Source organism: Ochotona curzoniae, unplaced genomic scaffold (genome assembly GCF_017591425.1).
Source record: "Ochotona curzoniae isolate NIBS_2020 unplaced genomic scaffold, NIBS_Ocur_1.0 contig_43, whole genome shotgun sequence".
Lineage (NCBI taxonomy): Eukaryota > Metazoa > Chordata > Mammalia > Lagomorpha > Ochotonidae > Ochotona > Ochotona curzoniae.
Window position 1 is genome coordinate 24,142,124 of NW_024466218.1, and position 63,978 is coordinate 24,206,101.

Genomic DNA, 63,978 nt, shown 5'->3' on the forward strand with positions numbered 1-63,978 from the left:
TAGAAAGGCTGAAGGTGACCATGAGCCAAGCAGTGCAGGTGGCCGCCAGGAGAGGAATGACTCTCCCCGAGTCAATCAGGAAACCAGGGCCTTATTCCTACAACAGACACCTGAACTCGGCCAGTAGCACACGTGCAATCAGATGCTCTCCCACAGCCTCCAGCTGAAGCCCCAGCCCCTCTAAGACCTTCTCTCAAACTCACTGTAGAATCAGCTCAGCCAGATCAGTACCAGGACTTCTGACCCAATGAAATCATAACATCCTAAACAAGGGCTCTGTTCAACTCCTCATGTCACAGTAACTTGTACCAACAGCAATGGAAAACTACCACATCGTGCCATGGCTAATGGAGGGTTCAGGTTGGAAGCATTCACAGGTGTGTAGATTAAAGACTCAATCACTTTGTGGGACACGGTGCAATAGCCTGGTGACTAATCCTCCACCTCCAAGTTCCAGGATTCCATGAGCACCAAGTCCTGACCCGGCCACACCGTTTCCCATCCAGCTCCCTGCTCGTGGCAGGGGGAAGCAGAGGATGATGCTCCTGCGTGGGAGACCTGGAAGAAGCTCCTGGCTCCTGGCTTCAGATCAGCTCAGCTTTGGCTGTTAGTGGCCACTTGGGGAACTGAACCAGCAGACAAAAGATCTTTCTCTGTCTCTCCTTCTAAAGTATAAAGGCCCACTGTAAGTGTGAATCAGAACATTGATTTTATCCAATGGTCTATGGGAAAGATCAGCTGGAAGGCTGGAGAAACTAGAGGCAAAAGCAGAAGGCACTGGAAAATGATGAGTGTGGTTTGCTCACGAGTAGTAACAGCCGCAATAACGTGAATGAGGAAGATTAAACAAGACTTCCAGTAACTGAGAGTTGATGTTCAGTAAACCTTGAGTACCTCCCAGTTAGCACTAACTTCATTTTAATTAAGTATAGGCATTCATGCGTCATTTAACAAACAGCCAACAAGTGGGGGAAGCATGAAAGTGGAACCAGTGTACCAGTGGGTGGCTGTTGTGGTGGCCAGCCTTTGCCATGAGCCACACACCAGTCAGTAAAGAAATGCAAGGACCAGAGCTATGGTAGACATGAAGGAGACTCAGACGAAGCCCCTGGCTCCTGACTTTGGACTAGCCCAGCTCTGGCTGTTACAGCAATTCAGGGAGTAAACCAATGAATGGAAGGGTTCTGCCTTTCCTCTCTCTCTGCAACTCTGTTTTTAAAAAAAAAAAAAAAAAAAAAAAAGCTTTTTTTAAAAATGAAAAATGTAAGACTTGCTTTCATCTGAGGATATTAGATTGAGTCATGAACATCTGAATTAACGGTACATTTCTGTTAAGAATCCCCTGTGTACAGCTTCTTCCCCAGATGTCCTCTGCTCTGTAGGTACTAGGAGCTCTCCGAGTGGGTCGTCTCCCTTAGATTCTCACCCACACTTCTTCTTGCCCCTCTGCTGATGTTTGAGAAGATGGTAGTAGACCTACGGTATTTTTTTTTTCTTTTTTTGAATTACAAAAACAAAGATGTGCAAATCCCTGAACGAATTTCAAAGTTCCAGGAAAGATGTGTGTTTTTGACTCACTGAGTAATAATGTATTTACCCCTTTACGTTCAGTATTTTCAGGGCGGAGTGACTAATTCATTTCCGTCTCACAGCAGCTTCTGATAAACCAAATTCTGCTTTGTTCAAAAAGCCACAGTTGTTTTTAAAAAAACAGCAGCCACAGCTGCCAGGCTGTGGCTTTCTCATTTCTGGTTTTACACGGAGTGACTCTGCAGTTCAGGAGGCACTGGAGGAAACAGACTGTAGCAGGTGGCACTGCTCCCCATTGGACAGCACACTCCCCGGGCTGCTGTCTGCGACCTCACCTCACGCTGCCCTTGCCAAGTTTTCACACGACCACATTACGTGAAGTCTAAAGCCTTTGTGCAAAGCAGACCTTGTCCAACAAGCCACGTGGACAGCTCGTTTTCAACCTCCCCCTGCAATGTACACAACCTCCACTGAGGCCCTGTCAATCCAAGGAGTGTCCATCCAGGGAGGAACAATGAAGGTGACTACACCCTACAGCATTCCAAACTGTAAAAAATAGAAATCATCAAAGTCTCATTTTATGATGGAAGTTACTACCACTGATGAAATATGCTGTACATGGGGCACTGTTAGGAATTTTGCTGGTTATTAAAGCTCTAAATCAGGGCCAGCCATGAGTAGCCTAATGGCTAATCCTTGCCTAGCACACACCAGGATTCCATATAGATGCCGGTTCTAATCCCAGCAGACCCTCTTCCCATCTAGCTCCCTGCTTGTGGCTTGGGAAAGCAGTCAAAGATGGCCTTGGGACCCTGCACTGCATGGGAGACCTGGAAGAAGCTCCTGGCTCCTAATCTGCTCTGCTTCGGCCACTGCAGCCACTTGGGCAGTGATTCAGCAGATGGAAGATCTTCCTCTCTCTGTCCTCCTCTCTGTACATCTCACTTTTCAATAAAAATATTCAAAAAAGAGCCCTAAATAAAAATGAAAACACAGACCACTGATAATCTGATTTTCTATGTACAGCCTATCACAGAATACACTTTCATGAACACTTGAAGAGCCCACAGAATACGCTTTCATGATCACTTGAAGAGCCCACAGAGGTCACTGCTCCTTGCTCCACCTTCCCTACTGAGAGTTTAGCAAATTATGGAAGCCACTGCTGGAGAAGAGCCCAGGTCATAAAACATCACGTTCAATGGCAAGAGCATAGCAAGCTCCTTAACTCCTGGCATGCCAGGACTCCAACTGAGTGCTGAGTTGCAGCTGTGGTCTCAAAACTCTTCATAATAAAATCATTCCAAAAGCAAAAGCCTATGTTCCCAATTATGGATACATATTTATAAATGATATATGAACTATTCTGCCAATATGTACATAATAAACACTCAAAATTAACATCACCAAGAATGTCTTAAAAACAAATATTTGAAAGTCAAGTATTTTCCCTACCTCCAAGCCTTGCACACACATTCTATTATGCACTTTCTCCATGGCCTAGAGGTCTACTCATGTCTCCGGCCTGATTGCTCAGGGCATCAATTTCACAAGGCAAAAAGCTTGACGAAAGTGCAAAGCCTACATAAGGATCACTCCCAGCATTCATGACTAAGAAGCTGCACCTGTTCCCACGTCTTACATGAGACAAATAATTGCAGCAACAATTCTCAGAAGAATTCACTGGAAAAGCTCTGACTATTCACACGTCAAAGTACATTTCCTCAAGAATCACCTGGCCCCTGTAGAATCTCTTGGCCCACACTGAACCAGCACTCGACCAACCAAATTGTATTGTTAAAAAACAAAAAGGAGCTGCAGACCTGAGTGGGACACAGTGCGGAAGAGTGGCTGTGCCGTAGACACAGTGCACCTCTGTACCCAACGTTTCCCCTTTGCAGCTTCCTGGCTTGGGAAGTCACCCAACTTCTCTTGGTCTTGAGTGCCCTTTTTGTTAGCTTAAACACATCTTTATCATTACTCAAGAGACACAGTTACAGAAGAGAGACAAACAGAGACTGTCTATCCACTGGTTCGCTACTTCAATGACCACACCAATCCGAGTTGGGCCGGTCCAGATCCAGGAGTTTCTTCCAGGTCTCACGTGGGTGCAGGTGCCCAAGCACTTGGGCATCCTCTGCTGCTCTCCCTGGCCATTAGCCGGGAGCTGGATCAAAAGTAGATCCACTAGGACTCATACCGGATGCTGTAGGTGGAGGCTTAGGCTGTCACGGCACTAGCCCGATTCCTTGGCTCTTAAAATGATGACAAGAACAAGTTCCTGTTAAATGATTTCTGATTAAAACTCAAAGACGACAGTCATGGAAGCCAAAATGTTTTGTCCACATTATAAAATGCATTATAAATGTGAAGAAGTTAAAGCGGGGTAAGGTGCTACTCGGAATGCAAACAACTCGTGTTGAAGTATGTAGTCCCGTTCTGGCCACTCTGCTGGAGTCCTTCCTTCCGACGCGCCGGGGAGGCACTGGATGCTGCCTTCGGTATCTGGGTCCCTGCCCTCCAAGTGGGAGGTCCAGGGAGAGCTCCTGGCTCCTGGCTCCCACCTGACCTAGTAACATCTATTGCAAGCATGTGGGGAGAGGACCAGTGCATGCAAGGCCTCTCTTCCTGTCAATTTGTCTTCCAAATAAAGATCATAAAATATTTTGCCTTTCTCCAGTAAAACAGAGCCAAATAATTTTAAAACAATTACATAAAATGTCGTGTGTCCTATGAAGAAAATACGTTAAAATTCAGTAAGTTAAAATTTAAAAGTCCATCCCATGAAACATAGATTGGTAGTTTACTGTTCCAAGTCCCAACCCCCTGGCCGCTCCTGACAAATTCTAAGACTGATGTTCTGCTCATGAGATGTGCCAGTAGAATGACTGAGCCACCGTCTCAGTAGCAGTGAGAGATGTGTTACTATGGAAATCTGGGCCTTTTAGGGACATGCTTCTGACCGAAGGCCCTTGTGTCCAGGAAACGCCAGCGTGAGTTGTCCCTTGAGGATGAAGTCATTGAAGATGACTTACACAGGCATTTTTAAAGCTTCAAAATTTATTGCTGTACATTTTCTCATAGCATTTTACTATGGAAATACTAATAGTGCAAATGTTTATTTTGGACTTTGATAGCATTTAGAGATCACAAAGCTTTTTGATATCTCTTGCAACCATTTATGAACGTCTATGTTGCTCAACTGAGATCTTAAAATTTCCAACAGGTGATCATATTCAGAGAGATGACATGATGGTCCCTAGATCTCACCGCTAAGGAAAAAGGCAACAAGACACAGGAAGCCACCAAGGCATTCCCTTTCTTAAGAGCACAAACATCTTCCAAATATTTTCCAACCACATGACTATTCATTCATAAATTCATCCAACACATGTGACCAACAGGCTGTTTTGTGCCAGGTCCTGCGCCAGGCCTTAGGGACATTACAGTCACAAAGCAGGAACAGACATGCAAAAATAAATAAATAAATAAATCACAATGCAATACAATAAAGTGCTTCCACAGAGGTATTTACAAAGTGCAGTGGGAACTTGGGAAGGGGAACACGGTATCTGCCTGGAGAAACTGGGGCTGTCACAGGGGAGCCTGCCACTGAGCTGACACAATCAGGAATTTGCCACAAAGAAGGCAAAAGTTATTTCAGGCAAAGGAACAACAGGTGCAACGACTTGGGGGCCCAAGGGGTGCTGCAAAGAGCAAGTACCTGGTGGTTCTTAAGCCAAAGGCGCAGCGTGGAGAAGAGCAGACCCCGGGGCATGGAGAGCCTGTTGGCCATTCTTCCATTAGCTCGGTAAGCAGGTACTGAGGGTTTACCCTGTGCCACGCCCTGGGCTAAGCACTGGGATCCAACGGGAAACAAAATCAACACAACCTGCTCTTGCAGAGCTTACATTCTAGTAGTTAGACACCCCCCCCCATCAATAAATAAAATACAGAATCAGAAAATTTCTGCAATGGAAATATACAGGATACTAAGGCAGAAAAGAAAGTGTTATTGGATAGGCATAAAAATGATCTGCAAGAAAAACGAGAACAGTGTGTGCTCTGACGTGAGCACTCACTATGCACCAGGCACCAGCTACACGTTATTAATGGTATCTTACTGAATCCTCACAATGACTCTATGAGGTAGGTATTATTATTCCTATTTTATTGAGGAGAAACACGCTCAAAGAGATAAAGCAACCGAACAAACCACACAAAACAGCACCAAAAAAAAATTGAAAAAACAAAAACACAACACAGGATTCTGACACAGCTTCTCCTCACTTCAAAGTGCTTGCATTTGAAACTTATTCTAAGTGGCATACCAAGAGGGCTAAGGACTTCTGAGCAAGGAAATGCTTCGGTCACATCTGTCTCGAGGAGCACTCTGATGACCACACAGACCACAGGGAGAGGAGGAAGGAGCCACTGAGAGCCCAGAGGAAAGGGGCCATGCGTCCAGGCAGTGCGGCTGTGCCATGGAAAGGTCCTGTGAGCAGTGAGACCACCACGGTGCTCCGCTGACGGGACATGACGGACAGGTGAAGGGTGGCATTTGGGATTCCTGCTAGACTTCTGCCCTGGGCAACTGGAAAAGATGGTTTGCGTTTACCCAGGTTGGGGCATGCAAGGCAGTGCTGGATTGTAGCGGGAGATGATGAAAGTAATTGTGGACAAAATGTCCTGTGAGTACACGTGAACACCTGCACTCGTGAGACGGTCTCCACGGGACACTACGTAATGGCTTTCATACCATGTTCTCCACCTGAGCAGAGGGCATTTAAAAAAAAAATCAAAGTTTTGTAGTGTATACAGTGTGTTTTTGCTTTGACAAGCTGTTATACAAGAGCATGAGTATCTTGGTAGGATTGATTTGTAAAAAGAACATGTGCTAAGTAAGATGCAATTATCCCGAGCCTCATTACAATCGCAAAGTCATGGACTTGGAGGAAGAGGAGAAAACCCTTTGGAGTATAACTAGCCATGCTAGCATTAAAAAAGAAATATTAACTCCCTTCTTCCACAACTGGGACCATCTCACAGCCACAGCAGTGCCCTCTGCCAATCGAACAGTCTTCCCTGCTTACCCAGCGGAAGGATTGGTCCAAGGAAACTGGCGGCTTAAAGGACCAACAATCAAAGGAAATGTGAATCAGGAGTTCCAAGAAGGATCCACACGGCCTGGCTTCCAGGTGCAGAAGCAGAGCAGCCTACACCTGAGCAGCCACAGCCTTCCTTCCCCAGGACGGCAGGGGGCAGCAAAGATGAGGAAACGGAAAAGCAACAGGGAGGCGGGATGGATCCCACTGTGGACCACATCATCAAAGTCAATCAGCACATAAGAGTACACAGCAAGTACATGTAGACTGCCTCTGCCGTTTTCATTTGCTTATCATCATCCCTTCCTTTACTGATACCGGATAAACTCGGGCAGATTTCAAAATCTATGTCATAGTGTGAAGCCAACTCTGGTAAACCAGCTGGCAAGAAGCCTGAGCACTGAGTTACACTCATGAGCTTCACCAGAAACTCACCACCCGGGTACAGACTTGGGTACGTATTATAATCTGGCTTCTTAGGCAACTCTGCTGCCTCTCCCTGCACCTGTTAACTTAGTAAGCCAGCGGACATGAGGAAAAACAGTGCACGTGGACTTCTTGTAACCCCTGAAGGGTACGGGTGTACCTAATTCACAGCAAAGGAGAGAAAAGCCTTGCTTTTATAGAACTGCCAAAGAACTGACCACAGGCAAGGAATAAGGGGTACACATGCTAAGTGCCAACCTAGAAATCCTGGTGACAGCGCAATCGTCACCACGTCTGGAGGCTCAGCGCACGCGTGCAGTGCCGTCCACCACTCCGCCAGGGAGCTCTGGACCCAGGGCAGGGCTACCAGGCATGCTCTTTAACAGAAAGAATCCCAATCAGTCTGTGAATAGAATCATTTATTCGTCTTTACAGTGATGATGGAAGAAATGTACAGGTGTCCTCTTTCAATAAAGTATAAAAATCTGTTTATATACAGTGAAGTCACAATAATCTTTAATTGGGAAATTTATTTGGTATTCCTGATCTGTTCATATTAAAACTGGAGGGGAAACAAATATTCCATGTTAAGTGCTACATTTGCAGTAGATTGCACCTGGCATCAAAAGCGCAGCTTCATCTTAAAGTCCTGCTTGATATTACAAAAGACTAATTCCTAGGACTCAAAATAAACATCATTTTTTGAATAATAGATATATACATCAAAAATACATCTAAAAAGGCATTGGTTAGTGCTATTAAAAAGCTCTATATGTGTGCTCGGGTACACTGTTTTCTTACAGGCAAAAAAACCCAGTTTGAAAACATTCTTGTTCAATTTCTAAGAATTTGCTCTTGGGGGAAGTCGAAAATTACCTGTAAGGAAAAAGAAAGACAAACTTCAATAATTCAATGATTTCTTAGGTGCAGCGCTCAGTAAAATTTCAAAAAGTAGTCAGACACTGAAGTCTGCTCAGACTCTTGTTTTGGAAGCCTTGGTTACCACTTAGAGCACTTTGTAAATAAAAGGTGCTCAACATCTCATTGTTTCATATTTTATTTCTATAATAACCTTTATTATCCCACTTGCACCCATTATGCACCCATTGTAAGTTCATGCAAACAGTTTCCATGTCTCAAATCAGGGAATTCAAAACAATATTAGTAACAGCTAAAGCCAAACACATGATGAGAAACTTTCTACTCACAGTGGTTATTTTACTTTGCAATGATTCACTGTAACGTACAGTACTTAGGGATACAGATACACATCAAGTCTTCCTGTTTAATCCGGATGAAATGGCCCTCTGTCATTGTACACTGAACTATTTATGTCTGATCCAGTATTTCATTCCTGGGTTTGTTTTTTTTTTTCACTTTCGATGATTTTTATATAGTTGATTAAGGTTATTTATTTTTATAGCTACCTTCTTCTATGATCATGGCGTTTTTCTGACACCTCCACCTGAGCTCAACCGATGGTCCACCTTGCTAACCAGCACTACGAAGAGCCGCCCCATGACGACTGGCAGAGAAATGTTCACTAGAAAGTTCCATTCCACATCTTAGGAAGCAGGAAAAGCTGGCCTTGTTTCTCGTGAAGCAACCAGCCCCTCTTACGGCTCCCGTACGCGCTGCAGCAGCAAGGAACCTTGGAAATGAGCCCACCTACTCACAGCACCTGCCTTTCCCTGGATTCCCACTGGATTCCCAGTGATCAAGTTCAAAGTCTTTAACAACATGCAGACTGTATGATTAATCTCTCACATGTTCTCTGACCCTCTGCAGTTGCTGCACACCAAACATGTTCTTTGTCCCCCATTCCTTAAACCATGCTTCTCCTTTCTGTTCTTCCAGAACTTCACACTTTAACGCATCTTGACCAAGCTGGCCCACCCTTCAGGCTCAACAGGTCATGTAGCACATAGGTTTGTTGACTTTCATATCTTCCCCAGCCCCTCTCTCACTTTCAGCTTCAAGTAAACAGAGAAGGGGAGGCAGAAAATTCATACAAGGTCTGCTAACATGTAACAGGATGGAACCTGCGAAGCATGATGTGGCGCTGAGGCCAAGCATCCTCATGCACAGAGCACACATCCCCTGGAGCAGAGCCCGGAAATCCTTCTGTGGGTTCAAGCGATAAAACCACATTTTTGTGATTTAAAAAAAGCCTAATTTTTTTTCCTAAGGTAAATGTGATATTTTTCAATGTCCTTCTTACTTTACCTTCATCAGGTCAGTGCTAGGGAGAACCCAGAAAAGGGGTGTTGCCTCGTTTGCAGCAGGATTTGAAAGAGAAGAGACTGTCCTGAGAGCCCAGTGCTGTGGCCAGCTGCCGTCACTCTCCAAGGCCACACTCCCCACCTGGGCAGAGCCCTTCTCTTTCGCTCTGCCTTTCCCCAGTGATGTCTTACAGGTTTTCCAGCTGGCTTTACCCAGGAGGCAGATCGCTCCCAGATGACTGAATGTCCTCACAGAAGACAGGGGATGGAGTGACCTGTCCAACAGCCCACCTGCATCAGCCTGCAACAGCAGACCTCTAGCGCACTGCCCAGGAGGCTACAAAGTGAGAAGCACAGCAAAACAAAGCCCGCCCACGCCCACGCACCTGATCATTCGCTTAGGCTTCATCTGCACTGTCCATTTCAACATCCATCTCCTCTGTATCTGCAGCTCGGGACAAGATGTCTGCCATCAGTGCTTCTTCCAATTTCTTGCGTACTTGCTGTACTCGCTCTTCCTGTTTCCTTTTCAAAAAGAAAAGAAAGATATTGCGAATCCAGCAAGTGGTGAAAATGGCAAAACGCTTCAAAGTTCATCCTTGCAGCTGCTGCTGTGGTGTAGCAAACAAAGTCATGGCCTATGGTACCACCACAACATAGGGGCGCTAGTTCAAGTCCCGGCTGCTCAACCTCCAATCCAGTCCCCCTGCTAATGGCATAAGAAAGCAGTGGAGGATGGCCCAAGTCTTTGGGTTCTTGCACCCACATAGGAAACTGTGGCTCTGGATTGGTCCACCTCCAATCACTGCGGCTACTTGAAGAGTGGTGGATGAAAGGTCTCTCTCCACCACCCCATTATTATATGTGAGTGTGTGCGCATATGTGTGTGTGTATATAATTTTTTAAGTACAACGTTATTTCAAATTTACTCAATTCATGAGGAAAATACATTTCCTTCGCCTTAGTCTTTGCAAGGTTACATACACACTCACAAACTAAGCCAGGCCAACGAACCTTACCAGAGAGGAAAGGTCCTTCATCTCAACGAGAATTCTGGAATGAGCAGACTCAGCTGAGATTTCTCCTCATTCAATTTCAATTCTCTCAAGTATGTGAAGCTTTAGGGTTATCCTTATAAAGGATGACAGGGATTACTTGGAAACAGGGATGTAAGAGTGAACACAGCAGAGAGAAAGGCAGCTGACAGGAGGACACAGGAAGCTATCTGCAGGCAGCAGGTCACCGTGAAGGTGCCTTGGGGACTGAGCCAAGCAGTACCGCATCAGCTGAGAGGACCTGGGCAGGCAGGTGGCCCAGCGAAGAGGATGCCACTTGGGACACCTGCACCCGGCTCAGAGGGCCTGGGCTGGAGTCCAGCTTCCTGCTAACCTACACCCTGAAAGGCAACAGGTGACGGTTCAAGTTCCTGGGTCCTGTCAACGCTGTGGGAAACCTGGCTGGGCTCTGGCTCATGGCTTCAGTCTGGCACACTCCACACTACTGAGGGCATTTCAGGAGGAAACCAGTGGATGGAAGCTCTCGTTCTCACGCATGCATTCTCTTTGTCTACAACTAGATTTCTTAATAAAGTAAAATAATTGTTTTAAAGATTTATTTGTAATTCTAAATTACAGAGAGATGGAGAGACACACAGGTGAGGGAGAGGCAGAGAGGGAGAAGGGAAGGGTAGAGAAGGATAGAGAGCTCCTCCATTCACTGGTTCAATCCCCCAAATGGTCGCAATGGCCAGGGCTGAGCCAGGGCAGGGCCTGGAGCTTCATTCAGGTCTCCGTCAGGGCATTAGTGGGCTGAGGACCTGCTCCATCTTCCACTGCTTGCTTAGGGCACTGGATCAGGAGGGAAGCAGGTGTACTGGTGCCTGTGTCATGGGCAGCAGCCTTATCTGCCACACCCCAATGCTGGCCCAAAAATAACATTTTTTTAAAAAAAATTACAAATTAGGGGCCAGATGCACTGGCCTAGCAGCTAAAGTCCTCGCCTTCAACTGGGATTCCATATGGTCGCCGGTTCTAACCCTGGCAGCTGCCTGGATGGGAAATCCAGCTCCCTGCTTGTGGCCTGGGAAAGTAGTCAAGGAAGGCCCAAAGCCTTGGAGCCCTGCACCTGCGTGGGAGACCCGGAAGAGGATCCAGGTTCCTGGCTTCAGACTGGCACAGCACCGGCCACTGTGGTCACTTGGGGAGTGAACCATCAGATGGAAGACCTTCCTCTCTGTTTCTCCTCCTCTGTGTATATCTGACTTTGCAATAAAAATAAAATAAATCTTAAAAAAAAAAAAAACTCACATGAAAGATACCCTGCCTACAATAGGGTGAGAGAAGTATTTTAGAAAAAAAAAATAATTAAAAAATTTTTAAAAGATCATGCCATGAATATTTCTGTGTGTTTGTGATTACAAAGGGTTCTCATGGGTGACAGCAACTCCACGTTTCAGCAGAAAAGGTTAATATACATTTGATCTTTAAGAAGCAGAAAAACATTTACAGCGAGCTCCCTGCAAGGGCGGGAGGGAACATCCGAACACACTTTTTGCAAGCCAAGCAAAAGCAAAAGAAATTCATACTCCAAAGCAAGGAGAGAAAAAAAAACTCAGGAAACCTAAGAGAAGAGACCGGTAAGTAAAGGTTCTGGTGACAAAACATGGAAGGTCATGATGGAACACTGGCCTTGAACTGAAAATGGACAAAGCTGCATAGCAACCGGAAGAGTGACAAAGACGGAGAGAGTTGAGGCAGCCACAGGGAGGAGGAGACCCCGCAGTGAGGGCTCCACCAAGGGGACGGGAGGGGCCTCTGACCACCAGTCACCGAGACAGCGTGGTCCTTGGTGCTGACACCGCCAACATCCCCGTGCAAAGTCACCACGCACACCACCATGGGTCCCGCTGACTGGGGGCTCATTCTAAGGTACAAAAGAACTCCTGGCCTGCGGAATAATCCAGTCGCTAGAGCTGATCATAAATGTCATGCATTCTCCTTGATTTCACACTTGCTTTGTTAAAGATCGCACACTCACGCACTCAAAGTGCATAACTTTGCGCTATTTCATATATTTGCAAAAGGAATTACTTGGAAACTGAGGAAAGGCCTTCCAATTATAAAACTAGTTAGACTCATGCATTTCAAAGCACATTTATGTCAGAAAACAGCAAAATACAAACAGAAAATACGCTTCGCTGTGAGCTGATTCCAGGTGCCACCTGCTGGTTCTGTGCAGGAAGGCTACTCCAGCACAGCTGACTGGCATCTGGAGGGAGAACACGCTACAGCATCAGTGCAAAGGACAGACTTGGTAAATCTGCATTTCTTCACTGTCACACCACTGGGAATCTTCCTGCTACTCCTGCGCCTGCATTCAGTTCATGTCTACTTGAGCTCCTTGGTTTCAGCTTGCTGCTAAAAACCTCATTTGTGGCTCAGCCTTAGAAAGAACAAACTATGGAACAGTTGTGATCTGCGCCCTTTCGTCCTTCCCGCTGCTTTCCTGCTTCGCCCTTTCTTGGTCTTTCTCGTTTGCTCCTCATTTTGCAGGTGTGTGCATTCGTTCCTCTTTCCTCCACTCTGCAAGTCACCTTGACTCTTTGAAACAAAATGAAGCGGAGACAAATCTCTAAACTAAACTCAAGTGAAGTCAGCATTATCAAGATAATTTAATTGAACTTTGAAAATATAACTGGGTTTAAGATAGCATTTGTATCTGCTTTTCAAAAAGAATGTTTTACAAACAAACCAATCCAAAAAGCAATCATAAAAGACATGACTGAATGGAGGCCAGAGTTGTAGCACAGTGGGGTAAGACACTACTGGTAACACTAGCACCCCATTTCACAGTGCCGAGTCAAGGCCCACCTTCCAATCCAGCTTCCCATGCATACACTTCGGTGGCTCCTACCACCTGCGTGGGAGTGAACCGGCACTCTACTCTTTGAAACTGACACACATTTTTAAAAGGGCATTAACGAGTGAAAGGGACTCAAAGAACCCCAGATTACACACAGTACAAACTCAGGGACAGAGAAGACAACTGACCCAGGACCTGACTTTTGGTGATGCCTGGGGGGGTGGTTACTCCTAACATACAACACTTCATCAAACAGGTGCTTGTAACAAAAGTCATTTATCACATTTCATGAATTTCAGAAAAAGTTGTTAGGAAAAAAAAAAAAAAACTAACTCACCTTTCCAGCTGACCCGCTGGCTATGCCACTGAGCCTACAAAACCCAAGCCAACGTAAAAAACCCACATTTGAGACCACGGTAGACAAGCCTACCTAATGTCTTCATCTGTGACAATGAAAGCTTTGCAGAGGGGTTGAGAGGTGTTCAGCCAGACAGCAGGGTTCTTCTCCACGGCGGCAGAGACCTGGCCCGTGATGGGCGCAGAGCTCGTGTGCAAAGCGCTGGCAACAGCAGACAGAAGGGTCTCATCGTTACTGCCCGGACCAACTCCTGCAATGGGGAATCCACAGGCTTACAGGAAAGGTCTATGAACCGAACAAACTTGAAGACCTAGAACAACTGACTTAAGATCATGTCTTTAAAATTTACACAAGCAAAAGAAAAAACAAAAATAAATAAAAAGACTAAAAATAAAATAAAATTTACACAAGCCAATCTGGCAAAGCATAACAGCATATCCACTTCATGGAAACATTAAAAATTAACATTCAGGAAACAGCAGTGAAAGAGCTCAACATAACATCCTAACGGAATTTCAAAATATTTCTTCCAAGGTATTGAACTGGCAAAGAGCAGGATCAGTTACTTCCATAATCTAAAGTCCACTGCACAGCCATTACATTAAACTCAGATATCCCTGTTAACACTTTCTGATTTATCCTTGTCACTCCTAATATCTCAGCAAGCACTCCTAATATCCTCTGTTTCAGGATCTAAAAGAGCCAATGAAAGTATGCTTTACCCGCCACTAAATAAAACACCTAAAAAACTCCAGATTTGTATAATTCCTAATTGCACACCTTGACTGCTTATAGGAGACTGACACCATGGTCAAAGTTAAATGCATTGCTTAAAGCATTAAATTTGTTGAATGTATTAAAACAACTAACTTCCAAGAACATTAACAGATAGGACAACAGCTTAACTACTACTTACAAACATTTTTGAACAATCCATGATATTTCAAGGTTTAGAAGCTAACATTCTGATACTTTGGAAAACTATTTCTTTAGAACCCTCTGAAATTCTACCCCAGAGCAGCATGCATCCAGTTCTCCCTCAGCTCGACTGCCACCGCTCTCAGTGAAAGGATGAAAGCAGCTGGGCCAAGTGGCACAGCAAGCAGGAAGTGGCGACAGCTGGACAGCTGTGGCTCACCTGTCCTGGGCCACCAGCCAACACAGAGGCTCACTCCGAGAACACCTGAACCCGCAGTGCCACTGCCATATGGAAAATCATCTACAGTGACAAAGCACCGCGAAGCAGTCCCACAGCACACACGTGTTTTATGCATATTTCCCTTGAGTACATTACAAGAGGTCCATTGCCCAGCAAAGCACAGTGGTCCGAAGACAAAGGCGATTTTGAATCCATAGCATCAACTCAAGCTCCTGGCACACGGTAGGTGATTAATAAACCTCTGCCCAACTGAACGTGGATAATACCTTGAAGACCTTTAGGTAGTTCCATGGATTTTATAATTTGTTCTGTTACATCTGATGCACTAAGTCCTTGTAGCCTCTTCTCCCAGAAAAGCTGTAAGGCAAAATACCACTGTTAATGGAAACGTCCGTAACAAGCAAGTAGCGCATCGATGCTGCTCAAGAGCGAAATGTCAATCACCTTCAGTTGACTCCAATTTCTTTATTTCTTTTTTACAAAAAGCTAGATGATATGAATTATTTCTAACACATAATTTTTCAGGAGATATTACTCAAAAACTGTTGTCTTTTTATGCGATCTATTCATTTCAGTATCACAGATGCCTGTGGGCTACATGTATAAGCTATGGGATACAGTTGTTCGTAAATTATCTTTCAAATGAATGCCATTTGAATTTCTAAAAGACTCATTTGGTATGAAAATTTTCATGATAAAACTTATCAGAGAAAACAGAATAAATAACAGCACATATTACAGCCTTTATCTAAAGCACTGGGGAAAATATTACCTCACACGCATGATGCTAAGATACTGAAAATTTAGGCGCATTAGCACACTTTAGTTGGGGGGAAAAAAACACTTTTTCCCTACGTATCTCAGCACTGCCTTGCTTTCTGTTCTGCTTGCACAGGGCTTAGGTTCCCATGGTGACTCACTCGATGAGCACAGGGCGACATTTTAGACTCTGGGGGCAGTCAGGGAGCGTCCTCAAACTCCAGAGTCCACCAAGAGACAGCTGCTCAAGCGCTAGCTACCCCAGGCAGCTACGCATTCTCATTTTCCAGTTTTGATGCTTTATTTTCTCATCTAGCTCTATTTCTTGCACTCAGCACATGTTTTTTGAGCTCCTACTATGTGCTGTGCTTGTCTTGTGGATGCAACAGTCAGGAAGTGCACCTGTCCTGGCTCTCAAGCTTCACTTCTTGTCTGCATCCAATTTATACAGATTAAACAACCTAGGACTCCATCCGTCGTCCTTTAACCCTGGACACCAAGGTGGTGCTACACAGACAGTGGTGTGACTCACTGAAAATGGCAGCGACTGGACGAAGCCGGAGGACTGACATCACAGCTCCGACACCCACTACATTCAACTGAATGATGCTGGGGGCTAGCTCTGAAGCCCCTCTCTTCAGAAGCTTCAATTACGCCCAGAGACAGCAATGGCTACCAAGCAATGTTACTGTGGGGACATATAAGGCAACGCATGCCCAGCACATGGAGATACCAAGCATGAGGTCCCTCCTGAGGCAGAGCATTTAAGAAACCAAGATTCCGCACATTTTCTTTCACTGGCAAATCCACAACCTCCAGTTTAGGAACAGTAGGGGGAAAGGCAGTATAAAACCTCCAGTTTAGGAACAGTAGGGGGAAAGGCAGTATAAAAAAAAAGTCCTGTGCGTATGTGTGTGCACTTGCACACCCCTCCTCCCACCCCGACACTCCCCTCCCAGGGGAGATAAGGAGCGTGGGAAAGGCCAGAGAAGGAAAGCAAGCCAGTTTGAGAAAACCTTGAAGGGGTGAGGGTCACTTCCTTTCATCTTTTTGATCACTGACTCGAAGCTAATAAGCTGACCTAAATCCACTGAGAACTGGAACAGTCCGTGCGACGTAAATGTCTGTGCACATTCTATTGCGGTCTAACTCGCAGCTGCTCTAAGTGCGCCTTCTCTGACTCTTCCTGCTCTGCATTCTAAAACACGAGAGCTCCTGAAAGCATCACACGGAAAATAAGCATTATTTGAAAATTATGCATGATTTTCACATCAAACTAAGCGTGTCTTTTATATGCTCTTCATTCATCTCAGTTAGCATCCTGCAGGACAACCAGGATGCCGTGTTACAAAAGCAGCTTCCTGGCAATCCAACCTGTTTACTTAACCCTGAACACAACTGCAGTATTTTATTTTCTTAACTGCTGTGGAATTAACTTTGGCTCTGGAAGATTTGTATGACTTATGAAGAACATCTAAACAACAAGATGAAGAAGGAACAAGGTCACCAACAACTCCTCACAGTCCTACCCACACGCGCACCCCTGTTCTCATGTCCTAGGAACTCGGGCTAATAATGCTTAGTGTTACATCATCCTTCTCCAGCACGGGCTGCTTCACATGTACTAGCAAGAGGTCTGTGCTATTTTGGGGAAACCAGAAAAGGACGATTCACAAGGAAGGAGCAATTATAGGGGATCAACGGAAATGTTGAGGATATTCACGTGTCCACTAACCCAGAGTACTGTGCTGTGCCACAGGGACGGCTATCAAGCCGACAGCCACCAGCACCCTCTAGAAACCCGCTGCTCAGTGGAAAACAACCTTTTGTCTACCAGACGGGCTTGTAGTAACCGTAACCCCAGAGACACAGTGAGCACTTCCACTGTGCAATCTGAGAAGGCTTTATAGGTAAAGGAAACTCCTGGGAAAGTAGAATTCTAGAAGCACTTGCAGGAGGAAAGACTACTCCAGCGCAGTGAACAGCTCAAGGAAGTGGAGCAGGAGCGCAGGCCAGTGTCCCGGGCGAGTCTATGCAGATCGTAACTACGCCGGCGGCTCCCAAGGCCTCACGCCGAGCGTCTATTCCACAGGTGTGGGACTGGTGGCTAACCGTATGTTTCTCCCAGCACTTTAGGCGACTCCGATGCAAGTTCAAGGACCCCGGCTGAATTTGCATTGAGAGGATGGTAGAACACACAAAGCAGTAACACGCAGCAATCACCAGGATAAACACAAACGTGTTTATGTCAAAAAATAAAAACATGTATTTTATCCTCCTTCTTGCAGAGGACTGGGCGAAGGTATTTGTTGCCTGTTACTTGATTGTGGGAGGAGACCTCCTGAGGTTCATTTAAAAGCTCAAATATAAAGGCTTGTGCGAACTTCTGTTTTGCTCGCTGAAAAGTACCCGGTCAAGTGGACGGGGCGAGGAGAAGGGCACTACTGAGTTATCAGGCCCTTTCCACAAACCCAGCCAAGGCTCCCCACTGCGCTAGGTGCTTCACGCACAGTAACTCGCTCAATATTTCCTACAACATTTTGGAGGAGACAGTATTATTCTCCTCTACAAATCCAAAAACAAAACAAAAATACACACACAAAGAGCCCTGACGCTCCGAGAAGTTCAAAGTTGCACAACTCGTCAGTGACGCGGATGGAACCAAGCTCGGGCCGGTGTGAAAACGTCCTGCTCTGCTCTCAACGGAAAGAGCACTGGAAGGGCACTCACACATCTGGCTCCGTCGAAGCACAGGGCTGGCCCTGGCCTTCAACGGGCCCAAAGCTGCCTGGAAATACTTGGTAAGCAAAACTGACATCTAACTTTCAGGGTGCAGTACAAAAAATGGTAGCCCTCTGTTCAGGGGGCCAGCACTGTAGCATAGCACACCAAGCCTCTGTCAGCCGTCACAGCATCCCAGAGCACCCAGGTTCATTTCCTTGCTTACAGCCAGGGAAAGCAGAGGAGGAGGATGGTCAAAGTCAACGGGCCCCTATATACCTGTGTTTAAAAAAAAACAAAAATAAAAACAAAACAGTATGAGCCCTCTATTCAAAAGGTATTGAGAATTTTAAAGGGTAGACCATGGGGGTATTAAGCAAGAAAGAGGTTTTTCTCCGAAGCACAGGATTCTCTTCTGTGGGTCCAAGGAAACTACAAGTCTGACGTCATCACAAACCTGGCGATGGCATAACTAGAATGCAGGGCAGGGCAAAGAGAAGGCACTGGGTGCCATGTGCGCGGCAGCAGCACCCAGGGACCTGCGGTGAGAGGCCCATCTTGTGAGTTCTTGAAGAGAGCAGCAGAGAGCACTATTGGCTCCAGCCATGCGCACTAAGACAACGCAGCAGGATGGCATTCCTGTCACTGTCCAAAGCGCCCCTGCCAAGACAGGCCACACGGAGCTGCGCAGGGGAACGAGGGAAGCCCAGGCCAGGCGGAAACCACCACGGGCAGGATCAGAACGTGGCTCCTTTTCAAGCTCAGGGTATAAGGTGTGCAGCTTTAATTAGGATTTCCTGAAGTTGTAATTTTCTTGTTATTTTCAGTTCTGAGTCCATTTTGTGTCGATGGTAAGGCTGTGGGAGCACCTCCAAGGGCTCTGCCCGTGCTTCAGTTCGCACAGGGACTACACTCCCACACTGTGATGAACTAAAATCAAAACATAAAGCACCTCTAACTGGCTATAATGGTCCAAAAAGAAGTTCCCCAATCTGGCATGGCTGACACTGTGAGGTGAATGGTCTATACTTACGTCATCCTAAAATGCAATCCATTTTGTATTATTATAACCAATAGAAAAATAGACTTACAAACATAAAAGCATGTTGAAATTCACCAATAAAACTTCATTTAAAACTCCTTATATCCAAACTTCTATTTCTCATTCATTTTAAACCCCAGCCTAAAGGGGCCAGGCTCGGCCTACACCCTCCTGGGCCTATCTCTATGGGGCAGATTGTGGCTTAAAGGGGCCAAGCTCAGCCCACACCCTCCTGGGCCTCTCTATGGGGCAGGCCACAGCCTAAAGGGGCCAAGCTCAGCCCACACCCTCCTGGGCATCAATCTGGGAGCAACACCCTGCCACCTACCTTGCAGACCGTTTCCACGTGGTGCCCTCTCCCGGTCTTAGCCCTAGCTCTCCTGTTACACGTTCTCTCTCCCTTCTTCCCTCGACGTTGCAGACATGGAACACCAACACTCAACATCTTGTTCTGCTTCTCCCTCAAATGATCACTACCTCTCTCTTACTCCATCAAAAACCTTTAGTATAATTTCTTCACCTTCCATTTACTCTCATCCTTCCAACCCAGTCTCTGCTGCTTGCCAACGTCAGAAGAGCCGTCTAATCACCAATACAATTCCTGACTCAAGCCTCCTCTGCCTGTTCACTCACCGTGCTGTGTAAGGACTTAAGCAAGTCTGCCTTTTACAAAGGGTTCACGGTGCCTCTGTCTTCGGTATGATTAAGCAACAAAGTACCTAACAGGAATGGTTAATGAAATGATTGTAAGCATTTTCCCTTTTCTAATTAAAAAAAAAACCTACATAAAACATGTGCTTCTTCTGTTACAAGTTTGCAGAGTATGAACAGCTGCCTAGGTGATAGCAGCATTTTTAGGAGGATTACTCTGCACAGTTTTTATCAGGAGTGTGACTCCAGCACCTGAGGCTGCAGCAACAGCTAGCAACACTGCACAGGAGCTTAGGGTCCACACCCAAGTGCTCAGCGGGCAACTGCGTGGGTACGCAGAGGACACGGGGACAGAAATCCCAGCCGGTGACAGGGGGAGCTCTCTTAGACCAAATCACTTCATGTCTTTGGAGGCCTTTTCACTAGCACACTGGAAATAATAATAAACTATTGTATATGTATAACTCACAAGATTATTAAAATTGATAAAATGAGAAAGTTATTTGGAAATTTTTATATCAAATTATTCAAATGTTTTCCTAACAGCAGGATTTCATAAACTCAGATTTTTAGTCACCTACATAAGGTATTTATTGAATCCAGCAGAAGGATAAGAAATATTGGTTATATACTTGTAATCGGAAGCAAAATCCAGAAAATGTGAACTTTACAAGCAGTGACTTTCAGAAACTTAAGAATGCAAGACACAGGGGTCAGGCCACTTAAGTGATGTTTCTATCCGAAGGAAACCACTGCTCTATTTCAAAGCAAACTCACACAAAACCAGGGCTGCCAGCTACTCAGCGAAAATAACTTAACTTGAACCCTGCGGTCTGTGCAAAGCAAAGGTCTAGCACGAGCTGCCCGTTGATTTTTGTCATAGCGCCTAGGAAGAAGGGCTGGGTAAAAATAAAACTGTTATATAAGCCATGAAAAAACTTGATTCATGTGGCCTGGCAAACCACAATGTGATCTGTTGTTAAGGCACAACATAAAAACTTGAGCTCACAAGGAGAGAAGCACTAACAAAAGAAACAAGCAAACTGAGTTGATAAAAACAAAAGCGCAGCTACCGTCCGCGGCACTTGCCTGTCTCAACTTTGCCGTGAACACTTTGCAGCTCACATCACGGCCGAGTTGTACCTGCCGAATCCTGAGCTGACCATGAAAACAGAGCACCATCCCCACTGCCTGATTTTTCACCTGCTACTTCTAAAGTAGAAGGTAGAATAATAATTTTCTTACTGACACACAAGTTCACATAAGGCTTCATTATGTCTCAACTACATGAACAACATCAAAAATAAATTTACTAAATAAAATTTTAAAAGGACTTTATTATGTACTCACTACTCTTCACGCGTTTATTATTTGTTACTCGAAACTATTCATTCAACATTGGTTTTCTCTAACAGATTCAAAGCTCTGGAAGAACAGGACATGAACAGGGACCTGGGCACTTCCTGCTGTGGCTGCTCAGATAACATTCTTGGCTAAATGAACCAGGGATTTAAAGAATCATTCAACTCTAAGCACCATGACACTCACAAATGAAGACTTCCATTATCAGAATACACATCTCTCAGAAAAGCACTCTTGGAACTAGTCTTTAATAGCATACGTAAATTTTTATTTCTACAGTAAGATACTAACAGAAACTCCATCCTTTCAACATTAAGAAATAGAAGTAAACATATACTGCTTAAAATGACACTGAGCGACCACTACAATTAAAACCAAGTTACAAATCCCCTAAATCACCTAAAAATAAATCATGTTAATTCACTGCAAAGAATATAAATTATTTATTCATCAAACTAGGCAGAGAAAAAAATTTGATATAATTCAATATTTACTCATAAACAGTATTCTTTTTTTTTAAGATTTATTTTCTTTTTATCATAAAGTCAGAAATACAGAGAGAGGGACAGAGGAAGTTCTTCCATCCGATGATTAACTCCCCAAGTGACCACAACTGCTGGTACTGTGCCGATCCAAAGCCAGGAGTCAGGAACCACTTTCAGGTCCCCCACACAGATACAGGGTCCCATGGCTTTGGGCTGTCCTTGACTGCTTTCCCAGGCCACAAGCTGAGAGCTGGATGGGAAGCAGGGCCACCGGGATTAGAATCGGCGACCATGAGATCACAGCACAATCAAGGCAAGGACTTTAGCCACTAGGCCACTGCGCCAGGCCCATAAACAGTATTCCTAGTAAATTTTTCAAACTATCAAAAGATATTTACAAAACGAACTAAAATCTACAGCAAATATTTCACCTAATGAAAATATTTAAAATGTTCCCTGGAGGGCCCGGTGCCATCACCTAGCGGCTAAAGTCCTCACCTTGCATACACCAGAATACCATATGGATGCCAGTTCTAATTCTAGCAGCTCCACTTGCCATCCGGCTCCCTGCTTGTGGCCTGGGAAAGCAGTCAAGGACGGCCCAAAGCCTTGGGACCCTGTACCCACGTGGGAGACCTGGAAGAAATTCTGGGTTCCTGGCTTCAGACTGGCGCAGCTCCAGCCACTGGGGCCAATTGGGGAGTGAATCAACAGACAGAAGATCTCCCTCTGTGTCTCTCCTCCTCTCTATAAATCTGCCTTTCCAATAAAAATAAATAAATCTTTTTTTTTTAAATGTGTCCTGGCGCAGTAAAGTTACCTCCCCCCCTTAAGTCGTAAGATCAGACTATCTGTTAGCAACAATTCTATTCAACGGTGTATAGGAAATCCTAGCCAGTGACATAAGACAAGGGAAAAAAATCAACAGGGCTGGTTGCCTGGTGCATAGAGTTAAGCCTCCATCTGCAGCACCATGTCCCGTAGGGGCACTGGTTGAGTGCTGGCTGCTCTACTTCTGACCCAGCCGCGTTCATGCGCCTGGAAAAGCAGCAGGCGAAGGCTCAAGAGCTTGCGCCCCTGCGCCCTACGGGAGGCCAAGATGAGCTCCTGGCTCTGGACCAGCCCAGCTCCAGCTGTTGCAGCCAGCTGCAGAATGAACCAATGGATACCAGATCTCCTTCTCTCTGTCTGTCTGTAACTCGGGTTTTCACATAAAAATAAATACATAAAAAAGATACAAATAATAAGATTTGCATTAGTTAATGACGTTTGTTCATGCATAAAGCTCTACAAATTACAGAAGATGTAACCAATGAATTTAGGAAGGCAGCCAAATACTCATTGTACAAAATGTTTCTAGTATTAGCAAACTGAGAAAATACAAATTTCATAAATAAACAGCATGAAAAGATCCCACATTGTGTCACATCATGAAAGAGACTAGGATAAGACACCAGCAGGTAATTATGGGATTTACAGATTACAGAACACAAACATAAACACTGTCTCCTGTCTACGGAGGTCAAGTCGGCAGGCTTCGGAGAAAACTGGGCCAACTGAGGAACAGCTATCTGTAGAAATGTAAAGAGCCAGACGACCAAGGAATGCACCAACTCAGCAACAATGCTGCCCGGACCCTGCTGGCCTTCCTGATTTTATAAAGCTACAGTTAGGGAAGAACAGACAGAAAAGCCAGTGCACTAAACAGAGAGTCCAGAAACTGACTCACACAAACAGATCAAAGAAACAGGAGAGAATTGAAGGTTACTTGCTGAAATACAGAAACACTTCATCTGCGACAAAGGCTACAAAGGAGAAGGGGTGGGGGACGCCCTTTTCAATAAATGGCTAACCGTACGGCACAAAAAGCCATCACCTGGTATCATCCACAAACGTCAACTTCAGATGACACAGGTCTAAATGTAATGCCAACTTCCAGAAGATAAGTTCAGGGAGTTCATTGATAACTTTGGAATAAACAAAAAATGCTTTTTTACTACCACAGAGCATACAGATTCATAAAGTATTTCTCTTTTTCATGAATCTAAGCATTCCATGAAGAAAAGCTTAGAAAATGCACTTGCACAGCCCACCTGAGCAACATCACCCAGATCCATCCATACAATATTACCAGCATCCCAGAAGCGCCACACGCTCCCAGCCTCTAGCCTTCCTCCAAATTTGCCTAAAATTATGAATTCACATCTATCAAAACCAACACTGGCAGTTTAAAAAGGGTAGGCCACAAACTCAGAGAAAATACTAAACTTCTTATCAAAAATGTATTTTGGAAAGGTTCTATGAAACAATAAGAAAAAGACAAGCAATCTAACAGAAAGCTGCATTACAGGATTTGAACAGGGGCCAGCAATGTGGTGCAGCAGATAAAGCCACCGACTAGCACCCAGCATCCCACATGAGCACTGTCCCACTGCAGACACAGCAGCAGAGGACGGTACACCCTACGGACGCAGGCGCCCAAGGAGAGACGCGGAGGCGGCTTCGGGCTGCAGCTGCACCCTGGCCCAGCCCTGACAGCATGGCCATCTGGAGAGTGAACCACATGAAGCATCTCTCACCTCTGTCCCTTTCTGCAACTCTTTCAAATAAAACATAAATCCTCAAAAAAAAAAAAAAAAGTATTTAATTAAAGGATATCTACATCCCAAAAGTAAAGACAGCTCCAAGGAAATGCAAACTAAATCTATAACAAAATCATCCTAAACACATGTAAGAATACTTACAACTTTGAAAACTGATGATACTAATAAGGATTTTTTTTAAGATTTATTTATTTTTTTATTGGAAAATCAGACATATAGAGAGGAAAAGAGACAAAGATGAAGACCGTCCATTAATTCACTCCCCATGCAGCCACAACAGCTGGAGCTGAGCCAATGTGAAGTCAGGACCCAGGAGCCTCCTCCAAGTCTCCCACACCAGTGCTGAACCCCAAGGCTTTGGGCCGTCCTTGACTACTTTCCCACGCCACAAGCAGGGAGCTAAATGGGAAGCGGGGGCTCTAGGATTAGAACTGGCATCCATATGGGATCCTGGTGCATGCAAGACAAGGACTTTAGCCACTAGGTTATGGTGCCGGGCCCACTGATAAGGATTTAAAGCCTCTATACACTTGTGACAGAAGTGTATAACTTTATAATCCACTCTGGAAAACTGATAGTATGTAATAAAACTAAACATACACATATAACATGTCCCAGCAATTGTACCCCCTAGATTTAAATGCAAAACTAAAAACAGTACATTCATTCACGCGATATCATAATAGCCAACAAGAAAGAATCCAAAACAAACAAAATCCATGCAGGGAACCAAAAAACCACCTAACATTAAATAAGCACAAACATTCTCATGATTAATAAACTCAAGAGTTAAGGACACAGGCCGTAGCTGTGAACTGGAACGGTGCAATTCTGTATTCAGAGACCAAAAGAGATCTACTATAAATCAAAAATACGATCACTAAGTAAAAAATGTAAAGGACTAGGATCAAAAACTCAAGATAACAGCATGGAAAGTTAAAGGACAATAAAAAGGGAGCAGACACAGTAACACCCGATGACCAACTCGCAACATCTACAAAAAAAAAAAAAAAAGGAAATTTGGAGAGTCCAGGTGGAAAGGAAATTATAAAAAGATACAAGGAAATTTCCCAAAGGACGGGAGTCACTTTTGCAACGTACTGAGAGTCTAGGCAGTGAACAAGAAAAAATGCCTAAAATGTACTGTATCAGTAAATTTTAAAAAAAATCATGAGTAAACTAAACACGGTCAGCAATGGGAAAGACATCTGTGAAGGCAGAGCACGGATGGCCCATCCAACCGCAGCAACACGTCCAACACTCCAGGTGAGAATCTTCACTCGCAGCCCCCACACACACACTGCAGCCCCCACACTCGGGGCCCCCACACTCAGGCTGCAGCCCCCACACTCGGGGCCCCCACACTCAGGCTACAGCCCCCACACTCGCGGCCCCCACACTCACTCTGCAGCCCCCACACCCGTAGCCCCCACACTCAGGCTACAGCCCCCACACTCACTCTGCAGCCCCCACACTCACTCTGCAGCCCCCACACTCAGGCTGCAGCCCCCGCACTCACTCTGCAGCCCCCACACTCAGGCTGCAGCCCCCGCACTCACTCTGCAGTCCCCGCACTCACGCTGCAGCCCCCACACTCAGGCTGCAGCCCCCGCACTCACTCTGCAGCCCCCACACTCAGGCTGCAGCCCCCGCACTCACTCTGCAGCCCCCACACTCACTCTGCACCCCCACACTCACTCTGCAGCCGCCACACTCACTCTGCAGCCGCCACACTCACTCTGCAGCCCCCACACTCACTCTGCAGCCCCCACACTCACTCTGCAGCCCCCACACTCACTCTGCAGCCGCCACACTCACTCTGCAGCCCCCACACTCACTCTGCACCCCCACACTCACTCTGCAGCCGCCACACTCACTCTGCAGCCCCCACACTCACGGCCCCCACTCTCACACTGCACCCCCACACTCACTCTGCACCCCCACACTCACGCTGCAGCACGACCAGCAGAGCTAACTTTCTGACGTGCAAGTTCCCAAATGCTCTGACTCGCATTATTTTTTATTAGAAGTTACTGGAGAGTGTGGTGCTAATTTTGACAGTATATAAGGCAGAGGAAGACAAAAATCCAGGGAAAACATGTGCGAAACCAAAGTCCATAACTAAAGCTTCACAGTAGGCCCAAAAAACCAATCCAGACTGGAAGAGGGAGCAAAGATGAGGCCATGAAAAACCCCAGCAACGCCCTAACTTCAGCACTGGGGAGAGTAACGAGGATATGCTAAGAACGCAAAGCAACAGGAAACAATCCACAACACAGAAAACCTAGAATACAACGAAGATTAAAACAACAGCAACAAAGAACGACAGGAGAAGGAACTGTAACAATAGGGCATTTCTTTGCCCCGTCAGATATTTTCAGTCATAACCATGAAAAACCCTGATTACCCAAACCAACCAAAGCCATGACACAAACACACAGAGCAAGTGAAGAACTATGGACTCGCTTATCACTGGGATTCAGGAACCAAGACCCACAACTGACAGACAAACCCAGGAGGTATACCACGGAGAAACATGCAGGCAATCAGAAAGGAAATTACAGGAACTGAGAATAAATGCTGCTGCAAAAGAAAATAAAGACATAAAAAGCTTATGCACCAAATCACTCTCCTTAAAATACTTAAACAATTTGATCTTTTTTCCTAGCTATATCTTTTTTTCCTAGCTATAATTAGATAAAAACAAAAACTTCAAAAAATGTCACAGATCTCTGTGTATAATAGCCACCGTATCTTGAAACAGACTGGGGAGGGGGAGGTGCAGTAGCATAGCAGGATCATATCCCATCTGTTCCACTTCCCATCCAGTTTTCTGCTTGTGGCCTGGAAAAGCAGCATAGGATGGCCCAAAACCCTGGGACCCAGCGCCCACGTGGGAGACCAAGAAGAAATTCCTGGCTCCTGGCTTCAAACTGGTTCAGCTCAGTGTTGTAGCCACTTGGGGACTGAACCAGCAGACAGAATCTTTCCCTGTGTTTCCTTCTCTCTTATGTTTTCCTTTCCAATAACATGAATTTTTTTAAAGAATCATGTATTATTTTATATTCTTCAGTAGTCCCATATTTCTCTCCATGACATAGCATTCTCATAGTCACCTAAATCTAAGTACTTCATACAGGCACAGCAAAATCAGTCAAGAAAACTCGTCAGGATTTTTATGACCAGCGTAAAACAAAGTCCATGACTCACGCCACTGCTCCCTGCAAGTCCCTTCACTGATCCCCTAGCCATACACCTGTCTTCAGCCCACACACAACAGCCAGCTGAAGACCTCCAGCTATTCACACTTCTGTGCTTTGAAAACCACATTTCTCACTCCTTTAACTTGCTTCATCTGAATTAACTAATTCAGCAAATATACACTAAGCACTGATAGAGTAGAAATAAAAAATAACCAAGATGAAGTTACAATCAAAAATGAAACAAAGACATACTAAGGAAAGACCAAGTCCCCAGCTGAGGAACCAGGCTCTCTGAACAGAGGAAGCGACACCAAGTACAGACTCCAGGAACAACAGCCAACTGAGGGCGAAAAGAAGAGCATGAATTACCACCTGAGTGCACGAGAACAGAGCTCACAGAGGAAGCCCACAACACTTTCATTCTTTAACCATGTTAATGTTATTTCAGCTACATAGTAAAGCCAGTGGAATGATGATTCCTTCTAGGCTGCTGAATTTTGAGGATTGGGACTATGATGGGGCTTTCTGAAAACATCTGGGGTCAGCACAGTGGCACAGAGAGCTAATCATCCACCCATGGTGCCAGCATCCCATACGGGCGAGAGCTGGAGTCCAGCTGCTCCGCTTCTCACACAGCTCCTCGTGTATGACGTGGGAAGGCTGCTGCACCTACATGGGAGAAGCACCACAAACTCCAGGTTCCCGTCTTCAGACTGGCTCAGCTCCAGCTGCGTGTAGACATTCAGGGAGTGAATCGGTGGATGGAAGATTTCTCTATCTGTCTCACCTTCTCTCTGTAAATCTGCCTTTCCAAAAAATAAATATTGAAAAAAAAAAACATATCTATAGGAATCTCAAGAATAAAAAGATCTTGTCTGATTCATCTACTCCATAACAAAAATAACTTCACCAAAAAGATTACTTGGCAACTTGCATTATCAACCTATCTCAGAGACTTTGAGTAAGCAATACTGGAGCCATCATTTTTGCTCGTGTGTATTTTGCCAATGAACTCCTGAATAACAATGGCTGCCCTAGGCATCTCACATAAATATGATCAAAACCTTTACTAACAAAACTGAATCTGAAATGGTAAGCATGACACACCAGGATTTAAAAATATTAATACTGAGAATTGTCTCTGCTGTTCTTTCTCTGTCCGAAGCATGTCCTACATTTTGGAATCCTCCAGCTGAGACGGCAGCCACACATTCCCTCAACTCTCCTACTGAAGATACAGCGTGGGAAAGGAAACTCCTTTCTTAGCATATACAAACTCATCCAGCAAAATCGGTGAGCTCACACGAGGGTAAGGCAAAAACCAGCCCAAGTTTTGAGAATTAAGCCACTAAATATTAACATGCCCTCCCTGAGCAGGCCAGAAAAAGGACAAAACCTCCCAAGATCTGGGTACACTGAGTTTTTTTCTGGGGAGCGAGAAAGAATAGGGGTTTTTTTGACACACGCTTTTCATCTGAGAATAATCTCAAAAATGATACCAAGAGAAGGAAAATGTAAGCCTATTTTTAACACAGCAAAGAATGCGGTCAAAATTGGTCAAAATTCTAGGTTAGCAATACCTCTACAGCCAGATAATTATCCTAAATATAACTACAACATTTTTTTAAATATGTGACTGGATTTGTATAGAAAAAACAACTAAGTTATAGTTAAGATGACCAAAATTTGCGAACCAGTTGGTTTGCAAACAGAACACTGGGGTTTACAAGCTCCATGGAGAATGATCTGGCTGAGAAAAGACAAGGACAAATCCAGTGCATCCTGTCTGCTCCGTGAGATGACTCCGTTCAGGGTGCAACAGTGTTACTCAAGGTCATGTTCCACCTGCTTTATCTTTTGGCATTCTGAAGTAAACTCTAACTCTAAAAAATTTTACTCAACAAAAAAAATCTTTGTGAGAACACAATTTTTAAATCACCGAAAAGCCAGAGGACAAGCTGTTCCAGATGTCAGAAGGCCTCCGAGTGAGCCAAGTTCGGAAGGGCAGGATACCTTCCCTGAGCTGGCGGGTGACTGCTGCTGGTACAGTGGTCAAGCAGAAGGGAAAGGCCCACACAGCGGAATGGCCCGAAGATAACCTAGGCGGTGGGAGGGGCCTACAGGCACATGCAGGTACGCATCTTTGATACACTTACATGGCCCCTGTTGACTCTCTTGGGGACCAACAGTAAAGCAAGTTTAGAACTTCAAATCTTGAGACATCTATAGCAAGATGCGGATCCAATGTGGCTCCAAATATCTTCTGTTTTCCTGGCTCACCTGAAGAGGAAAAAACACTACAGAGGATGTGGGAACTGAATCACTTTGTATGTACTTTCTTCTAGAGCAACTGCTGAAAGTTTTGGCCCAATCCTTTACGAATTCTGGAGATGAGACACTGAAGGACTAACGAAACACAAAACTCAAAAGATGGAGGGAGACATCCAAAGGGGATTCTAAGAGCAAAGACAACCCTCCTGGGCCCAGTGTGCCCAGGCCTCAGCCGGGCGCAGCAGAGGAAGGGGAGGGAAATGCAGACACTCCCTCCACTCCAGCAGCCCAACTGCCACTCAAAACTCACCAAGTACCTCAACTTGTTGTCACAACTAGGGAGTGAATCAGCAAGATGACTTCAAGTTCGGAGCATTTTGTCACAAGTTCCTCCCCTGGATATGTGGCATAATTAAGCATTGGGGAGGCCTTTCAGATAAGTTCTTTCCTAAGCAAAGATTCTGGTGGAATATAGCTCAAAGCATTAAAGAAAGAGGAAAATAAACTGATTTTATACAAAACTGTAAGACACAGGACAACATACCATACGAAGTTTATCTAGCTCTGTTTTTCAAAAGGGGCAGGGCAGATTTTATGAAATTAAAAAATCAGAATAAAAAACTTGTTTCCAAGTCAAAGGAAATAAATTTAAATGACACAAAACTGCATCCGTCATTCCTCTATGAAATGTTACTCCTGGAAAGGTAGGCTTAAAAAAACTAAGTTTAGCAGAACCAAGTCTGTTATGTAATATCACACATAAGTACTAAAAAATATTCCATATTATGACTCGTTTGTTTAATTTCTTCATTTTTCCTTAAAATAAGTTCTTAATTTTGTAATATCCAGCACTCACGTTATTGCCTAAAACAAGAAACAATTTTCTTTCCAAAATACATTCCACTTTATCCAGAATTTGCTCAAATGATGCATTAAAATTAAATAAATAAATAAACAGGCTAGAGAATGCAACGCGCCCTTACCTGCCGCGGCTGCTCGTTCACTCGCTGCGGGTCTGACTTCACCTTATTGTTAGGGTGATTGGTGACTTTGGTTACTGGTTGTTTGAAAATTGACGCTGTCTGTCTAATTGGCAGTGTCGTATTCAAGTCCGGTTTACCCTGCGAATGGAAGTGTCCTTTCATTAACATCACACATGAAAGAAATCACATGAAGCTGTTGCTATCAATTCAATGTTACTTTCTATCAAAAGTACAACATATGTATTTTTATTATAACACATAATCAAATTTATCTCATAAAAAATGAAAAACCTTGTACACTTCTAAACATAAGAAAATTCTCTGCATGAAATTTGTAATTCACCGCAAAATGCTAATGATTTTTAAATAAACAAATATATTCAAGATCGGTTTATTTAAAAGGAAGGAAAACCTCCGGATTGCAATTCCTCCTACATTCTGAGAATGAAAGACAATATCAACAGAGTTGGGCACTAAGACACACATTCTTGATGAACAGTCAGGAGACTGAGCTTACATAAGACCACCCACGTGATCTTCCCTTTTATATGATAATTCCAGAAAACAGAATTCAACTATGTTGGTCAGCACGGTGGCCTGGCAGCCAAGCTTCTGTGGCACCAGCCTTCTCTACGTGTACAAGCTCGTGTCTCAGCGGTTCCACTTCCGACCCAGCTCCCTACTGATGGCCTGGGAAGGCAGTGGAGGATGCCCCAGGTCCTTGGGCACCTGTACCCACACAGGAGACCCAGAACAAGCTCCTGGCTTCAGACCAGGAGGGTCCAGCCAATGTGGCCATTCTGGGTGCAAACAGCAGATGAGAGACTCCTCTGTTTTCTCTCTCCTTCTTTCTCTGTAACTCTGCCTTTCAAATAAAAATAAATCTTAAAAAGAAAAATGTGATAAACTAACAAGTTCAGGTTGAACATACCTAACCCAAAACTCCAAAATACACAACTTTGCCTGAGCGCAGACACAAAACAAGTGGGAAATCTACCCTGAAAACACGAGTGCATGGAATCACTGCATGGAATCACCCTCAGGCCGTGCGTACCAAGTGCATACGCAACGTAACAAGTGCCCTCCGTCTGGCTCTTTTCCCAGAGATCTGATCATGTTTGTGCAAACATCCTGAAATCCACAACGTACACAATCCAGAGCAACCATTCTAGAGAACGGATACACAATCTGTGTTTGCTATTTTTACAACAGATATCACATTTTGAAAAGATTTGTTCTATTTTTATTTGAAAGGCGGAGATACAAAGAAAGACACAAAGAGGTCTTGATTTTTTATCTGCTGGTTCACTCTCCAAATGGCAGCAACAACTGGAGCCGAGCAGATCCAAAACCTAGAGCCAGAAGCTTCATTCAGATCCCCCATGTGGGCGCAGTGGCTCATATAGTCTTGAGCCATCTTCAATGCTTTCCCAGGCCACAGTTAGAGAGCTGGTTGAAGCGGGGCAAGCAGGACATTAACTGATGCCTATACTGGATGCCAGTGTTATAGGCAGAGGACTAGCCTGCTACACCAATACTCCGGTCCCAATATAAACTACATTTAATGCTTCTAAAGATCATATGTAAGACTGAAGTGTCAAAAAGCCTTCTAACTTAATTTATCAGCTTTAAACAACAAATAAAATGTAAGATATGTTTGAAAAAAAATGTACAGAATTGCTTGTAAGTTCATTTTAACATACTAAGAACCAAAAAGGGGGGGGGGCCAGAAAAATCAAACTTAAAGCAACTCTGTGTGCTAATTCTGAATCCTTCCCCACAAAATAATTAAAATCATTCTTTCTGGAAAAAAAAATATATATTCTCATTTATTTTTATGTAGAAACATTCTCATGTTGAGTTTACAGGATATCTGATGAACCGTTATCTTCAGTAGTTGTTCTAGAATAGAAATTTCAGTGTCAGTTGGCACACTCGGAAAGAAGCAATTCTCGAACCTCAGCCGGCACCAGAAGAGTCCAGAAGACTCAGGCAACGCAGTGGCCTGGGGCTCAAGGAGCCCAAGCTCGGGCCCAGGAGCAGGCACTCTGCTACGGCTTCAGGTGCTGATGCTGCTGAGCGCGGGATCACACCTGCTGAAGCAATGCTCAAAACCAACTAGGAGCAGGTGGACCAAAGCCAACCCCTTCATACATACTGCTCAGTTTTCAGTACCTTCAATAAAGATTAAGCCAGCATCTACTAATCCAGGCTTCAAGTAAAATCCAATCTTCAAGCTTCTCTTAAAAACAGAAAGATCCATAGATACTGGAATTGATTTGGCAATAATAAGCCATGAATGATTAATTATGGCTGATCATTAGAGGTGTCAGGTTCAGAACATTCACCATTAGCTCACTCTGGCATTACATGTGTGGGCCATCTAGCCACTGAGTTTGTGACCTTTACTTAAAAAATATTAGCATGCCGTGCTGGTGTGGTGGCCTAGCAGCTAAAGTCCTCGCCTTGCACATGCCAGGATCCCATATGGGCACCAGTTCTAATCCCGGTGGCCCTGCTTCCCATCCAGCTCCCTGCTTGTGGCCTAGGAAAGCAGTCGAGGACGGCCCAAAGCCTTGGGACCCTGCACCCGTGTGGGAGACTCAGAAGAGTTCCTGGCTCCAGGCTTTGGATCCTAGCTCCAGCCGTTGTGTCCACTTGGGGAGTGAATCAGTGGAGGGAAGGTCTTCCTCTCTGTCTTTCCTCCTCTCTGAATATCTGACTTTCCAATAAAAATACAATAAAGTTTTTTTTAAAATGTATCAGCATGCTTAGATATGGGAGATCACTCCTGGACCACTGCCTGCGTGGCCAATGCGGGAGGCCACAGGCACACGGAACACCATGTTCCTGCAAGAACCCCCACAATGGTCCTGGCTCACTGAGACCTCAAACTGGCCTGATGATTGGTCTGCACCCCAGTTCTCGTCTCTACCTTGGACAAGCTATGCCAGGACGTCCTGGATAAGCAGCTCTGAGAAGCTGGTGTGCTCCCACCTTGCCTGCCAGCCACAGGTAGTGTGTGTGACCTTCAACTAACCCAAAGCCACACGTGGTGGACCTGACCTGCAGCATTCCTGTCAGGCATGCATGTTGTACATGATCTGCGACACGACTGGAGGGTCCAGAGACAGACATACCTTCTAGCCAATTACACAGTCTCTGTTGGGTGGCAGGATTGTCAAGACGCCCTTCTGCCCTTCCCTAACCCTTTAAGTTTGTGCTTGCTTTACAATAATCGGACACGCTCAATCAGATGGCCTCTGGTGGTTCGTGCTGCTGAACACCGTCGCCCCACCCCCTCACAGTGGTCTGGGGGCCTGCTGGCCAGGAAACCCCCGAGGCCTAGAAAGGTAGGCAACATAATATACTAATGTGACAACTGTCACAATCAGTGTTATTCAAACATACCATCACCCTTTCTCCAACACTTAAAATTCTTATTTATATGAAGTCTTCATTTGTGGAAATTGAAATTAAGTTTATTCATGCAAAATTTTTTAAATTAACTGCTTCTTCAGAACATATTTTTCAATGAATTTTTGTTTGGGCTTTTTTTTTAAGATTTTTTTTTTGAAGGGCACAATGACAAAGAGTTCCCTCCTGGTTTGGGAATGAAAGCCAGTGCACTGGTTTGTGTCCCCGCTGCTTCGTTTCTAGTCCAGCTTCCTGGTAATGCACCTGAGAAGGCAGCAGGCAATGGCAAGAGGCCCCAAGACACAGCTGGGCTCCCGTCTCCCATGTGGCAAAGCCAGGACCCAGGGACTGCACCCAGTCTCCCTACTGAGTGACAAGAGTGCAGCACAAAGTAAGCCTGGACACAGAACGCAGCACGTTCTGAATGTTGTCTTGCTCTGTTTTGGATTAACTTTTGTGCATAATAAAAAATTAGAAGAGTTGCTTAAATTATCAATCAATACCTGTAACTGCTACCATCTAATGAGTGTATTCCTAAGTGGCAGAGACATCATGCAGATACACTCATTCTGCGCATGCCCCACTACTTTTTCTCTCCTGCCATTAACTTGTGTCATCTAGTGAGTCAGATTATTGCTAAGTGGCACAGAGCAAGACAACATTCAGAATGTGCTGCGTTCTGTGTCCAGGCTTACTTTGTGCTGTTTTCCTTTCTTAAAGATTTCATTCATTTGAAAGACAGTTACAGTGGCATAGAGAGGGAGAGGGAGAGAGACTCTGTTCTCTTGGCTGGCCCACTCCAAAGGCCTGTGTTTCCCACGGGGGTGGAAGAGCCCAAAGACTTGCAGGAAGCTGGATGGGAGACAGAGCAGCTGGAATTCCAGGTATTCACACACATAGTGGTCTAACTCATTTCATCAGAACTTTGCCCTAAGGAGCTGGCATTGTAGTGTAGCAAGTTATGCAGCTGCCTGAAACACCAGTAGGCCACATGGGCACCAGTTTGAGTTTTCACTGCTCTACTTCAGTTTAACAGTTACCATGCCTGGGAAAGCAAAGGATGACCCAGGAACCTGGGCCCTTGTGCCCACCTGGAAGAAGACAAGGCCCCCAGCTCCCGGCATCGGCCGGCCCGGACCCAGTGCTGAGGCTGCTCTGGAAACACTGCCTGGAAGACACCTGTCTCTCCTATTTCTATAACTCTGCTTTTGCAAATACATAAATCTTCAAACAAACCGAAAAAATGCTCCCAAATATTTTTCTCCCCTTTTAAATGACCTAGAGGCCCCAAGACACAAGCTTTTAAAGATTAAGTTTGCATTCCAAAACAGTATCATGCAAAGCTGAGTAATCTGTAAAGCTGGACTAACTGGTTTTCCCAGAAACTGTCGCAAAAACAATAAATTTTATTGCACATTCCCCCAAGGCCAAAGAGTCACTCACTGTTAACTCATGTCCCGTTTATACAGGTTTTCCACCATCACCTCATGAAACAGTAAAGAAACGTCATATCCTACCGAAATCTCTAAGATGAACACAAAAACTGCATAGCTAAAACATCTGAGCAATAACCAATTTTTTAAGACAAAGCAGCTGTGCAGATTTTGTGCCCAATCATCTCTAGTTAAAAGAGGACTCACTCCTGATTCAATGAAGCGTGAACCCAGCTCACCCAAAACACAGAGACTACAAAGCTACTTCAAGTCTGCAGATGACTCGTGACTCTAATAGAATTTCTTTGGATTAAAACTAATCATTTTGCCAACTCACATTCTATTTTCTAAAAATGAAACGTCTTGGGCCTGGCACGATAGTGTAGTGGTTAAAGTCCTCAGCTTGAACATGCCAGCAATCCATATGGGCGCCAGTTCTAATATCAACGGCCCCGCTTCCCATCCATCTCCCTGCTTGTGGCCTGGAAAAGTAGTTAAGGACAGCTCAAAGCCTTGGGACCCTGCACCCATGTGGGAGAACCAGAAGAGCTCCTGGCTCCTGGATTCGGATTGGCTCAGCTCCAGCCATTGCGGCTGCTTGGGGAGTGAACCATCAAATGCCTTTCCGATAAAAATAAATAATAAAATCTTAAAGAAAAAAGAAACATCTTTTAAAACAGAATTTCTTGTTACTGCCTGTTTTTACTTTCAGTGAGCAGCGTGAAGCTATTAAGTAAAGTATTAACAAATAAATGAGTATCTATAATACGCACTATGTATTTTCATAGCTGAAAAATGAAACCTAGCAAGCTAAATCCTGGCTAGCACATGTTACAAAAATCCACTACATAGTTTAACAGTTTTTAAATTGTATACATTGTACTAAGGAAAAGCATATCCTTTTTTTCTTTTTAAGATTCATTTTTATTGGAATGTCAGATATGTCAGATAGAAGGAAAGACAGAGGAAGGCCTTCTGTCCACTGAGATTCACTCCCCAAGTGGCCGCCACAGCCAGAGCCGACCGATCCGAAGCCAGGAGCTTCTTGCAGGCCTCCCACATGGAATAACATCTGTGAACTAATGACTCCTTCTGGAATTTGATAGATAGGTACTTAAAACTTCACATATTCAAACTTGAATTGTTTTCATCTACTCACTGTAAATACTTTCCCTAGGTTTATCTCAGTAACTACCACCCAATCCACACACTCAATCTAAGAACCAAGACCTTAACACTGAGTCTTCCATGCCAAGCTCCACTGGCCTGTCAAATCCATTTTCAAGAGAATCTGCCCATTTCTAGAAGGTGACGTAAACACTTTTTCTAGAATAATATAATATGCAACCACTGTCTATACCTACAATGTCACGATACTCTTAAAGAATGGAAGCAAGGACTTTCGACTGTTGCTGAAGGACTCGATTACTGTAATGTTATGGGGGAAACAACCGGGGGCGAGGAGTGGGCTGGCTGCAAGGGGGATCCCTGCACCTACCCAACCGGGGGCGAGGAGTGGGCTGGCTGCAAGGGGGATCCCTACCCAACCGCATCAGGAAAACAACCAACCAACCTTGGGTATTCGATAACTCGAGTTATCGAGTGTCGGGCTAAAGCCAAGGCTGACTGCCTTTGGGATGGGAAGTAGCTGCAACTGAGCTGCACCCTTTCTTAGAGTTGTAGAAAGACAGCAGGGTTGTTTTTTTTTTTCCCCCTTTTTTAAAATTTCTCTTCTTATTCCATGACACAGTCCCATAGGCTCTGGGACACAGGGCTGTCGTAGCACTCAGACCACTCAAGCAGCTCACCAGCTTAACTGCGCCTATCTTACGTCTATATTTTTTGTTCTTCAAGATAATAAATTTCTGTGATTTAAGACATCCCTACATTTCCATTACTAGCTATCTAAGAAAAATCCCAACCAATATCTAGAACTGTCTATTTATGGAAGTCATCTACCATGTAATGTCAAATATTTATGTAATTAGGGTGATTTAGGATTATTTTAGAAACAAATTTTAAAATAACAGCAAACTACCAAAGAGCTCAACTACATATATTTAAAAATTGCAACCAATAGTGCAAAATGAGCACATATCCTACTTGATTTATCAAGGCTTTTTATTTGATTCTTTACCTTTTTGAAAAAGTTAAACATGAAAGGGTTCCTAATAATAAAACTTTACGTATCAAAGACAAAATTATATATATGCACACACACGCACATATACAAACAGAAAACATGGCACGCCATTCCACATTCCCCAGGTCTTCCCTGGGACTGTCCAGGGACTCTCAGTTTCAGAACCTCCTTGCCTCTCTGGCGTTTCTTCCAAGCTGGCCAGTTTCATATTTAAAGGAAAACACAGTGACAACGTGCTCCTGGACCACCCGTTCTCTTCTGAGCACTGTCCGCTCTTCCACCCCCATCCAAGTTTCTTAAAGCGTAATAAAGGGTTGAAATGCACACGAGGATGTTTGTAATTCAACATGCTCACACACTCCCAGCACACGCAGTCATTAACTGTCTTCTAAAGAGAACTGGGGCTGAGGAAGAGCGGAGCGGGCTGTTCTTGCTAAATATCTTTTCAGTATGTGTACAAATTATATGATCAAACAATAAATTATAATGTTTTAACTTTCAGAAGAGCAAGCACATTTTGTTTCTACATTCAGACTTTCTGGCATTCTAAAGCAGGCCGTCTGATCCTTTCCAGCCCTTGAAACCAGCTAGATACAGTGCCCAAATTGTTTTCTAATGGATATACAAAGCTGCTCCTCACCTTGACTTTATACATTTTTTCCTAGGTTTTTACGTCCCATGCTATTGATCCTCCTGTTCCTTTCTGTGAGATTCTTCTTACTCTTCCAAGATCCTATTTCTAAGACAAGCCTTGTGGCACAGCATGTTAAGCTGCCAGTGACAGTGACACCCTACCTGGGCAGCAGTTGGAACCCTACCACTCATCTCCCTCCCTCTCCCTCTTTCTACCACTCTGCCTTTCAAATAAGTGAGTAATAATTCTTTTAGCATTTTAAAAAATTCAGAAGCATAACAGAAATACAGTTTTAAAAAGAAATCAAAACTTCGCTCTGTGATTACTCAATTAAAATCAGATACAAAAATGAGGCTATGTCCAAAGCATTCACATACAAAGCTTGAGAAGGAAATGAAATCAATCTCCAAAATGATGTATGTACACCTCTTTATGTACTAGACATTTATTACTACTACAAACTGCAATAAGGAAGGTACTGAATCAACTGTGAAACAACCATCGTTAGATACTTACCCCATGCCAGGCTTTAGGGAACACGAAACACAAGCAAAAACAAGGGCAGGCCCTTGTTTTTGCGCAGGCACAAACCCCCAGCCAAGCACCGGGAAGCTGCAGGCAGGGAGGGAGTGGCCTGGAGGCGCAGGGCAAGCTTCCCTGGATGCCCTGAGGAGGAGCTCACCGGGTGCAGGGGAAGGGGCAAGCGCATTCCAAGCAGAGCAAACAGCACATGAGCAAGCAGACTCCTGCAAGGGCATGCGACGTGCAGGGCGGCGGGCGGTCCAGCGCAGCTAGAGCAGGAAGGTGCACACACACTAAAGAGATGAACCAGGTGTCGGCTTTTAATGAACCAGCAACGTCAAGTCAACTTGCACATCACAATTAATGTAGCTAAATGGTTAAATGGCAAAAAAATAGGGTCATCTGAAAGCAGTCTATCCACTTTACACAGGTAACTATCCTTGCGATAAAAACCTATCAAAAAGTAGTTTTAGAAATACACATCTTAGAAACAATGCGGTGGCGTGGCATGCCAGGCCTCCACCTGCGGGCTGGCATCCCAGGTGGCTGCCAGTTCGGATCCCGGCTGCTCCGCTTTCCATTAGCTCAGTTTCAACTTCACCATGGCCATTTGGGAAGTGAGCCGGCAGATGGAGGATCTCTATGTGCCCTCCCAAAAAAGAAAAAAAATTACATATACACACACAGCCAAACTCGTGGTAACCTGAGCTCTCTTCTGCCATTATCTCGTTTTCATCTCTTTGTGACCTATCACTCCAACTAACCAGTTAAGCAGTGCAGAGGTAATTCAGCCTTCCCCTCCTACTGTGCCTCACTAAACCGGGAAGCTGCAGTGCCCATATGGAATCAGTGCAAGATACTGATGTGAGCACACAAGGCATTCTGACCTCCAAGCCCATTTCTAGAAATTAAACCACTGTGTGGTATCATGGGTTAGCCCTCTATCTGCGATACCAGCACCCCATTTGAGTATCAATTAGATACCTGGCTGCTCTACCTCCAATCCAGCCCCCGGCTAATTCTCCCAGGAATGCAACAAAAGATGGCCCAAGGGCCCAGCGCGGTGGCGCAGTGGTTAAGGTCCTCGTCTTGCACCCCCGGGATCCCATATGGGCACCGGTTCTATCCCGGCAGCCCCGCTTCCCTTCCAGCTCCCTGCCTGTGGCCCGGGAAAGCAGTCGAGGACGGCCCAAAGCTTTGCGACCCTGCACCCGCGTGGGAGACCCGGAAGAGGCTCCTGGCTTCGGATCGGCATAGCATTGGCCGTTGCGCTCACTTGGAGAGTGAATCATTGGACGGAAGATCTTCCTCTCTGTCTCTGCTCTCTGTATATCTGTCTTTCCAGTAAAAATAAAATAAACCTTTAAAAAAAAAAAAAAGATGGCCCAAGCGCTTGAGGGCCCCAGCATGCGTGTGGGGGACTCAGAAAAGGCCCGTGGCTCATGACTTTGACATGCCATTGCCCTAGCCCTTGCAGCCCTTTGGGGACTGAACAAGAAATGAAAAGTATCTCTCTCTTTCTTTCTCTCTCTCTCTATATATATAACTCCTTAGCAAATAATAAATCTTGAAAAAATATACTGCAGAAATTAAACCACTATAAAACAAACTATTAAGCTGAATTCAAAATAAAAACAAGCCTGAAGCAGAGATCTCAGACCCTTCAGAAAAAAACAAAGCAAGCAAGCTAAGCTTTCTAAACTGGCCACCAGGTAGCGCTGTTCACCAAGGTTGCTTTGGTGCTCAGGGAAGTGACCAGGTAAGAGGTGTGGGCCAAGGGCCAAATGCTTTAACTAGATATTTGCATATGAAACCCATTTACTATTCACAATAAAGCCAAGAGAAATTTTTATTACCTTATTTTTTTAAAGTTGAAAAACCTGAGGTCGTCAGAGGTTCAGTTACCCATTAGCTCTGTGTAATAAGCAGGGCTACTTCCCCAAAACCCTTCCCACTCCAGGATTGCCTCCAGGCTCTTAAAAGGGACACAGCACTCCCAGGGACATGCGTACAGCAGTCCTAGCCCAGCAAAGCAAAGGCCACCGTCCCCAGCACCAAGCTTCCCACAGTCAAGGGGTACAACAGCGGGGCAACACACACAGCCTGCGGGAATCCAGAGGAAGAACTAGCTTATATATGTCTAGCTGTCCTTGGCAGAAAAGATGCTTTAACACAATTAAATTAGCATCGAATTCAAACATGACTGGCTTGAATTGTTATACCAAACAATCCAATAAAATGAAGAGCTAACAAAAAGTCTCCAAGCACAGCATTTAAAAGAAAACACCACACCTCAAGAGTCACTGGACTCAACATTATCAAAAGCCAACGCATGACTTTCCTTAAATCTGAGAATTAGTTAAAAGACAACATATGTGGTGAAGATACTTGCCAAATTAAAATAATGTCTTTTCCTGGGCAACAGAAATACTTAAACTCAAGTGTACCATTAACACTGGCAGACAGTCCCGGTGGGTCAGAATGTCAATGTGTTGGCCTTTTTGTACGTTATATTGGAAAGCTTTTCTGACTGCACACTAGGTCCCTCTGTTGCAGACTGTCAAACACCACAAGATGCACCAGACTTGCAGTTCACAAGGCTCTGCGGGCCAGGGGGACATTCCACGGCAACACAGACACTGTCCACAAGCTAGTCAGTAAGTCAACCCACCTTGTTCTGATTGAGAGGATCGTTTCGCAGTCTTTGTTTGTTCTTCTGTAATTTACTAGGCATCATCTTTCCAGTTCTGAAATCGAAACTGCTGAGGTCCACGGTGTTCCCCAGGTACCTCGCCAGCTGAGGCTTGCTTCTGAACTTCTTCCCACTGGGACTGCAAGAAAGACAAGGTGAATGGTACAAATGGTAGTAAGAGCTACTCTACATCACTACCTCACTTCTGCTTCACACCTTGCTTTCCCCAGTTACTACAACAACATAACTTCTTCCGTGTGTGCATTTTTAAAAGTACTCAAGTCTCCAACGAATTCCCTGGCTCCTCTCAAAGAGGCGGTATGTCAGCTAGGCGGCACGGGCCTCCCTGCGGCCAGCCCCGCAGCACATCAGTCACACAGATCATGCTGCTGAGACGACGCTAACTGCTCCAGGGCCCACACATGAGCATCCGCCTTACAGCCCTTCTTTCCAACTGACTGCTGAAAAGCTCTTCCGGCAATCATTAAACATACATAATCCAGGAATGACCACAACTTCAGAGTAAATCCATACGCAATCACTAAGCTAATTTGGATTCACAACATTTATCACAGAAATACATTCTTTCATTGTGACAATATTCAAATGATCCTAAGAACTCTTGCTTTAAAAAAAGCAAACTGAATGCCCCAGTCTCATCTAATAACACACCTAAGCCAAAAGTGCCAGAACAGTCAATGTGGTGTCACCAGGAGGAAATGGCATCATTTGAGCACGCCTCTTCAAGAAGCCAACATACCATGTTTGGAACTTTACCTGGCACCCAATGACCACAATGCAACGAAAATATAATTCAACCAGAAGACAGAAAAAAGCTGGGAAACCAAGCAATAAAATGTCCCTTTGGAACAATCCAAATTCCCCCAGGTAAACCACAGTAAACACCCCACATATATCCAGCGGGGCGCTCTGCTCTCAGGGATAAGCGGAGAGCTGAAGATGTCACCAACATTCCTTTTCCACAATTACATGACAAAAACACTCCGAAAGCAGCACTTGGTACAGCAGAATCCAGCAGATGGAGAGAACATCCAGTTAGCACCAGCACGTAACCCAGCAAACCAGACAAGCACGGAACAGGCAAGAGGACACAACAGTGTACACAAGATTCCATGGAGCTGCCTCAGACAATCTGTGGAAAAATGTTATGGAAAGATGTTTGTTTTGGTATAAACTGAGACTGAGGCACTGGTCCTTTTGTAAACATACATTTCCTGTGAATTTTTAAGATTCTTGTACAGCAAACTTCAACTCCAATGCTAATGTGTATTTTTAAATACACTCAGTATCACAACACACTAAGACACTTTGAACACTGGCCTAAGCCTGAGTCACCCCTGCCCACCATCACTGCATCGCCCAGCTGATCTGGACAGCCCACCTCTGCTCATGACAATCCCTGCCACCTCGGCCCTAGAACTGCAGCCCAGGGGGCCACACCACAGTCCTCCCCTGCTTTCATTCGGAGAACCATGCTTTGATTAATTCAATGCTAATTTAAAAGTGCAAAAAATTCAAGAATCTGAACTAGGAAATATCTCCAAGGTGGGGCCAGCACCAGGCCTTAGCCACGCCTCGTTTCCACCTGTGGCACCAGCATCCCATACGTGTGCCGATTCCCGTGCCAGCTGTCCACTTCTGATCCACCTCCCGGCGCAATGCCCCTGGGAAAGCAACACAGGAGGACCAAACGCTTGCACCCCTCGAACCAACACACCCACGTGGGAGACCCACAAAAAGCTCCTGGCTCCTGGGTTTGAATCAGCCCAGCTCCAGCTGTTGTGCCCATTTGGGAGTGAACCAGCATATGGAAGACCTCTCTCTCTCCCCTCTTGCTGTAATTCTGCAATTTGAACAAAAGCAAAATAAATCTTTAAAAATATATATTTTCATGGTGAGTCTGTTGTACTATACATGAAATACAACTAGTACTAGACGACCCAGGTTAATCTGAAGACCTGGTGAAGATCACTATCGTGCCACACACAACCACAACTGATTTCATTAGGCTACACGAGCCAAAGCTTTGCATAAATATTCCAGTTGCTTGCTATAAACAAGACTGTACTAAACGAACTGATACAACTCAAAACTGAAATCACCACAAAATAAAATGACAACTCCCACTCAGCTATTCTAGTCCGAGATCTCCCCAGTCCAATCAAGTCAATCAAGAGGACCTATTCAACACACCAGCTTTCAAAAAGATAAAAAATATTCAAGTAGCAACTTTTTCTTTTAAGATCTATTTACTTAGTTGAAAACCGAAGTTAAGGGACAGAGACAAAGAGAGAGGAAGGGAGGCGTTCCACCTGCTGATTCGCTCTGCAGAGGGGCGCAAGGCCAGGTTCAGACCAGGGGAAGGCCAGGAGCAGGGAATGCCCTCTAGGTTTACCACACGGCTAGCAGAGGCCCAAGCCCTTGGACCACCTGCCACTGCTGTCCCAAGCACACCAGCAAGTGGCCTTTCAAATACACACTTTGTTTTTTTGGCTTAAATAGCTGTTTTATAAAAAGCGATCATACAAGTTTGTGATATGGATTAGCAGTTATCATGGCTTAAAACTGTTCTTGCAGGTTTTGTTTTTGTTTTTTAACATTTATTTTATTTGAAAGCAGATTTTTTTTTTACCATGCACTGGTACATTCCCCAAACAGCCACCATGACCAGAGCTGAGCTGATCTGCAGCCAGAGTCCAAGAATGTGGGCCATCCTCCACTGCTTTCCTAGGCAATGAACAGAGGGCCGGTCCAGCAGAACAGTCAGGACAACAACCAGTCCCCAGTCTCTGGCACTACAGACAGAGGATTAGCCTGATAAACCACTGCACTGTCTCCTGTTGATATTAAAACTCAAATGTAGGGCCCAGCGCGGTGGCGCAGTGGATAAGGTCCTCGCCTTGCATGCCCGGGATCCCATATGGGCGCCGGTTCTAATCCCGGCAGCCCCGCTTCCCTTCCAGCTCCCTGCTTGTGGCCCGGGAAAGCAGTCGAGGACGGCCCAGGGCTTTGGGACTCTGCACCCACGTGGGAGACCCGGAAGAGGCTCCTGGCTTCAGATCGGCATAGCATCGACCATTGCGCTCACTTGGAGAGTGAATCATCGGATGGAAGATCTTCCTCTCTGTCTCTCCTCTCTGTATATCCACCTTTCCAATAAAAATAAATAAATCTTAAAAAAAAAAAAAAAACTCAAATATAAGGCACTTATGACTTTTAAAAAAGATCTTACTTTGCTAATAAACTAAATCAGCAATCAGGTAAAAAGGTGGATGCTTTAATTATCAGCATTCCAAAACAAAGGTGGATCAACTGGCAACCAATAACTTCATGGTGATACCAGATCACAACCTCCGATCATGGGACAGGATTCCATGAAGCACCTATCACGTGGGATAGCCGTGGGACACGACAACACATACCATCTCATCCCGACGTCACTGCGGGGCAGGCACTGCAGGGAGAAGGATCCCCTGTGGGTGCTGGTTCCTGTCCAGGCTGCCCTCCCGGGATCCAGGTCACAGGGAGGGGAAAGCAGCAGGGAAAGGCTGAAGTCCCTGTGTTCCCACCACCCACGTGGGAGACTAAGATGAAGTTCCTGCCTCCAGGACCCCGATGTTGCCTACACAAAGAAGAAGCCAACAGACGGAAGACCTGTGCTTCTCTATATAACCCTTTCAAACTGAACAAACCTTTTTCTTTCCCAATGATTTATTTTGTTTTATTGGAAAAGCAGATTTTACAGAAAGGAAAGACAAAGATCTTCCATCCACTGGTTCACTCCCCAAGTGATTACAACAGCCGGAGCTGAGCCAATTCGAAGCCAGGAGTCAGGAGCCTCCTCTGGGTCTCCACAAAGTTGCAGGGTCCCAAGGGTTTGGGTTGTCCTCCACTGCTTTCCCAGGCCACAAGTAGGGAGCTGGATGGGAAGTTAACTAGCTAGGATATGAACCATCACCCATAAGGGACCCCAGTGTATACAAAGCAAGGATCTAGCCCATCATGTTGGGTCTCAAAATTAATAACTCTCTAAGCAAAGTTAGTAGAAGCCATGTTTTTTTCCCTTATCTGCACTAGCTTGTACACAGTACTTTATGGAGAAACAACCCAGTTCGCCCAGAGTCCTTTAAGCCCTTTCTCTGCAGACCACAGCAAGCACAGATGCTGAAGGCCCAAGGGAAGAGTCAGGCAGGAATTCTGCTCCGGGGATCCACACCAGGCTCACAGTGGGAACCGATCCCAGCAGGAACATGCTGAGGACATCAACTTTGTCCTCAAGAGGAGTGACTAAGTCACAATGTCTGCCCTCCATCGTGGCTGCTCCGGTGAAAGCCTCAGACACGGCAAGACTTAAGAGTGACTAAGTCACAATGTCTGCCCTCCACCGTGGCTGCTCCGGTGAAAGCCTCAGACACGGCAAGACTTAAGAGTGACTAAGCTCCTGCTCTAGATGCATCAACTCAGAAGTCAGAAAAGCTGCATTTTTTTGAAACCCTAGTATGCTGGGGAAGTATATTAGTCATTTTCAGTTTTCTTTGCCTAAGTAACTACTTCTAATCCCAGTAATGAAATATTATTTCACTTTCAACCACACCAAAAAAATTCCTTACCAACTGCCTCCAGATACGTCAACTCTGAGCCAACTTGTGATCACACTTCTAAACTCTATCAAACTACTTAAATACCATGAAGAAAATTACTAATTAAATAAAAAGCATGAGTGGTACTTTTTCACTTTTTAAATGAACAATTCATCACTTGAGCTTTGCCTCATTTCATTTAAACTCTTTAAGGCTGTTGGTAAACTGAACTCCATTTTCTGAGTTTTAAGTACAGATCATCAAAAACCAAGTTTACCTTGCATCTCAGAAACCTAAAAAATATAACGGAGATACCAGAAATAGTGACATTCTGTCCACCTTGATTTCCTCTCCTTTGAATTTTCCATCCCTACTTCCTGCTCGCTTACCTCTGACCTGTGTGCAGCCACGCTGGTTTGTTCACACAGCTCTGAATTCGCCATTTTCACACCAAGTCTTTTACTTGGTCCAGAATACATGACATTCCAAGAGTGCAGAAACATCAGTTCACCTTCTAGCCCAGCTCCTCCCTAAAGCCCTCACGGAGCCCTGCTCTGAGATCCTCCCGAGCCCAAACAGCAATGATGTTACACTAGGCTACCAGTTGGTGAGAAGTCTCTATACTTGTGCATGTTTGGAAATTTCTATAATGAAACGTTTAGATATAAAAAATTAAGTATGCAAATGGTACAAACTCTAGAAACAGCAGCTTTAAAAAAAATGGGCCCAGTGCAATGGCTCAGTAGCTAAATACTTGCCTTGCACACGCCACAATCCCATATGGGCACCAGTTTGTGTCTCAGCTGCTCCGCTTCCCATCCAGCTCCCTGCTTGTAGCCTGGGAAAGCAGTGGAGGATGGCCCAAGGCCTTGGGACCTGTACCATGTGGGAGACCCAGAAGAAGCTCCAAGCTTCAGGCTCCTGGCTTCAGACTGGCTCAACTCCAGCCATTGCGGTCACTTGGGGAGTGAACCAGTGGACAGAAGATCTTCCTCTCCGTCTCTCCTGCTCTCTGTAAATCTGCCTTTCCAATAAAAGAAATAAACAAATCTTAAAACCCCTTTTGAAAAAAGCCAAGGCTTCAGGAGATAAATACTAGCATAAGGAATTCCCTTGGTGGTCAGCCCTAGGACAACGCTGGCAAAGCAGTGTCACGGGTGCCAGCCCGAGTATCAGCTGCTCCATTTCTTTTCAGTTTTTAATTTCTCATTCTATGGTTCCATAGGCACAGGATTTCCCTTTCCGCTCTCCCCTTGCCACGCCCCTTTAGCTTCCCCACAACCCTTCAGCAATAGTCCCAAGTTCATCATTCTGCCACTTCTGATCCAGCTCCCTCCTAATGGTGTGGGAAGCACAGCAGAGGATGGCCCAGACACGGGGTGCCTGTTACTCAGTGAAGACCTGGAAGAGGCTGCTGGCTCCTGGCTTCTGCCTTGCCCTATCCTGGCTACCGGGACCATCTGAGGAGGGACCGTACGGAGAGCGGCCATCTGGGCAGGGGCCTTTTACGGAGAGGTCCAACAGATAGATTTGTCTAGCCTTATAACTCTTTCAAATAAATAAATAAATCTTTTTTAAAGAAATCCTAGGCAGTGGGGAATGGAGCTGCATAATTATTTTAAAATTAAGAAGATCACATATTTACAATTTGGCTACTGAAATATGTGAAAGCACTGATTTTTCCTCAATGGAAGCATTGAAGGAATCATCACAGATTTTATATAGTAAGAAATACAGGTGAAATTCTGTACCACTTTCACTCTATAACTATCATTTATTTGTTTATGTAACAAAAATTACATAAAAACAGTATTACAGTAGCTAATTATATGATTTCTACAGCAATCTGGATGAAAAATTAAAATCAGAGTAATCCAACCAAAATGCAGAAACTACTTAATGTAGAATTCTCCCTAACCTCACATTACTATCTAAAGCTGTTACTTTCTGAGAAAGCAAAAAGGAAAATATTTTGATTCAGTTGGAGTTGTGACATTGCTATGGAAATTTAAGAAATTAAGTATGTCCTCGAGTTCGTTTAAAATATTATTAGAGATGGAAACAGATGAAACAAGATTGATCAGAAACCGCTGTCAGACCCGAGGGTACACCACACTTTCCACTTTATTTCTGCATACGTGCACATGTTTGATCTTTTCTATCATAAAGCATGTGTGTGTGTGTGTGTGTGTGTGTGTGTGTGTGTGCGTGCAATATGCATTTGCATACAAACATATCCAAAAAGCAGACTGGAAGGCACCCTGTCAAAACGCTGATACTGGTTCTCCTTGGCACACTAACTATCATTTTCCATCCTCTGCTCTATTTTCTCAATTTTTCTTGGTGAGCATAAGATGCCTTTATAGTGAGAGAAATGTAATTTTATAAAACCTTGAATACCTATAAACAAGATTTATCCTAATCACATTTCAAAATACAATACATCCAATGACCAACTACTACAAACGAAATGCCTTACATCTATTTACTTAAAAAAATCTCCATAAGAAAGAATTCTTGCACTCAGTTTATAGTGGAGAAACCAGAATTTATAGAAATTTAAAAATCTACCCAACTGGAAATGGTAGCGCAAGATTCAAGTTCCAACTTCTGACACAAAAATCCCAATTCTTCATTGTAACCCAGGGTTAGCCAACTGTGCTCTGTGGATAAAAGATCTCAAATAGGTGCACAGTGCAGAAAAAGCATTTAGACACTGCTAGTAACTTAACAGGGTAAGTTTGTGGAACACAATAAGAAAAAAGTTACATATTAAGTCTAGTATTACTGCATTTTTTAATTGAAGACTACTCTTCTTCCAAGACACTATGCGAAGCATCTTCACAGTTATGACTACAGAAGTGAAGTTAGGTAAAAACACGTGGCCGCCTAAAGATAACTGTTAACTATTTCCAACAAACAAGCCTTAAATATGTGCGTATGTACATATATACACACCTGATATGATATGCATATATAATCTCATACACATATACATTATTTTATATACATATATGTATATTTAAACAGCTGATTTCGTACACAGCAGACGTCAAATCTATCAAGGAACACAAAGTCACGTGCACAGAGCAGGTGAGCCTAACTGTGGCCAGCACCGGTCACATGACCACGAGTCCTCGGAGTTGATGGAGAAATGTATTCACTATTTGCTTCATTCAGCAAACACACTAGAGACTGAAATAAACACTAAAAATTGAAAACGAACCAGACTCAGCCCGAGTTGGAACAGGTTAAGAATTCATTGATTTGCCAACTATTTACTGAGGCAAATGCAGCAAAGTGCTCACAAAAGTATCCTCAAAACGCGACGAGAGTTGCCTATTTCTGCTAGGGGCCCCTGGGAAATGCGCAATGCTCATTAAAAGCATGTATACCTGTTACAAAGCATTGTTAAAGCTTTGGTCCCAGCACTGTGGCGTAGCAACAGACCAACACCCCAGACAGCCGCAGGTTTGAATCCTGGCTGTGTCCCTTCCAATCCAGCTCCCTGACAGGCCAGGAAAGCAGAAGATGGCCAACCACCGGGTCCTCTGCACGCCATGTGGAGGCCAGGAAGAAGCTTCCAGCTTCCAGCTTCCAACAGGCCCAGCTCCCACCGGTCCAGCCCCCTGTGAGGAGAGCTAGCAGATGGGAGGGGACTGCTTTCTCTCTTACAGTCCTTTCTCTGCAACTCTTCCATGTGGATAAACATCTTTAAAAAAGAAATACATCCTTGATGTATATATAGATTCTGTTAGGGTCAAAGGAAAATAGAAAAACTAAGACAAAAAAATGTTCAAAAGAGGAAAACGGTCTTCTTCACATTTGCACATGAAGTACTCCTGATGACTGCTGACTACTCAGTTTTCACATTGGTCGTATTCACGTAATGATGAGCAAGACAGGGCAAAAGATCATTAGAGCCATAGATATAACTCAAATTCCACTCTGTTCCATGATTTTGTTTCCTTAAGTTTTAGTTTTTTCAGAACACCAGTGAAATTAAACTTCATTTTACCATTTTTCTAGTCATTTAACAGAAATGGTCAAGAACAATACCAACTTCAACAGTTACATAGTAATATTTGTAGCCAAACTTGTAAGCACAGATGGTTAATTTCTAATTCATCATGCAAGTCTTACGATGTCCAGCACGATTATAAGCTGCTGACGCCTGGAGCCAGCATTGTGGCGTCACAGAGAAAGCCACCACGTGCAACCCCAGCCAGATGCCGCTTCCTGTCCTGGCTGCCACACTTCCACAGCAGTCACAGGCTCCTGGCCTGGGAGAAGTGCATAACGCCACAATGGTTGGCCCTTCAGCAGGTGACGCTCGGGCTCCTGGCTTCATCACAGCCCAGCGCCAGCTGCTATCACCCGGGAGCAAACCTGCGCACGGCTGTTCGATCAACCTCTTTCTCATTCTCTCAGCCTCTCGCTCTTTGTGTCTATGAATTTCAAAAGCATAAATCAGTCTTTTAAAAAGAATTATGCAGGCCTGGCGTGGTGGCGCAAGTGGTTAAAGGTCCTCGCCTTGAACGCCTGGGATCCCATATGGGCACCGGATCTAATCCCGGCAGCCCCGCTTCCCTTCCAGCTCCCTGCCTGTGGCCTGGGAAAGCGGTTGAGGACAGCCCAAAGCTTTGGGACCCTGCACCCGCGTGGGAGACCCGGAAGAGGCTCCTGGCTTCGGATCGGCATAGCATCGACCATTGCACTCACTTGGGGAGTGAATCATCGGACGGAAGATCTTCCTCTCTGTCTCTCCTCTCTGTATATCCGCCTTTCCAATAAAAAAAATAATAAAAATAAATCTTTTTTAAAAAAAAAAAAAGAATTATGACTCCTACTAGTCCACTATGAAACAGGAGGTGGACATTCGGCCTAAATGCTAAGACTCTGTGGTGGGAAACCAGAGTAAGATAGCAGAGTGTCTGGATTCAAGGCATGTCTCCACTCCCAAGGCCAACTTCATGCCCATGTGCACACAGGGCAGGTGGCTCAGGTGGTTGTGCCCCTGCCACCCGTGTCGGTCACCTGGACTGAGTTCCCTGTTCCTGCCTGGCCCGACCACAAACACCATGAGCACCGAAAGTGGACCACAAACAGGCACCCTCTCTGCCTTTGTCTTTGTGTGTGATGCAAATGATTAAATTGTTACAAAAAAAAATTAAAAACGTACTTTGCAAATGGCCTATTCATGTTCCAATAATGAAAATTAAATCAAGAAATAAGAGTTTGAATATATAAAACAATCTGGAAAAAAATTACTAATTTCTGTCATAGAATTTTTTTAAAGATTTATTTTCATTGGAAGGGCAGATTTACAGAAAGAGAAAGAGACACAGAAAGACCTTCCATCCACTGGTTCACTCCCCAAGTGATCGCAACAGCCAGAGCTGATCAGAAGCCAGGAGCCAAGAATTTCTTCCTGGTCTCTCACATGTGCTCAGGGCCCCAAGGCTTTGCGTCATCCTGCACTGCCTCTCCAGGCCACAAGCAGGGAGCTGGATGGAAAGTGGAGCAGCCAGGACATGAACTAGCACCTGTATGGAATTCCGGGCATGCAAGGCAAGGATTTAGCCTCTGACCATTACACTGGGCCACAGATTATTTTTGAATGGATATGCATCAGTTCCTTTTGGGCTAAGTGTTTCTTCTAATTCAGTAGTGTGGGTGCTGTGGCAGGTGAGACTTTGCATTTCAAATTTGAAAAATCAGATGCAAGACATGCAACAACGCATCACAAAATGATGTGGTAATGCTGCTGAGAAGAAAATATCAAAAAATAACATTCTAGACCCAGGCTTCAATCAGGCCCCAAAGCAAGCCAAGCTTTCTATTATACAATAAGCTCTTAAATACTGGATTTATTTTTTTTCCCAAATAAAAACATTTTTTAATGCTCTTCAGGGTGTATGCTCTTCAAATGCATCTAAGTTTTGGAAGAAACAACTTTCTTCTGCAACCATATAAAAGTTTCTCAAAATCTCAATCTGCAAGTTACAACTTGATTCTTTTGAACTACACTCGGAGGTCTCAAACGGACATCTACAGCTTACTCCTTAGGAAATACGCTTCTGACCTGAATACGTATCAACTAACAGGGTTCATTCCAGGCTGAACACCCTTCCCTGAGAAATGGAGAGGCAAGTGGGACAGGATGGAAGGCAATGACAGAGAATATATTTTAACAAATCAATCACTAAGTTACCCAGAAAATGTCATTTTAATCATGTCATTTCTCACAAGTTTATCATTTTTTTTCCTTCCAGTGTTACATAAAACTGAAAAGTTATCCTTGCTACAATGGTTTTATTATCAAATAAAGAGTTCAACTCCACCCACTGACACCTTCGGGAAACAAGTATGATAGTAGATAATGACATTATTTTAGGGCTCCAACAAGCTCCATACAGCGGAGGAGCTACCGTGGGATCAGACCACAAGGAGTTATCTTCCTCCAGGCAGCAGACACAGTCACGAGTTCTGGAGCTGAACATCTGCCCCAGGATCCTGACTGCATTGCCCTCTAGCCCAATCTGAACTGCACCTAACCCAACCTGCGCTAACTCCCCAGCGGCAAAACCCACGTGACCGTGCTCAGCTCTCCCAGGACCTGAGGACCCAATACAGAAACGCCCCTGGAGCATTTAGCCAGAGGACTGACCGCAGCCAAAATCCTCAGCGTCCCGAAACAGGCCTAAACATAAGGTAGACGGGCCCATGCTATTTCCTTAAGAATACAAGGAAATTCAAATGCTGATCTCCTTGTGTCAGTCCAATAGAAACAGAAAAATTTTTTTTAACTCTTTTCACTATTCATCTCATATTGAAAATCCCAGGAGGAAGAAAGGCTTTTACAACCGTCTACAGTGCCCTGTTAACAATGAATATCAGAAACTTGAGAATGTTTAGCCTTAACAAACAACCTTGACCAATTTAATCCCAATTTAAAAAACACTGGTAATAAGGCAAAATTTTAGAAGTCATTTAAGGCTTGCTTTCATAATTGAAAGTGAACTGCAATATCAATTAATAAAGATTTATCTAGTACCAATGTGCTCACCGCTGAGGCTACGCAGGAGACAGGCAGCTGGGTGACACAGCCTACAGGACATGGGAACATGAGGTGTAACTATATAGGAATAACCAGAAGCAAAATCGCTACAGTGAAGGCCCAAACGTACACAAGGGAAGCTTTTTGTTTTGACTTTTAAAGCAGGAGTGAAAAGTTCTAGGTTGAACTCTGACATCCACAATGAGACATACCCATTTATCTGCCTAGCCTTTCTTACCTGTCCTTAAACATATCCAACATTTTAAGAGAGCTACTGATTTTAATGCTCTAGAATGGAACCTTTCAACAAGCCAATTTACGGCTGGGAAAACGACAGCACTGAGGGAGGGACTCGAGCAGGTATCATGGTGTAGCAAGCCTCTGCTTGGTGCTGGCATCTTCTATGGGCACGAGTGTGAGTCTCTGATGCGCCACTTCAAATTCAGCTCGCTGCTGACGCTCCTGGGAGAGCAGCAGACGATGGTCCAAGTACCTGGAGCCCTGCACCCTTATGCGAGACCCAGAAGAAGCTTCTGGCTTCAGACTGGCTTAGCTCTGGCCATTGTGGCCACTTGGGAATGAACCCATGGGTGGAAGAATGCTCTGCCTCTCCTTAACTCTCTGCCCTCAAATAAAAACAAATATTCTTTAAAAAGAGAGACACTAAGGTATCACCGTGGCTCACTGCAGGGTCAAACTGAAGTGTCAATTCTAGACAGCTTGACTCAAACTCGGCACTGCTTCTCCAGAAATTACCCCTTGAACATGACTTAGATTTTACGTCTGAGTCCTCTTCAGATTAAGAAGGCAAAAAGGTTTCTGCTTCCTCATTTTCCTACTCCTTGGGATTACTCAATTCTCTGCCCCCACTGAACTTTTTTCCAGAAATTATCAGTGCAAATGCATAACTCTGATGAATCAAAAAATGTTCACTGATATGTTTCTAATATCCCACCACATGATATTTTATGACAGCAGCTGTAATAGTCTACCCTGATTCCCAGGTCTACAACTCAGTTACAACCATGAGTCTGGAACCCAGCAAGTTTAGACTTGATCAAAAAGGAATGAGACAAGAAAGGAGCTGCAGAAGAGACTGTCAGTCGGGATCACACAAGGAAGCCGGGATGCGAGCGCCGGGCGCAGCGAGAAACACCAGAAAATTCATGCTGAAGTCAGGAGGTCAAACGACAGGAATGAACGCTTTCAGAAATCCTACCAACAGACCCAGCACTTTATCACACCACATCTTTTGAAAACACAAACTGAATGACAGCACATGAACTGCCACGACACGGAGTAATCCTGACAGGAAGCTGACTTTACTGCTAAACTGGCAACTCAGGGCAGACCTTCTGTCAGAACTCAGAATGCAGCCAAAAACGACCCTACCAAAACTTGAGACTTCCTCAATGAGTTTAATTTCAATCCAATTAATAAATACCAGGCACGTCCTACATTAACAGGCACAGATTTGTTCAATCTCCCCAGGGGCAGGCTAATTTAGAAGTAGGCACTATTAGACTCTATGTGAATAATTGGGCGCAGGTGTTCACAATACCAAAGGGAGAACCGCCTCTGAGCCCACCTGTCAACAGATTCTGCGCTCTTCGGTGAGCCACTGTTTTTTGTTTTTCTGGGTTATTTTTTTTTTCCTTTTTGCTCAAGTAGAGTTATATGAGACGCTAATATGTAAAACAGTGGGTTGTAAAATAATTTGTTCTCCTTTACAGTACGGAGTAACCATCGCTCATCACAGAAAGCTAACGTCACAAGTCTTTACGGTGTCACAACTGCCACACTGCATATACATGTATCCTCATTAACTTCTAGAGAAGGAATCAAGATGGGATGCTTCAGTCCTACAGAGTAACTAACACTTTGTAGACGTCAAAAAGCAAGACAACACTGCTTACAGTCCTAAACTGAACATACGTGGCACGAATCTGTTCAGCACATCCTTTCTACAGCCAAAAACTAGTAAAAGACAAGTCAGGATTCAGCATTTCACAAGATGTCCAGTGCAGAGACTGGTTTGCAATCTGCCTCTCAATAAATGGGTTTAGATAGTCTACTTCTAGGTGATCATACAGTCCTTCCACCATAAAATATCTACTCAGTTTGTATAAAACATTTCACATCCTGGGCCACAGGTGAAGCCGGACCTGTGCTGCACTTGGGGGTTCCTTACTAGCTGCTCCCCTCCTGCACAGCTCCCTGCATCTCCCTGCATCCCAACATCTTCCCAACATCCTGGGAAAGGTAGCGGAAAAGGGCCAAGTGTCTGGACTCCCGCCACCCCACGGGAAACCCAGAAAAAGGTCACAGCTTTGGCCTGGCCCTGCTTGGCCACTGCAGCCATCAGGGAAGTGAACCAGCAGGTGGAAGTAAATGCGTGTGTGTGTGTGTGTGTGTGTGTGTGTGTGTGTGTGTGTGTGTGTGTGTGTGTGTGTGTGTGTGTGTGTGTGTGTGTGTGTGTGTGTGTGTGTGTGTGTGTGTCCTCTTCTCCCTTGAATCTCACAAATACACAGTTTTTTGTTTTTGTCTTTTTTAGTTTCACATTCAGGGCCAGGCACAACAGCCTAGTAACTAAACCCTCGCCTTACAACTGCAGGCATCCCATATGGGCACAAGTTCTAATCCTGGTGACTCTACCTCCCATCCCGCTCCCTGCCTGAAGCATGGGAAAGCAGCTGAGGATGGCCCAGTGCTTTGGTCACTGCACACTTGTGGGAGATCTGGAAGAATCTTCTGGCTCCTGGCTTTGGATCAGCTCAGTGCTGGCCATGGCCACTTCAGGAGTGAACCAGCAGATGAAAAATCTTTCTCTCTGTATCCCCTTCTCTCTGGAAATCTGCCTTTCCAATAAAAATAATAAATAAACCTTTTAAAAAATTTCACATTCAAACTTTACTACAACACATTCAAGACACTGTTAAATGACCATAAATCAAAACAAGCATCTAGACAATCAGATATTTTGAAGTGATTTTCCAGCTACAACAACTAAGTAACAATAAAGTTCTGCAATAATTGTTGTTGTTACAAATGTGTCATCTCAAAACCACGCCACTTCCTGGGGGAGCTGCCAGTGGGGGAGCTGCCGGGAGGCATAGAATTCTAAGCATACAGACGCTCCCCTGAGCAGGCAGCAGTCACCTGGTCCTGAAGGAGCTGGCCTCCAGATGGAATGTTCCACAGCACCTCTGCCTGTTCACAGAGGGCTCTGCCTGCTTCACAGGAAAGTAAAAGGTGCCAGACCTGGGAGAACTACAAAGCCACGCCTGGACCAGCGCCAGATGAATTTAGGACAAATCATTTTACCACAAATGTTCTCAGCAGGAAATCAAATATTAAATGATAAGGAACGACAAAACAACACGATATGCTTTTATTATTCCCAAGTTTTCCGATTTAGTTCAGATTTTTAAAGATTTATTGGAAAGGCAGAGTTACAAAGAGAGAGTGCCAGACCGTCCACCTGGCTAACTGCACAGACAGCCCCAAGCCAGGCGCTGGGAGCTGCGGCGGCTGTGACCCAAACACTGGCGCCATCGTTCATTGCTTCCCAGCTGCATTAGCAGGGAGCTGATTCGAAAGTGCCCAGGTCCTTATGGTCCTGCCGTCATGTGGGAGGCCCAGAGAGGGCTCCTGGTTCGAAGCAGCCCAGCTCCAGCCATGGCCGCCATTTGGGAAGTGAACCAGAAGATGCAAGATCTCTGTCTCTCCTTCCATCTCTGCAAAAATGAATACATAAACCAATCTTAAAAAAGAGGGCCCAGTGCAGTAGCCTCATGGCTAAAGTCCTCGTCTTACACACGAGCTGGGAACTCTTTTGGGTGCTGGTTCGTGTCCCAGCTGCTCCGTTTCCCCTCCAGCTTTCTGCTTGTGGCTTGAGAAAGCAGTGAAGGATGGCCCAAATACTTGGGACCCTGCACCCATGTGGGAGACCGGAAGGGCTTCCTGGCTTTGGATCAGCTGAGCTCTAACCAGTGCGGACACTCGGGGAGTAAACCAGCCGACGGAAGATCGACGGAAGATCCTTCTCTCCTTGCCTCTGTAATTCTAACTTTACAATAATAATAAAAAAAAATCTTTAAAAACAAACCAAAAATTAAAAAAGGATTTAAACAGGAGTGGTCTCAGATCAAGTGAAAAAACTCCTAATGCAACAGCGCTTACATTTTATTTTGTACCGAAGAGGTAAAATCCATTAGTGCACCTCATCTGTGTATCTGAGCCACCCTGGGCATGGGCGCGCAGCAGGGCGCGCAGCAAGGCCCCGCACATGCCACATCCTTGTGTTCTTCCGTCAAACCTGTGAAAACTGTTTAATTGTAGTGCCAATGCTCGCGCGCTCACTGCCTGTATGTGTGAACACGTTCCAGGGGTGACGAGGCACCCCACTCGGTGACAGAAGACAGGAAATCCTCAGGACACTAGGGCAATGGTAGAATGGCAGCAAGCAGCTCCTACAGCCCCGCAGCCCCGGGAGACACTTCCACTGGGCCTCGAGCAGTCCTTCGCGTGAACCAACACACTGAGGTCCGTCGACAAGCGCAACGCCTTCCAAGGAAATCCAGTAAATGTCTTTACAATTCTACTGTCACCCGCACGGCCACCATAGTGAGCTCTCTGGGTTGTCCAAGCTGGGACCCCCATGGATGTGAAAGCGCCCCAGTCATTTCCACCAGGATCCCTAACAGCAACAACCTGACGTGCTGCGCCAATCTTTGGGATGCTGTCCTGCAAATGCCAAGCATGCGTATGACAGCCAGGCCCTTCTCCTGTAACCGCCTTCCCCTCCCACCCCCTCCAGGTGGGAGAACCAAAAATATCCCCAGAGGCAGCCCAGTGCTCCCTGGGGGGCACATCACGGGCTGGGGGAGCGAGGACTCCAGCAAAAGTTCTGTTTTCTCGAGAGGGCATACTCCACCACAGGGGGGCAGTTACAAGAAACCTCAGGCATTCGAAACAGCTATTCTGGGCCAAACTTGCCTGGAGCCCTCAAGGCGACCTAGCCCTTGTCGCTGCAGACAGCCAATGCTTCCACATGGGCATGAGTACACCCTCTGGCGCTCATCAATCTAGGACGGGCTGGGACAGGAGCCAACACTGCCTGCGTTTTACAGTTTCGATGGACTACACCTTCTGTTAACCCTTCAGTGGACGACTCGTCTCCGCCACAGGAACCTCTCGCACTGCAGACCCAAACACTCTGCCCTTGGACACGCAACGCCCTCCTTGCCTGCACCGCTCACCACCCTGGGGCCCAGGGGCTCACATCTCCCACCTCCAGGGGGGCCTCCCCCTTGACACGCGCTCCCGCGCCCCCGGTGCTCCCCGCCGGCTCCCCCCCTCCGCCCCACTGCCCAGGTCAGCTGGTGACCCCCTGCCCCAGGCCCGACCCCGCGCCCCCCGCCCAGGGCGCCTACCTGAAGTAGTAGACATCGCTCTTGCCGGCGCTGAGCCCAGATTTTCGGATCACTTCCTCCTTCTTCCATCCGGGGGGGAGGGCCGGGCAGTCCATCCTCTTCCCGCTCTCCGTGGCCCGGGGTCCCCTGGGCCCCGGCCCCGCGCTCCCCGACGGGAAAGGGACCGGCTCCCGCCGGGGGGCGCCGCCGCCACCGCCGCCGCCGCCGCTGCAGCCGCCGCCGCCGCCGTCGCCGCCAAGGCCGCCGCCGCCGCCACTCGGGGGACGGCCGCGGCCCCGGCCCCGGCCCCGTCCCCGGCCACGGCCCCGGCCCCGGCCCCGGCCACGGCCACAGACGCCGCCGCCCCGGCCCGCCTGCTTCCACCGCCCCCGGCCACGGCCGCCGCCCCGAGCGCCTTCCCTGCGCACGCCGCTCACCGGGGACGGGGCGAGCGCGCTGCCCGGGCCCCCCTGCTCGATGGCGGAGTCGCCGCCAGCGCCGCTGCCGCCCGCCGCGCTCTCCCCCTCCTCCTGCTCCGGGCAGCAGCGGCCTCCCCCCGGGTGCGCGCGCATCCAGCCCCCTCCCCAGCCGGCGCTGCGCTTCTTCCGTAACCGAGCCCTTGGAATCCCGGAGACCCGCCCCGCCCGCAGCGCGGCGCGCGGGGGACGCGCGCAAGCATCATAGAGCGGGCGCGCACAGAGCGGCCCTCCCGCCCGGGGCGTGGCCACGGACGCCGCCTCTTAGGTCCTCCAAGCGCTGGCGAGCGGCCGCCTCGGCCCCGCCTCCCCTGGGCGGACACGCCTCCCCCGGCGGACACGCCCCCTGCCCCGCGCGGGCTCCGCCCTCCGGCCGCGCCCTTCCGGTTCTCGGCCGCCCCGGGAGCCGCGCGGATCCCGGAAGCGCCGCTCGGGCTCTGAGTCACGGCTGACTGACTGACTGGCTGCCTGACGGGGCGGCCGCGGTTACGGCGTGTCAGGGGTCATGTCCGCCGCGCTGTGACTTCCCAGGGAGTAAACAACAAACAAACCGGAGCTCGTTGTGTGTTCCCTGAGGTGGCCTTGCGTGTGACGGCGCTGCCCGCTGGGACACCCAGCCCCTTTCCCGCCCGTGTCCAGGCGGTCATCGCGTGGAAGCAACGAGGCGGAATCTCCTGTTAGCTGCTTGTTGGTCGCGGTCCGCCAGGGCCTGGACACAGGATAGCTCGCAATAGTTCCTCTAGTCTCGTGGGATTGACCTTCAGAGTCTAAACCGACCTGAATTCGTGTAGAATTTGCCCAATTTCTCAGATCATTTCTTAACGTGGCCGGTTTCCTCGAAGATCAGTGCCTTTGCCTCGGTAAATACGTTGCAAGCCCAGCCTAGCCCACGGCCCAACGCCCGAGGGAATCCCAAATGCTTTTGGCTGCCGATTCTCGTAAACCCGACACCTAGAAGTTGAGGACCAAGTTTAGTTTATACTAAAATGCGTTCGTGTGAGGATAAAGCAGTGGAAACGTAAAATCTTACCTTTACGCTCCATGTGAAAGCGAACTCAAAACCCTAAACGTGAGCATCTATAGCCTGACGTTTTCATGTCCTGGAGTTCTTGCTGGAGATGCGTTCAGGACAGGATTGAAGTCCAAGTCCACTTCCCAGGAGAGAGCTCCCCGCTGGAGACATTTAGAATTCGTCTGTGAAAGCCACTCAGCTCCGGGAAGGCCGTATGTATTTTAACAGTAATGAAAGAGAAAATCAAGAACTGAATCTTCGAGAAGACAAATGTTGAGGGCTCAATGGAAGGGATCAAATCCAGAAGGAAAAAGTGCGATCAACATGTGGATAAGATACGCTGCAGCACGCGTCTGCTCCTGAAGCAAGGAGGACTCCCGGTGAAACATATAACCTGGCGGTGTGATGCTAGAAGTTCTACCTTTGTCTGTCCCTACGCTTACATAGCAAAAAGTTAAGCCTGTAAATGTTACGAAAGGACTCTCTCCTCTGCAATAATATGGGGAGAAATGGCAGGAAGGAAAAAACGAGAGAAAGGAAAGGAGAGGGTTGTGGAGGAATCCCTAGACCTACGAAACTACATCATGGAAAATAATAACAGTAGTGATAATGTGGGGCCCAGTGCAGGAGCCTAGCAGCCAAAGTCCTCCCCTTGCATGCGCCAGGATCCCATATGGCCACTGGTTTGTATCCAGGAGGCTCCACTTGCCATCCAGCTCCCTGCTTGTGGCCTGGAAAAGCAGTCAAGGATGGCCCAAAGCCTTGGGACCCTGCACCCTCGTGGGAGACCCAGAAGAAGCTCCTGACTCCTAGTTTCACATTGGCTCAGCTCTGGCCGTTGCAGTCACTTGGGGAGTGAATCATCAGACGGAAGATATTCCTGTCTATCTCTGCTCCTCTCTGTATATATGACTTTCCAATAAAAATAAATCTTTCAAAAAATAGTAATAATGTGGATGACAACCATTCTGTTGAAGGAATACCATGATTTTCTCACCTAATAAAAACTGAGAGATAAATAACCATGAGTAAAGTCTGAGGAGAAAATGCAATTGAGATAACAGATGGAGAAAGATATTTGTGGAAAATTCTCTATCTCGGGCTATACATCAAATAGACTGCATAAAGTATGTTTAAAGGGATAAAGCACATCAGGCTCATCGCTGTGAACTCAACTACTAGATTCCATTTGTTAAATGCCAGTATAATTTTAACATTTTGACATTTCGGACACCTTTTAGTCACTTAAGTTTTTGATTGTGATGCAGTCTAGCAAAGTGTAAGCAGTAGCTCCAACTGCACTTCTTTATCCTCCATTGAAGGAAGAAAACATTCTCATCCAGGAATTACGGTAAATGTGGGGAACTAAATGAGACCCTAACGCTGCTGAGAATCCGTGCAGTGCCTAAGAGAGCCCTTTGTGCTCCCGTAAAGTACTGGGCAAATAGCGCAACTTTTCTACCTCTAGGGGAAAAATGCATTGTATATTACACCTGGGGGGTGGGGATAGCAACATTGTTTTTTCACAATCAGTCAAGTTGCAACCAAATTTTTATCCCGTACAATGAATAAGGTTTTACTGGCTTATCTTCTGGAAAAAGTAAAAAGTCAAAACAAGAGAGGATTATATATGAAATCTGGTCTATTAAAAGAACAAAAGAGATGTAACCGCCTCTGATCCCGGCTTCCCAGGTGTAAAGGCAGGTGCTGAAAAACACCAGCTGGCACCCCTAGGTGTCCATTGTTTCAGATATTTTGCTGGTAGTGTGTCCCATCACTCTGAGGGTAAGCCATTAAAGAAGTGGCAGCTGTCAAGAAAAATAGCCATTAATTTGAATTTTTATTTTGAATATAGAACAAATTCAGAGAATAAAACTTGAAAGAACGGTGTAGAGTAAAAACTGATTTGGGGATCTGTATATTTCATTGGCAAATATATGAGCTGCATTAGAATCTCTGCGTGTGATCAAATATCCAACCAATGAAGGACATAGATGGTTCAAAATCTTACTTTTGCCCAGTGAGCAAAAAGGCATCAAGTGATAACCATGGCAAAACTTTCCTCTCAGAATCTAAGCTATAAGGTCAGATTTGTCAACACATTAAAGTGGGAGTGATGGCACAGCGAAAAATTATTTTCCAGAACTAATTAGGAGATTTTGTGATTCACTGAGTTGGCCTGCCTACAAATTCCAACTAAAACAAAATACTGCTGGCACCACACATCGAGGCCAAATGACACTTTTAAGTACATGCAATATAAATAAAGATTTTTTTGTACTCCTCCACTTGGAATCACTACAGAGAAATCCAATGCTTAATAGTTCAACTTAAATTAAAAAGAGAAGAGTTAATTATCTGAAAAGCATGTAAAAACAAGAAGTGGTAAATTTTGAACCAAGGAAAAATTATATTAGCATCAGGTATTTTAAAGAAAAACGTTCTAGTTACCTGATACCTGAACCATAAACAAATGCTTAGGACTAAAGAATAGAAATATGCATAATTGAACTCCCTCTAATTAAAAATCACAGTGCTACTAGCAAAAATGAAATGAGCTTTGGACTGGAGAGCCTTGATCCTCAACTGAATATGCTGCTTGGTGGTTCTTTGCTTGATTCTGCCTACAACACACCAGAATGCTACGCCGCATCCTCTGTCAGGAAGAGGGACCGACACTGGCTACTGTTAGCAAGTGTAGAAAGAATGATTCAACTAAGTCAGTGAGAAAATAAACCTCACCAAGCAAAACATCCTGCCCTGCATGTCTCACAATGACAGAACAAAGACAAGAACCCAAGGCTCCTGACCCCAAGATTAGAGCTTGGCTGCTTCTGCTGCTTCTGACGTCCGTCCGGCTTTTCTTGCAGCGAGCTTGGGGCTGTGAAAATCGCCTCTCTCTCCGCCCCTGTCCTCACCCCGTTTCTGACTTTTCTCTTGGCCAGTTCTGTTTAGCTGTTAGACCCTGAATCACCCAAAGAGCCTTTCCTGATCTCCCAGTTTCCCCGTTTCTGCTCTACTCTCCCCCTTGGCTGTGTACTCTGCGCACATTAACCACGGGGCTTTTTCCCCCAACCATTTATTGTGCTTTATTACTTGTAGTTATGAGTCTTTTGTTTGCCACCTGCCCACAAAGCTATCCTTCATATTCACTATTGCATCTCTAGTGTCTGTGTGCTGGGTTTGCCCTATTCATGAGCAAATGTTCAGTTGATTCTTGGTGGACAAATTGAATGAGTGTGTTTTGTAAGGACTGCACTCTCCGGTGCTGGCACCATGGTAGAGCAGCCTGTGCCTCCGCTGAGGCAGCAGCATCACATAGGGGCGTTGGTTCTCCTCCTGGCTTGCTCCACTTCTGATCCAGCTCCCTGCTTGTGGCCTAGGGAAGCAGCAGAGGATGGTTCAAGTCCTTGGGTCCCAGCACCCACCTGGGAAGCTCTGGGCTCCTGGATTCAGACCAGGCAATTTGGGGAGTGAATGTAACTGCCTTTCAAATAATCAAATATAGCTAAATCTAATAAGAAAAAACAATTATGCTCTCACCATACTATGCCTCACGTCTGTTTCTTGAAAGAAGTATAGAATCATTTGGATGATATAAAATAAAGTAACAGTTCTCCTAGTCTTAAAAAAAAAATCAAATAGGTTTCCATGCCCCCATAGACATTTAACAACAAATTTTAATTTAAAATAAGACTTAATATTTTTTTAAAGATTTATCTATTTCCATTGCAAAGTTAGATATAGAGAAGAGCAGAGACAGAGAGGAAGATCTTCTGTCTAATGATTCACTCCCCAAGTGACCACAATGGCTGGCACTGCAGCGATTTAAA

General features: G+C 45.4%; 1 protein-coding gene across 1 annotated transcript; it reads right to left on the minus strand.

Moving 5' to 3' along the window:
• Positions 1 to 7,465: 7,465 nt before the first annotated feature.
• MBD2 (methyl-CpG binding domain protein 2) lies at positions 7,466 to 59,462 on the minus strand. The gene is made up of 7 exons (XM_040985016.1): positions 58,679 to 59,462; positions 41,562 to 41,721; positions 30,742 to 30,879; positions 14,928 to 15,018; positions 13,575 to 13,752; positions 9,670 to 9,808; positions 7,466 to 7,937 (listed from the first exon to the last, which is right to left on the minus strand). The coding sequence occupies exons 1-6, from the start codon at positions 59,227 to 59,229 to the stop codon at positions 9,682 to 9,684; spliced, it is 1,245 nt and encodes a 414-aa protein (XP_040840950.1). The 5' UTR covers positions 59,230 to 59,462; the 3' UTR covers positions 7,466 to 7,937; positions 9,670 to 9,681.
• Positions 59,463 to 63,978: the final 4,516 nt, after the last annotated feature.

Bases quoted from the DNA above. Each gene is read 5' to 3' on its own strand.
- MBD2 (XM_040985016.1), bottom strand. From the start codon at position 59,229: ATGCGCGCGCACCCGGGGGGAGGCCGCTGCTGCCCGGAGCAGGAGGAG. The intron at 13,753-14,927 runs GTATTATCCACG...TCCCCATTGCAG, and splicing joins ACTACCTAAAGGTCTTCAAG to GAGTTGGTCCGGGCAGTAAC. The intron at 9,809-13,574 runs GTAGGCTTGTCT...CTTTTTGAAAAG, and splicing joins GTCACAGATGAAGACATTAG to GAAACAGGAAGAGCGAGTAC.